At 30.1% G+C, this 72,089-nt stretch overlaps 2 protein-coding genes across 8 annotated transcripts in view; one reads left to right on the forward strand and one right to left on the reverse strand.

Annotated features, from left to right (window-relative positions):
- Positions 1-991: 991 nt before the first annotated feature.
- Positions 992-44,248, forward strand: LOC107440015 (short-chain dehydrogenase/reductase family 9C member 7). Of its 2 annotated transcripts, none has more exons than XM_016052785.4 (5): positions 992-1,514; positions 14,029-14,241; positions 15,801-15,983; positions 18,891-19,023; positions 42,619-44,248. In XM_016052785.4, the coding sequence occupies exons 1-5, from the start codon at positions 1,277-1,279 to the stop codon at positions 42,959-42,961; spliced, it is 1,110 nt and encodes a 369-aa protein (XP_015908271.3). In that variant the 5' UTR covers positions 992-1,276; the 3' UTR covers positions 42,962-44,248. The 2 variants fall into 2 exon arrangements, with proteins under 2 accessions (XP_015908271.3, XP_015908272.3); XM_016052786.4 differs by lacking the exon at positions 42,619-44,248 and adding an exon at positions 31,696-32,669 and having other exon boundaries at positions 1,009-1,514.
- A 7,324-nt stretch (positions 44,249-51,572) lies between these two features.
- LOC107440014 (uncharacterized) overlaps positions 51,573-72,089 on the reverse strand; it is a 24,383-nt gene continuing 3,866 nt past the window's right edge. Inside the window, exons 3-14 of one of the 6 annotated variants that reach the window (XM_087167676.1) lie at positions 71,754-71,814; positions 71,161-71,329; positions 69,954-70,126; positions 68,185-68,363; positions 66,381-66,489; positions 65,965-66,243; positions 65,157-65,332; positions 64,469-64,577; positions 64,049-64,327; positions 61,560-61,703; positions 60,248-60,332; positions 51,573-51,691 (exon numbers count right to left, since the gene is read on the reverse strand). In XM_087167676.1, coding sequence (XP_087023802.1) covers positions 60,282-60,332; positions 61,560-61,703; positions 64,049-64,327; positions 64,469-64,577; positions 65,157-65,332; positions 65,965-66,243; positions 66,381-66,489; positions 68,185-68,363; positions 69,954-70,126; positions 71,161-71,329; positions 71,754-71,814 — 1,729 coding nt within the window. In that variant the 3' untranslated portion in view covers positions 51,573-51,691; positions 60,248-60,281. Of the gene's footprint in view, positions 51,692-54,396; positions 54,840-60,247; positions 60,333-61,559; positions 61,704-64,048; positions 64,328-64,468; positions 64,578-65,156; positions 65,333-65,964; positions 66,244-66,380; positions 66,490-68,184; positions 68,364-69,953; positions 70,127-70,846; positions 70,992-71,160; positions 71,330-71,753; positions 71,815-72,089 lie in introns of those variants that run through there. The other 5 variants (XM_071183579.2, XM_087167677.1, XM_071183581.2 and 2 more) reach the window with 5 other exon arrangements.

A 72,089-nucleotide genomic window follows, 5' to 3' on the forward strand; every position in this document is an offset into this window, starting at 1 on the left:
TTTCGCTAGTGATAAAGTCTACAGGAAAAAAATAGTAAAGTCAACAGATTTATTTTTATTTAAATAAATATAGCATAAAAAACTTTTAAACAGTTAATAAATAAAATAGCTAGACCTGTGAAATAAATAAACTAACGAGAAAGAACTAAAATTTTACTGACTCAGACTTGAAAGGAAAAAGTCAATTTGTAATTAAATGTTATTCTTTGAGAATAGAAAAACAAAACCAATCATTTTTACACTTTTAATAAATTTAAAAGTTGAAATCATGCTTTGTAACTTATATTTAATCTACAGTTTTTGTTTACTGAAGCGAATTCTTTTATATATGAGTGTTTTTTTATTTAAGACAAATAAATTTAAATTTAATTGACAATATTGTTTTAGTGAAGATTTTTCTTTGACAGAAAAATGTTTTTTTTTATTGAAAATTAAACATTGGAATTTTTAATTTTCATATTAGAAAATTAAATATTGGATTTTTTTAAAAATATCCTAACAAATTAAAACAAGAATTTTAAACTTAATTGAAGTCATGCTTTGATCATAAGTTGAAGTCATGCTCTGTAACTTATATTTAATCTACAGTTTTTGTTTATTAAAGCGAATTCCTTTATAATATATGCGTGTTTTTTTAATCTTATTTACGACAAATAAATTTAAATTTAATTAACCATATTGTTTTAGTGAAGGTTTTTCTTTGACAATAAAAATACGCGTTATTTAGTGAAAAGTAAACATTGGAATTTTTAATTTTCAATACATAACATGTATAAAAATGTTTTAAATATTTATATTCATATCAGAAAATTAAATATTGGAATTTTTTTTAAATAACCTAACAAATTAAAACAAGAATTTTAAACTTAAATTCAATCAACAGCAGTTCTTTACTCCCCCTCCTTCAAATTTGATTTGATAGCGATAGTCAAAAATATGAAAACTGTAATCAGTTTCCATATTTTATCTCAGCTACGAAGATAATTTTTGCCGAAGGAAAAAAGTCTCACAGGGAAAAATCATAGCTGGCGTAACCTTGTTAATCGTTTGTCGCTAGAGTGGTTTTGACCTTCCTTCTGAACTGCTTCGGAAAAAAAGTGGAATAATTTATACAATTCATTTCGAACATCTCACATATTGGCTCGAACTCAACTGAAGGGAGAGTTTATGGGTGGATCTTTTTCAGTCCATGCTTAAACTTTATCGATTGGTGACCATAATCTAGTGTTGTGGCACTATTTCATCAGCGGAAGCGGCTTCTTATTCTAAAAAAGAAATGGCTAACTCTTCAAGGCCAAGGACCTTAGCGCGATCAGTGAACGACACATTGCAAGTGTACGGAGTAGCGCTTATTTTCGCTTTTATATTTTTAATTTGTTTGCCTTCTTGGTTAAGATGGTGCTTCTTTTTTGTGTGTGGTGTAGTTTTTTTAGTGAACGTTTTGTTTCCTTTTGTGGAAGATTGGATGCCCAGAAGTCGGGTACAAGCTGCAGGAAAGGCTGTTTTAATTACTGGTATGTAGAAAATATTTTTTCAAAAATTATAACTGTAATTAGATTTGCGTTATCTTATAGAAATATTTAAAATTTAAAAAAACAAAAATTTTTCTAAAACAATAAATTGAAGAGTTTGTGTGTCTCTCTATTACTCCAAAATCGTTAATGGTAGCTGAAATTTGCGAAAGAGATTTTTTGCCCCCGATCTTAAAAATTCTTCCAAAAATTCCTATTATACCGTTCAAGCGAGATTTTGAAAAAAATGGAATTTTTTCATTGATTTCCATGCTAACTAGTCATTGTCTTAAAGTATACTCCAGGTGATTCTGTTTTATCAAATATTTTTAAAGATAACATTAATAATGCCTGCTATCTTATAACTCGCATTTATGATTAAAGAATTAACTTTCTTAAATAATTAATTTTATTTTAATTATTGTCAGATGAAATAAAGCAGGAGTCACCAAATTAGCATTTCTAAAGTTATCTGAAACCACGTGTTTATTTAGTTCAGGACTGTCCAACTGGTGGCCCGCGGGCCGCATGCGGCCCTCTAACACATATTGTGCGGCTCGCCAACTACTTATTTAGGCTGATCGGTCTCAGTTTTCCCATTAAAATGTAAGCAAATTGTTTTATAATCCTTCTGTTCCATTATTTTATAATTAATAATTCAACTATTAATTATTATTGTGCAAGAGGTTATTGTTCAATTTTTTCAAACTGCGGCCCGCCAGGTGATCAGTGACCGGAATTCTGACCGGTGGGCTCTTTGCAGTTGGACAGCCCTGATTTAGTTTATGGTTATGCGTTTAAAACGTATTCTATAAAACTATAATATGTAACGCAACGTTCATGATAATTCATTTCTTCATTCATGATAATCGTTCTACTTTCATGCTAATTCATTCATTTGTTTGTATTTGAACAAGTATTTGCTACTTAAATGCATTTTGTAAAAGAATATTTTTATTCCTCACAACGATGACATTTTTTAGAATTCTAACTAAACATCTTTTCCCTTGGTATATTAATGAAAGTTCCAATAACTATAACTTACAATAACAACAAGTAATAAAAATACTTGTGTACACAGTAAGCTAAAAAAAAAAAAAAAAAAACGAGGTAGCGAGATCGAATTCTGCCGTAACCCTGGATGTAACGTCCTCTCGAATGTGATATCTGTTTTTCTACTTGACAAGGCTTAAAAGCAGTACTTGAACATACAAGTGTGCGTGTATGTATACCAATAAATAAATAAATAAAAAATAGCGCGTGGAGTCCCTCCGCGCGGAAGAAGTTAAACTTCGCAACCTGCGACATTAATTGTAGACGAATCAGCAGTAGTAGAAGGATCACTAGTTCTATTCAACGACTCTTTTTCCTGCTCCGCTCGCTTCCGTGTTCTGTAATCACGATAATATTGTGCATTTTTCCCTCGAGGGCCCCTTGAACCAGTGGAAGTGCTTGTGGTTGCCTCATCGTCTCGCCTTGGAAAATGTATTTGTATTAATAATGTATGTGAATGCGTCATAATGTAATTTCAAAAGAGAAAACCAAACAATCAATTGATATTCACAAGAGACGTACCTTGACATAACCTCATTTGAAAATAAAAAATACTACCCTATTAAATTATATGTGTATCAAAACAAACTAAAAAAATATTTATAGAAAAACAATACTTTTATTATTTTTATGCTAGTGAGAACCAAAACAATATGGAAATGAATGAGGGAAAACTGGATCCTACCACGTGATTTCCCGGCCAATAAAAATGCAGCGTTAAACGTTTAACGCAACCTTGTTGGAAGTCGCATAAGAAGTATAACTTCAAAAAAAAAACTCTGTAAATTCTAGCCCTAAAACAAAATATCTAAAAATCAACGGTAAATAAAATTGAAGAAAAATTGATGGTGAAATAGTATATTCGTTTAAAACAAACGTTATAAAATCGCCATACTATTACAGACACTAATGATGCTTGATTAATTTTAGTAAAAGCTACTATTGAAATAAAAAAAAAAGAATTAAATACTAAAATGCAAAATTAATGGCGAAATGGATTGAAAAAATCGCCATAATGTTAATGACACCAGTGATGCTTAATTATTTTTAGTAATAAGTTTTAATTGAAATATAAAAATAAGGTATATTCTGAAAAGCTGTGTAGAAAATTAGCAATGTACTTAAAAGCAAAATGAATGGAAAGAGGGTACTAATTTGTTTAAGATAAGCTTAAAAAATCCCCGTACTTTAATCGGTGCCAAATATTCTTAGTTGATTTTTGTAATCGGAAACAACTTAAATAAAATAATTTATCTATGTACTAAAATGCAAATTTAAGGGAGAAATGGTACTAATTTGTTTTAAGTTATCGTATGACGCGTGGGTGATTATTATTATATTAAAATGAGATTTGTACTTATTTCATGAAAAATATATCATAGTATTTAATTTCTTTTTTTTTCCCACTAAAAACTTTTATTGTGGACTTTTATGCATAAGTAAATAACTTACATAATAAGTAAATAAGTAGTAAATAACTTAAATATAAGTCTAAGTAATTTGTCAAGTTTTATTCCGTGATAATTAGATAGTATGTTTAACCATTATTACTTGTACTAATATTTGATTCTAAATATTTCGTTGATAACAAAGTCAGAGTTAATATGACGACATTGTATAAAGGTAATCTGAGACGATGTATCTAACTAATATAGTAATCGTTTGTTTAGTTTGTAGTTCTATTTTAACGCCACAATAAAACACAGCTGGTGGTAAATCAACAACTGTTACAGCTGTCTTTCATTATTTTTTTACATTTTTTCTTGTGTAAACTTGCTTATTTCCCAAGGACCAAATATATTTTTGCTTTATTTAATTTGAACTATAAACTTACTAGAAAGTAAAATAAACGGGATCGATTAAAAAAAAAAAAAAAAAAAACTGTTTAAAGTCTTTTTCTGACAAAGAACTTATTTCTAAAAAATAAATGGTACGATGAGAAAAATCCTGTTAATGTAGTGGATGAGGCAGAACCTCAAAATTCAATTTTTTTAGCGTGATTTTTGAAAAGTAAGATTTTGAGTTATCACTCTCGTAAAATAGCATTTTTCAATGAATAATCGCTTGAGTCGCGGCGGCTCAGGGGATAGAATGTTTCCCTTCCAATGAGGTGACCCGGGTTCGAATCGCAGCAATTGCTGGTCGTTATGAATTCCGCACCCAGATCACACCGACCACAACGTTGACGTAAAGTATCCTCAGTGGTAGATGGGTCATGGGTTAGAGTTACCTTACAGGTAGGCTAATCAAGGGAGATTTTCGTGGTTTTCTTCTCCATGCAACGCAAATGCGGATTTGTTCCATTCAAAAGTCTTCCACGAAGGCAAATTTCTCCCAATACTTGATTCAGGAGTTTCCTTGTCTTCTAAATTGGGTTGAAATTTCGCAAGGCTACAGAGTTGAACATTGGTAGTCGTAAATCTAAAGTAAGGACGGCTGTTCAACGACGGTTATAAGTAAATAAAAATAAAATCAATTATCGCTGGATCTAATGATAATAATTTTTGATACAAAATTTTTGTTTGTTAGCATTAATATTGCACAGTAACTAGTAACTTTCTGAAATGTATAACCCCAGGGAAAAAGAGTGCAAAGATATAATTGATAATTAAAACATCACATTTGCTTCATATATTGTAGAGCTGAAAAAGCTGACATGTTTCGAGCAATCAAAAATAGGCACCCATTCTCTAGAGCAGCGGTTCCCAATTTTTTTTGTCTACTGATTAATCATCCTTATTTCGGCCGAACCACTTGTTTATAAATAAAGCTTAAGGTACTTTATAAATAAAATTAAAGTTAATAAAGCTAAGTTACTTTATAAATAATATTTTATAAAGTTTAAAATAAAGTTATGTTTAATTAAGTTAAGGCTTTAAAGTATTAAAAGACTATATTTAAAATATTTAATTGGAGGAATAAAAAATTTTCATCGTTTTATGATTAATAATCTTAAATTATGTTTTATGATCGACAGTTAAATTTGAAGCCCCTGAGATATATATAGTCGTGTTATGAATTTGTTTCTGCTGTATGTGCAGTGCGCAAAACAAAAAAACGGACCACCCTATATAACTTTTGATCTAATGATCGGACCTTCACGTTCTAGTCTTAATGGTTCGAGGGTGTGACCTCAAATTAATTCGTGCAGACAATATTTTAGGTTACGAAATCAGACACAATAACGCATTTTCTCTGAATGCGGAACATATCTTTTTTTCCGATTGATTCGGATTTCTGACACCCACATATGGGGAGTTACCACAATCTGGGAAATATGGTCCCAATAGTTTGGTCAGGCCCAAAGGTTGGACCCCTTAATTTTATTTTTCGCTTGTTTCCTCATACCTCGAAAACTATTTAAGCGAATTGAAAGCACACAATTATATAAAAAAATTCGTTTATCCAAAGATAATCCATGCAAAAAATAACTTTTAGAAAATATTTATTGTTTTTATTATTTTATTCAGTAACAGTCGAAACAATTTTTAATGGTAGTAATACACCACTCTTTAGCGAACATATGTAGACATTGTTTTTAGGGGTAGTAGTACTTTATTTTCGTCGCACTAGAGCTTGCACGATAATGGTGGTCTTGGAAACATCCCTGAGGATGAATGCCCTCACAATGTGGATTATGTGTTAACGGTGGAAAAATTGAACGAGGACCGATACCGCATCCTCTTGCTCCCTTCGCAGGCTGATCAAAGTGGTCACTTACCCGCTCACTGACAGCAGCGAGTGATGCTTTCTACTGGGAACAGTGTCTTACTGTGGGACAGTTTAAACTGGGAACGACTATCTTTCATGTAATACATCTGTCATGAGTATTTTCCTAATTTCGTGCCTTAAATTAAAATGTTTGTTGTTTGGTACAGAATTGGTTCTTATTTATAACTGCTGTTTGAATAATGTGATCTGTGCCATGGTGCAACAACTGGTTGTACGGCAGTTAGCTATTTCTGTTTTACGTGGATGTCAAATTTTTATATTGATTGTGTTGGAAAAATATATTAGTGAAAAAAGTGTTTGTCTATTTTAATATTTTTTTTAATGGCGGGCACTTGGGGGTTGTTCCATTGGCCACAGAAATGCTACTCTCTTCTCGTTACCCAGTGGGCACCTGTGGAGAAGCCATGGCGGTGGAGCAGCGTCGCCCACGTCACACAACCACAAACCCGTTTATAGGGCGGGTCACATTCACACAATCACACACAAAGGAGAAAGGACATAGAACACAGAGAGAAAGAAACATTCATGCCCTGAGCAGGATTCGAACCCGCGACCAGCGGCTCCGCAGTCAGGCACGCTAACAACTCGGTCTATTTAATATTATATAGCCTATTTTATATATTCTTTATTTTATTTTATATCTCTTTGTCTTTTATTTTATATAGTCTTTAGGAAAAGGTAGTCTAGAAAATCTAATCTTTAGAAAAGCGAATTTAGTTAATTGTCTTATCAAAGTTAAATTTTAGGAAATGAAGAATATTTGTACATTATCTACTCCTATTTGGTATATATTGAGATGATCGTATTAAAAAGGTATCCTAAAATGTGTGAAAATTCGATGATTAAATCAAAAGTTATTAAAAATATTCGTTTATTTCTCGTCTTTTATTCCTATTCCTATTGTTTTCTTCACGCTTTTACACTTTCATAATAATGAACGAAATCGTTTGCTCTATTTGGAAAACAAAATTTTTCGTGATTTATTTTTATTATTTAACTTTTCAACTTTCTCTCAATTCTCAAAAAACATAGTGAATTGTTTAGTTCTAAAGTCAGTATTTGATCATTCCTTCACAGAAAAAAACTTATTTTTTAAGAAAACGAAAGATTTTTTTGAAGAAATGGAACATTTTGAAGGCTAAAAATTTGTTGTTTTATATATCATGGAGTAACTCCGCAAATTGAGTTACTGCTAATAATCAGGGATCGTTTTTCCATGGATTTAGTTTTACTCTATCAAATCTATCAATGCCTATCTTCAAACCAGCTTTTTATTGTTCAGTAATTATCCAAATAATCAAAGTGCTTTCAGTAATTATCCTAATAATCAAAGTGCTTTCAGTAATTATCCAAATAATCAAAGTGCTTTCAGTAATTATCCAAATAATCAAAGTGCTTTCTGTAATTATCCTAATAATCAAAGTGCTTTGAGTAATTATCCAAATAATCAAAGTGCTTTCAGTAATTATCCAAATAATCAAAGTGCTTTCAGTAATTATCCTAATCATCAAAGTTTATGTATTGAGGTAAATATAGAAGTTCCATAAATTGAACTAGCTAACTATTTTTCCTTATTTTCATTTCTAATCTTAAACTTTGAACAAAATTTTTGTTATTTTATCTTATCACAAAATCTTTCTGATATGATATGACAAACAAAGGTTATTATAACAAAAGGAAAATAGATAAGATCTTTTTGCTGAATTGCATTAAAACCAGCAGGTTAGATGATTGGTAGTGATGAATCTAAATTATCTTATCTAAATGATTGCTTCCAAGATAAATTTATGATGCATTTATTATGTGTAGTTAAAAGAACATGCGAACTTGAAAAATAAAAACTGAAACAAGCTAGTTATTGAAAGAAGAAGCGGTGGCATTAATACCAGTTCATTGCTTTATTATTATTACATAGCTGCCAACTTGTACGTGTACTAAGTGCTATTTAGATATTAATAAAGTATGTAGATCTTATTAGTTGGAGGCTAAGTAATAATAAAGAAGAAGAAATCGACTGGTTTTAAAGTCAGTGCCTTAAAGGCGTTATCCTGGTTGATATTAATTCATTATTTTAGTTCTTCAGTTAAAAATTTGATAAGCCTATTGGTAAAAAATCAATCCTGAAATTAATTTTTTTTTCTCATTTTGTTCGTACTTATTCCTTGTTTTTATTCGAGTTTTTTTTTTCCATACGCATTCGTTTTTTCCTTGATGGAAGTGATAGATTTCCTTGTGGATTTTCTATTTTTACCTAAATAAGCGTTTTGATTATTTAGATACAGTAAAACTTGTGTAAGTTGACTTGTGTTGTATTGTTTTAGCGGTCAACTTAGACAAGTGGTCAACTTATAGAGGGGGTGGGTCATTGTTTACTTTTTCGTTTCCTATATCATGTTGCTGTATATTAAAATATTTTTATTTTTTATGACTTGACTTAAAAATTTTATTCAGAAAATATGCAAATGAATATCTTAAGAAATGTGTTTAAACCTGAATGAACTTCAATTTGAAACATATAATTCTAATATTTAACTAATTTTTTCTAAAAAAAATATTTCGTTAGTTATGCATGTGAAGTGTTTAATAAGTATAATTTCTTAAAATATCAGAACACGAAAACATGCAATTTGAAAACTTTAACAAAATAAAATTATTTGAACACTTTAAAATTTATTTACTACACTGAAAGATCAAAGACCATAAATAATGAATCAAAGCATATTTCAGAGCATTCATTTATTCAAAGGCTCACTACTACAACTGGAAGAGCAACTTTTCAACTAACACACCTGTTTTCAATGAACGGATGAAAGAAATGGTCAAAAGCTGACCCCTTACAGTTTCCCCGGATGGTCAACTCACAAAAGGGTTTAGATTAGCTTTTTACACTATTTCACCAAACAAGTGAAATTTCAATATACATTGCAAAAATGGCAGAAAATTTTCTGATTTTTTTTTTTTTTGACAAGTGAAATTTCAATATAAGTAGAGCGCCGATTATCCGAACCCTTATTATCCGAACGTCCAATTATCCGAACTATGTCCGAATTCTTTTTTTCTTTCTTTTTTTCCCTTTTTTTTAAAGTTTAGAATATTTTTTAACTTATCGGCAATATTTCTGCATTTAGAACAATAAATAATATCCACTACATTTGAGGACCATATTTAATTTACAACCTTTTTTAGCAGTTTTCTTATAGTAGCCGTACATACATGTATTGTTATACAGTTAAACCTACATAACCCTTTAACCCTCTTCAACTAAAAATTATCTTCCAAGAATACGAGCTTCATTTCGACAGTCTACAATCGTTGGGATGCAGAAGGAGTTTATGAATAGATAAGTGATGAAGTTTTACAATTGGGGAACGGGTAATTGTCACTTATGGTTAATGATTAGTGATTACAGTGCTTGGAATCTTAAATCTTGGAATAAAATTCTTAACAGAAAAACAAACGAAACTGAAGTTTCTGAACCAGTAGATTTTCCGAAAGAAAAGATGCCAGGTTATACAGCAGAAGAAATAGATGATTGATGTCGAGACACTGAAAACGACCCAGGATTTCAAATTTTAAATGATGATGAAACTGTTGCTGAATTTTTGAAAGAAAATCGGAAATCCGCGGACGAAGAGGAAGAAATAGGTGATCAAGTTCAAGATAGCGGACCTTCTCATATAGAAGCATGCAATTCATTAGATATTGCAATGAATTGGCTAGAACCTCAAAATAATGTTGATCCCGTGCAATTGATTTATTTAAAAAGAATAATAAGGGATATGGCTGCTCTAAAAAGAGCTTCTTTGAAACAAAACAAAAAGTCTTTGAAACAAAAGTCTTAACTGGATTTCTTTTGTAATGGAAAATAAAGGAAAATGTAATGAAATCAGTAATTGATAAAAAAAAATTATAAGCTGAAATATGACAAAAATAACTCAAAATGAAAAAAAAGTTTTAAAAAAATAAATAAATAGAAAATATTTAAAAATTGAAAAGAAAAAAAACTTTTAAACAAGCCAGCTATTTTAAATAGTATTGTCAGTTCTAAGCCGCAGAAAAAGTGTGAAGGGAAGTTAGTGCATAAATAATAATCATTTAAACTAAATTTTAAGCAACTTTCCAATTATCCGAACTTTTCATTATCCGAACAACGTTCGGTCCCGAGCTGTTCGGATAATCGGCGCTCTACATGGCAGAAAATTTTCTGATTTTTTTTTCTGGTCAATTTATGAGGGTTTTAGAATAGAATTTCATAATACTCCTAGACAAAATTGATTTATTTCAGTGGTCAACATACAAGATGGACAGGTGGTCAAGCTACAAAGGTTTTGCTTCTTTATATTATATAGGAAAAATTCCGTTCTTGATAATTGAGGTCAACTTATGCAGGTGCCCAACTTACAAGGGTGGTCAACTTGGCAGGTTTCACTGTAATTACTTAGCTACAAAAAGATAGGCAGTGTTAGTTCTGGTATTGTAAAAACTTAATCCATTTAAAAACGATTCCTGATTATTTGTAGATAGTTTTTAAAAACAGAAATAAATTAAACTTAACACAGTTGCTCCAGTGTCCTAATCTGGTTGGATAAGCTTTAGCTCTCTAATTCTAAAAAATAAATAAACAGATAAATTTATAGATGAATAAATAATAAATAAATAAAAATTAAAGGTGGTGACGCAAATTATTTCCTGATAGGTTTTTATTTTGGATTAACAAAACATGCGTGGCGTCCGTGTTATTTTAGAAATATGAAGCTTCTGATTTAAATCTGTGTATTATAAATGTTTAGAATTTAAGTGGTAGCCAACGATTAATGTCTACTTAATGTACACATTAATGTACAATCATAATGAATATGAATAATTTATAATGAAAAATTTCTTTCTATCATTTTCCCCCACCAATGCAGTGTAAAAAACTCTTGCTTTAACGTGTTAATTGTGATAAATTATTGCATAAAGTATAATTTCAAAATTTCTATTGAATAATTTTTGCCCGGAATTAGAAGGCTAGCAATATTTTTATTAAAACGGTAAATAATAATATTTACATGATGTCATTATTTACATTTAACTTGATTAAGTAAAATATTTGAATTCACAATAAAATATTTATATGGATATAAGATAATAAGGACATTCAATTTTTTTTAAATCTATAACTTATGTTCAACCCAGATTGAATGTAAATATATAATCATTTTTTAAATGGGAATATCTTTCTCATGACTTTTTTCCCATACTGAAATTCGAGCTTTAATGGGTGAAATATTATCAAAATTAATTTTGTTATTATATTAAATAATACAATTTGAATGAGAAAACTGTAACTGCTAACTTCTCATTCTTCGTAAAAGATTTTCATCAAAAATTAAAAATGGTAGGAAATGTTTCGTTTATCTTTTGATTTTTAAATTAATAAGTTCATTTTTACTATAATTTTGAACATTATGACGAACAATTTAAACGTGTATAGTGGATATAGTTAATATTCGGCTATAACCTTATAAGAATAAGTTATTCGTAAACAAGAAATTGTATGATAAAGTTTTTAAGTGTAGAAAAACTAAACAGTTTCTGCTTTCTATAAATATTGTAAAGCTACCACTTTAAAAATGTTGAAATTTACGTTTGAACTCTGAAAAACAATTAATTTTTTTTTTAATATTTTAGAGCGAATAGCAAAATGTCGTGATTTAATTTTTAAATGTGTGTTTTGTTTTTCATTGTTTGTTTTGTTTGTGTTTCTCTTTTCTATATTTTATCTTCACTTCATATATTTTAATATTCAATTATTTTAAAAATAATGTCATGCATTTGCGTAAATTTATCTATAAGCAACCATTTGATGCTTTGACTTTCCGAAACTTTTTTTTGCCATTTCTGGTATCAATACTGACCTACAGGAATATTCTTATAGAACAAAACCAATTAAATACTACTGCAGCAGTCCTTCTAAATTTAATAATTTTGAATTACTTATTCCTATTTTTTTTATATCTTTTCTATTCTCTAGAACAGGGATCGCCAAACTTTTTTGATCATCGACCCCTATATAATTTTTCGAAATCTACATCGACCCCCACAAAAGTAATTTTCAGATAATTAAAATAAAACTCTATTAGATACTGTGTTTGTACATTTATTTTATGATTTTAAACATTTATTAAAGTAATAATACATTGTGTAACAATAGTTTTATGAAAAATATATTAATATTGAAATTTAAATACCTTATTATTAAATAATAAGTAACTATGCATAAGTAGATATAATAAGTAAAGTAACTAAAGATTTACTGCTTCTTGATCAATGAGATGGGTGTGCCTGGTGTTTTTTTGCAAGGTTCGCTATATTGGGTTCAAAATTGGTCAATTTTAATTTTCATCAAAATTTGTCAATTTTGTAATTTTTGTAAAAAAATACAAAGTGTGCTATAGTTTTGTCGCGGGCTGTACTAATCCATATTATTAATGCTTACCTTCTTTTTTGTGCATTGATAATTGAAATTGATATCTAAACTAAATGAATGGTTTTATCGATACAATAACTAATTATCCAAAACTATAAAAGTTTTAATAATGACACTGCAAACATTCAACACAGTTTGCAAAGATAGCTGAAACTGCGTATGATATTTGCATTTGTAACGTCAATGCTCGTCACACGTGACATTTGGACAAGAGCACATATACATATGACTTATAAACTGTGCTGAGGTCGTGCCACTGCGCGGTGGTACGCAAATACTTGTTTCACCCCAATAAATATACGTTTATTAATTTATATTTTATAAAGAAACTGATGCTGAGTCAATTATAAAAAAAATTCACAAATTTTACATACTTAATTAGGTATGTGTGATTTGCGTATTGAGAACTGTTTTTTTTCCGACCCACAATCGAACCTTCCGATTCGGATCGACCCCCATTCGCCCCCCTGTCTCAGATCGACCCCCGCTTTTGTTAAACAGACCCCTGGGGGTCTATATAGACCACTTTGGCGACCTCTGCTCTATATCACTAACTTGGGTTTCGCCTGTTTCACATTTCAATTCAGTCTCTCGATTTCTACTAGATTAATTACATAATTTTTTTTCTTCTCTGATGATCTTTTCTTCGAATACCATGACATGTAAAAATAACAGACGAGCATAAAACTGATTTTTCAATACAACAACACAGCCCGCTCAAAAACTGAACATGATAAAAACATCTTTACTCCAAACACGTCCCGCAGTGGACTGATCGTTGACACGGTTCCCAGCAGATCACCGAAGTCAAGCATCACTGGCTACGATCAGTGTGCGGGTGGGTGACCACTTGGATCAGTCTGCGTAGGGACCGAGGGTGTGCGGTATTGGTCCTCGTTGAATTGTGCTACCGTAAAGTGCTCGACTTGGCGCGCAGGTCGTCGGGCTACCGAAGAGGGGGTGCCATCCCCTCCGCAGAGGATCAAAATTGTGATGGCATGTCTTCGGATCACCCTCCGGGATGTTTCCCAGACCGTCGCCAATAGCCCATTGTGCAGTTCTAGTGCGACGTAAACTAACAACAACTAAAAGAAAAAAAAACTCCGCCCTTCTTGGATGCAGCAATTAGTTAGTTTAAGATATATATATATATATATATATATATATATATATATATATATATATATTTCAATTTTGTTCTACCTCTATCTTTTTCCAGTACTCATTAAATAAAGTGTACCGTATTGCTATCTTTTTCAGGATGTGACAGTGGCTTTGGTAATTCTCTAGCTCAGCGCCTGGATGATTTAGGTCTGCAAGTCTTCGCTGGATGTCTCCTACCAGACGGGAAAGGGGCTGGTACCCTCAAGAAATCAGCTTCTTCAAGACTCCATATCGTCCCTCTGGATGTCACGAACGATGAAAGTATCGAAAAAGCAGTGAAATATGTCACTGAAAAGCTTAAAGACAACAGTAAGTATCACAGTTACAGAATGCATGTAAAAGTTTTTTGCCGATGCCTTGACTTTACACGAGTTACGTTACGCTAATGTAAGGGATTACTAAATATCGAATTCGTTCCATATCCTAATGTGCTTTTGAAAAAAATGTTTTGGAAGTGATACTATTTGGACCTCGTAGTTGAAATCAAGTAGTTACAAAAGTAAAAGTATTGCAGGGTGCTCAAAATATCTCAAATTTTTACACGCCCTTGCTTGTGTGTTAATCTGCCTGTTCGAAATAAACTTTTACCCGGCCAAAATTTTTTTTTAAATTCATGTTATTAAAACATATGGATGTAACTATTATTGTAATGTGTTGATAAAAATGACATTAACGATATTAAGTCTGCACTGAAGTTTAATTTTAAATACAAATCAGAAGCATTTAGTATTTTTATCAAAGAAGTATTATTTTATAATTTTATAACCGTCGTTGAACAGCAGACCCAATTTTATGGGTTTACGACTACTAATGTTCAACTCCGTAGCCTTGTAATTTTGAACCCAATCCAGAAGTCAATGGAACTCCTGGATCGAGTATTGGAAGAAATTTGCCATTGTGGAGGACTTTTTGGTGGAACTAACCCGCATTATCGTTACATGGAGAGGAAGACCACGAGAACCTCCCACGGTTAGCCTGACGGCAAGGGGACTCTAACCCATGATTCGTCTACCACTGAGGGTATTTCACGTCAACACTGTGGTCGGTGCAAGTCGGATGCGGAATTCGTTGGATTCGAACCCGGTTCGTCTCATTGGAAGGCGAAAGCTCTATCTCCTGAGAAAGCATTACTCAAAGAAGCATTATTCGAAGCATTTATTAAAAGCATTATGTTATTAAATTGAAAATTTAAAGAAATTTATTAGGGCATAATTGTCCTCATTTACCAGAAAGAAAAATGAAACCTGCAGAAGGAAAATAGGAATAATAAGTTGGAACGAATTTTAAACAAACTTCAAACTCTAATTTTTGTATTAATTATTTTTATTCTCAGCTGTCAATGTAAACCTTTTTGGCAATTAAAAATTAAGCGTGGCTAAGGGAATAAAAGAAATAAGTTAACTTTTTTTTATAATTTCTAAGTTAAAAAATATTTGAATTAGATCTTATCAAATATAATCATTTTTCTTTCTTTTCCTTCGGCACGGTTTATCTACATCTCAGTGATTTTTGTCGTGACTTAAGGAGGCACTTAATTAGTATTTTTGATTACATATTTACATGCACGGGCATCTGAGGGTAAAAATTACATGCGCGATTGAACATTTAATAGAAGATTTAAATAATCCTAGTACGTGAAAACCCGATGTTCAAATTAAAAATAATTCAGCATATTCGTTTTTCCCCCTGCACTATACATATTGATGACCATAACATATCTTTCAATTCATAGTTTCTCTTTCATTAGAAAGCCATTTAGTACCTTTTCACATTATTCTTTAATTGTGTGGAATCAGCTTATTTTATTTAATTATAAATATTAATATATTCATACATTAATAATCATATTTATTTTATCCTTGTTCCAGAATTATGGGCAGTTGTAAACAATGCAGGCCTGAATGATGGTGGAGAATTGTTCTGGACTAACAATGAAACCATTAAGCGAGTTATTGATGTTAACACTTTTGGTGTTATCAAAGTCACTAAAGCGTTTCTTCCTCTTCTAGTGAAGTTTAAAGGACGAGTTGTAACAGTTGCTAGTGCCGCAGGTAACACTCATAAGTTCAATTTAAAAAATATATATTTGTAATAATACGTCTTTAAAGGCTAGATAATTAATGAGACTTAGGCTACTTCACTCAAATAGGCATTTTATTAAGTTATATTAAGTAGTAAAAACATTGTTCGTGGGAGTTTTGCCTCGATTACATTGGTGGTTTCCCTAGCTGGAATGTTGGGAATTGGCAGAGATTTATCTAGCTACGAAAAATATGAAAAAACCACGAATTTTCGGTGCTCTTGATATTTAAAGGGGGGGGGGGTTCTGTAAAGGGAGGTGGTTGCAAGGATATTCTTATCTTAATGAAACGTTCTTATATTCTTATCTTAACGAATTTTGATTCGCTAAAAGGATGGCGCCATTCTGGCCCTGGGAAGTTTTTGGGACTATCTTAATGCGTACTTTATCTACGAATTATTGCCCATTAACTTCAGAAAATAATCTTTTATCTGGTTTCTTGACTTTTTATGGCTCTTTGAGAGAGACCGACTTCTACATCTTAAAGTTGATAGGAAACATCTGTTTTAAGCTCATCATTTAATATAGAAAGACTCGTATGAGGCATTCTATATTACATATATATATCAGAAATATGGTGCGCAATGTTGTTTGCAGTTTTTCCGAAAAGTGGGCCAACTGAACTTTCTATTTTTTACATATAGTTCAGTTATAAAAAAAAATATCAATTTAATAATGAAAAATTTGTGTATTTCTTAATTAAAAAAATAGAAAGTACGCCACAAATTTACTTGTTTTTTGTGAAAACGAGTCAGCAATTTACATCTACATATACGTTGTGATCAAGTGAAATTTATTACAACTTTTCAACTTCTGTATGGTTCTAGTTAATATACACTGGTGTGCAAAACTTAAGCAACAAGTGCGTTTTTTGTCATAACTCTACAAGAAATCATCCGATTGACATGAAATTTGAATATGATGTACTTTATTTTATACTTAAACGATGGTAAAAGAATAATGGCGTTGAAATGAATATAAAGCTTAAAGTAGGGTATGGAACAAAAAAAGGCTTTATTTGACATGTTACATATGATTGACTGAAGAAGCGTAAGTACAACTGGCAGATGTTCCCTAGTATGGGATATGCCCTCTCCTTACGGTAATTATTGCTTGGCATCGTCTCTCCATGCTAAGCACCAGATTATCCAGGAGTTCTTGGGGTAAACGTCTCCATTCATCCTTTAACGCATCTTTCAGCTGATGGGTGTTACCAGGAGGATACTGTCGTGTCGCAAGACGTCTCCCTAATGCATCCCACACATACTCTATGAGATTTAGATCTGGAGAGTAAGCTGGCCAATCCATTCGTGTGATATCTTCGCTTTCCAGTAGCTCTTGAACATTAGCAGTACGGTGTGGCAGGGCATTGTCATCCCTAAAAATGAAGTCTGGCCCATTGGCCCCTCGGAACAGACGCACATGGGGTAGGATTACCTCATTGCAGTAGCGGTCTCCAGTTACAGAACCTCGGTCGAAGATCTGAAGCTCAGTCCGCCCGTTCAACATAATGCCACCCCAGACGACAACTCCAGGACCACCGTAACGATCTCTTTCCGCGATGTTATTGGGATGAAATCGAGCTCCAACCTCTCTCCAGATCAACTGACGTTGAGAATCGCTTGTAGACCTAAAACAACTCTCATCTGTGAAGAGGACGCGACTCCATTGATGAGGCTTCCAGGTTTCGTGTTCTCTGCACCACTCTAAACGGTGCCGCCGATGGCTAACTTTTAAAGGTATGCAGCGTTCAGGACGTCTAGCAAATAATCCACCTTTGTGGAGGCGTCTGGCCACTGTAAATCTTGATACTTGTCGTCCTGTGGCTGTGCACAGTTGCTGAGATATGGTGCTCGCTGACTGAAAACGGTTTCTTTTCGCCTGGAGGACAATGTAACGGTCATCTCTTGGTGTTGATTTCCTTGGACGGCCACCAACCTTCCGAACAGCTGTACCAGTAGTTTTAAAGGCATTCCAAGCACGAGAAACAACACTTTTGTTGATCCCGAACTCTTCGGTGACACTGGTCACACTACGCCCCTCCTCAAGCTTCCCTATCATTCTTCCTCGAGTAAAGTCATCTAAATGATTTCTTGCAGGCATGTTTCTCAAAACAAGTCACTTGCACTTGCAGCGAATGTCTTTAACTATGGTGCTCTTCATCCTTTTATCACAGCTCTGACCTGCGCGCGCCGACCCACAAGGTTTACGTACACTTACATCACCTACGACGTTTTATTTCTAAAATTTGCATACAAATAATCTTTCTACTGAATTACGTGCATATTATACTGCAATTTCATGGCTATCTTATACTTTGTAGGGGAGCTGTGACCGAAAAACCACTTGTTGCTTAAGTTTTGCACACCAGTGTAGTTAATGATCTAAATCAGGCTTATCAAACGAATAATAACCGGTGATTAGTCATTTGTTGCCAACATGAACTCTGATAAAAGTAAATTTATATTTTACACTCGTTTCTCATTATACTTATTATTTTTAAAATTGTTTAAAAATGCCTTAATCAAAATTATGCAGTGTAAACTGGAAGTAAAATAGATTCAGGAAAATATATTAAGAACTGGAATTGTCTATTTAATTTAAAAGGAGTATAAACAAAGCGCTTATGACACCTAAAAGTTTCAAAAAAATAATTTATAACTAAAATTTGGATGGAATGATGTTGAATTTAGCCTCTTCTTGCCTTCCAAAAATAACAATAAGCTACAAGCTTTTCCCTTATTATTCGTCGCGCAGTAACTTAATCATTTGTTATCTAGTTTGACTTGTCTGATCTAAAATTTTCATTAAATTCTTTTTTTTTTGTTGTTGATGTGTATTTTATTTTAAGAATAATACATTTTCTTTTTTATTAAAGGTCGGTACACTTATCCTGGTTTAGTTCCTTATTGCATGAGTAAACAAGCAACAGTCAGTTTTTGCGATGGTTTACGATTAGAAATGTACAGATTCGGTATTAAGGTGGTAACAGTAGAACCATGGATGTACAAGTGAGTGATTTTTTTAATACATATATGGTTGCAGCTATTAATTTCCGAAACTGATCTAACAAACAATTCCTGAAAATGTTATGTCAACTCCTTTATGTGTTTCGAAATATCCTCCACCTGTCTAACAACTCCTGAAAATGTTATTATAACTCCTTTATGTGTTTCGAAATAACCTCCACCTGTCTAACAACTCCTAAAAATGTTAAGTCAACTCCTTTATGTGTTTCGAAATATCCTCCACCTGTCTAACAACTCCTGAAAATGTTATTATAACTCCTTTATGTGTTTCGAAATAACCTCCACCTGTCTAACAACTCCTAAAAATGTTAAGTCAACTCCTTTATGTGTTTCGAAATAACCTCCACCTGTCTACCTTAATGTCCTACTGTAAGGCTAAAAAAGTTTCAGAAACAACTTTCCTTTCAAGGTGTCCCCTTTAAGACTGCTTTTCTATTATGATATCGGAGTTTTTAGTTTTCTTAAGTCTTGGATATTCTTAAACCTATCAGATTTTTGAATTGGAGAAAAAAGAAAAAGTTTGCAAGAAATTGTGCAAAGAGTGGTGAATGGTTCATTTTCTCAACCACCCTGTTAGCACACTTTACAGAGTCTACCTGCAACGTAATTTTCCTAAATTTAAATTTGTCTGACAGCCTTTAACAGTTAAGTGAAGACTGATCATTTCAAAAACTAGGCTTAATCTCACAAGTATATAGCAGCAAAATTTGCATCTACAAATAAGAGAGATAAAAATTATGTTGTAAAAAATTAATGTTGCACAGTATGTAACCAAATAACCATAGTTTAAAAATTCTTATTTAAAAAAATAAAAGATATTCTTGTTATTTAAATTTTCTCTTCATTTTCCAAAATTCCAGTTATCTAGAAAAAGTTACTTAGAATTATAGAAACTTATAAATTTTCCTCCTCTCTAATATTCGCTAACAAATAAGTATTTGAAAAAGTTTAGGAATTAAAAAAGAAAATCTGTTTCTTCTCCGCAATTTTTGAACATTTTAAAAAAATAATCTGCAGAAGCAGCTATGATAGTCTGCAGAGCGTGCTGCAGGTCTACCTAGGTAACCAGCGTAACCATGACTATTTGATTAAGAATGTTGAAGACATTAGGAAAACCAGAGTTAAAGAAAAGAAATTTCGATAGAGCATTTGAAATTTCTTTCAGGAACTTTTCAGCTGAGTGCTGCATTAGGACTGGTGATGGAGATTAGTTTGATACATTAAATCTGTATGTAATTCACATAATAATTTTATGAGCTATTAGATTAATCCTCGAAATTAATAGCCGCACTTTTTTATTTTACTTCTATTACATAAGGTGTTAATAATTTACCTGCGAGAAGGTACCTAAAAAATACTTTCAGGTCCCTGATAATATTAAGCGAATAAATATCAATTAGACATCATACTTGAAATTGACTATTTTTAAATATGAATGTTTATACTGAAATACAAATATTTACATAGTTTCCGCTTAATAGCATAGTTGTTAATGTTATCAATCTCTTATTGTTATCAAAATCATTCGGTCCCGATTTTTTCTATTCATTTGCTTATTAAAATTATAATTTTCTGTTCATCATTTAATACTCCTTTTAGGCCCATTGTTTTCAATATTGGCCCCATTTCCTATAAATTAGCTAAGCATCTTGTTTCAATTTTGTCCCCACTGTCTAGTATGAATTTATTTACTGTCAGAAACTTGCATGAGCTTCAACTTAGAACCAAGTCAGAAACTTGATTGTTAATGAGCTTCATACGTTCAAACCTAATGATAACAAAATGGTTTCTTTTGATGTAAAATCTTTATTTACTAACGTTCCTTTTACTGGTGCCCTTAATAACTTTGAGACAGATTACAAGAATTCCCCTTTGGTCAAGTTTGAATTGACGAATTAGTAAATCCTACACTTAACTGTTTAGAATCGTCTACCTTAATTTCCAATGGTAAATTTTATCGACTCTCAATCTCTTCTTTAGTGACCTGTATATGTACTTCGTAGTGAATTAGTAGTAACTAGGATTACAAATATGATCTTAACAGTATCCCACCGTTTCCCAACATTTGGAAATCCATTTTAATTTAATCTATTGCCCTTGGAGTTCCTGCTTAATACCCTCACACAGGGCTCGAAAAACCTTAGGAATTTTACCCGTCCCCGAGGACGGCTTGTCCAACAATGTACCCGTCCTCCTTTGAAACTAACCTGTAGCTTCTAAATAAATAAAAATATAATTTTCTCTTATTTATTACAAACATTTATATAAATTGCACAATGAATTAGTAGTAACTAGGATTACAAATATTAGGATTACATTATACAGTATTAAAAGAAATACTAGGTTACTAATAGTAACCTAGTATTTCTTTTATGAAATAATTTATTTCTTTTATGAAATAATTTATTTCTTTTATGAAATAATTTATTTCTTTTATGAAATAGTTTATTTCTTTTATGAAATAATTTGAATGACAAAGGTCAAGACGAAAGGTTTGTCTCTTTACTTCTCTTCGTTAATTTGACGTTTAGACACCGAGGAAGGTTCTTGTCAATTCAACTGAAGCTATCAAATGCAATTAATGTGTCTTAATTTGTGTTTTATTCACTTTTTTTTGCTTTAGTCTTCATAATATTTGAAATAATACATAATAGGTAGAATACAAATAGTAGACACAAAGGGTAATACCTGTATTGCCCTTTCTTTTGTTGTTACACGTTGTTGCTTCATTACATTGCGTAGTGTTCAAATTGTATTTTACTTTACATTATTCTATGCCTTTGAATTAAAATTGAAAGTTGATGGCCTAAAATAGGTGAATATTTTGGAAGAAAATGAAGTTTTTCACCTGAAAAATAGAGCCAAAATTAAAAATAAAGAAAAATACGAAGGAATTATTATTTTTTTAACTTTGACTTTATTTTTTCAAATGTCAAGAGGCACATTATTCTCCCCTTTAAATTAATTTCAGAACAAAGTAAAGTTTCCTATTTTGAGAATAGCTTCAAAGCTGAGAAAAAATAGCTTTTTTTTCTTCTCTAAAATTACCAATTTTCTTTAACTTGGTCTTAGCGTAGCGAATGTCTAAATATCAGAAGGGGCAAGGCACATTATTCACTCACTGTAATTAGAGGAATATAAAGTTTTCTGTTAGCAAAAAAAAAAGCTTTAAAATTGAAAAAAAAAAATCTAAAATTACCAATTTTATTTGACTTTATTTTGCGAGTGCCTAAATTTCAGGAACGGGAGACACATAGTTTGTCCTCTCACTTAAACTTTAGAGGGGTCGGTTGTCCTCTCAGCCCTCCCGGTTGACACGCTATTGTCGTATGCTGGAACACGGTTTGAATCTCCATCCAGGGCGTATTGTCAATACGTATAGTCCTATCAAATGGTCGTGAACGATTCCGGCCCTAACATTTAGCACGAAACGTTGCGGGGACGAATGTGGGCGTATTGTGTACGGGCTTTGAATCGCTCACATATCGCTGCTTCAACAGTAAAACGACATATCTGCGGGCATTACACGTTTGCAGTTGTGTCGTTTTAGTTTTGAACCAGCGATATGATAGTTGTGGATATTCGAACGACCCTCGCTTGTGAATGTGCGTTCGTCAGTGAGCAACATATGTGCATAAAAATCTGTTTGTTGGAGAAACCACGTGGTTAATTTGACACGTGCCTGCTAATCCGATGGTTTCATGCCTTGAACACTCTGCGCATGGTCGGGATGCATTCCTTCTTCTCGCAGCTCTCACCACACCATATTACGGGGAACGTAAACGACTTGGGACAGTGCCTGCATGCCAAATTCAAGCCTGTTGCTGGTACGATGCACAATGCCGCCCGTTACAGATGACGTTCTAACACTCCTGTTATGTCCAGTATCACGCATGAAACTTGAAACGAAACCCCATTCGCAAAGCTGTTGGTAGAATCGTTTAAGTGTCCTCGCATCTGGGACAGGGACGCGTCTTGTCGGTGCAATCATTGTCGTCTGCAGCTGTGTACATGTAATGCATCTCGGCCTTTTCCTGATTTGAGTACGCACCCATCTCATCGTTGATCTACGGAGCAAATGAAGATAATTGCTGTGAACAGAATTTTTATGGCGGTCGCTGGGAGGTACCTTTTAGCGCGTCACGACTTGCTTTCGGATTATGGATTGTATGGTGATTTGTGCTTGTCTAGTTGTGTTCTATTACACCCGAGGGTATACATCATGGGACACATGTAGCATGACGGAGTGCATGAGTGTAGAAAAATCACAAGACATTTGCAACAAATTTCTAGATTGCCGATATCGCATTTTACCTTTGCCAGAACGTTACACGACGGAAGTCTATTTACACCACTGCCAGAACGATGCGTACTATTACTGGCTGTTCATCGAAGACAGTATTTCCTGTGATGCTGGGAACACCAGATCTGAAAAAATTTGGAATGGAGTTGAATACTTTGAATGGACGAAAGCTGATTTAATCTAACTATCGATTCTGATCCATCTATATATATATATATATGACCTTTACAACCTTATGGATTGCAACCTTTGAACTATTTTCCTTGAATGGATAAAAGGAATACTAATTTTAGAATTTTGAATCTGCTCGCGTTCGACGAATAGTATGACGCTACTCATGCAAGCCTTTTAATGATGTTATTTTGTTGATATAATTACATTTTTATAATCTCGTTTTCGTGTTTGAAAGGGAGAACTTGCAATCGCAATTTCGACAACTTTCCGATTGCTAAAGCACTTATAGCTTGATAATAATAACCTAGCTTGATAATAATAATAATGCACGTTTTATACGTTTTCGTGATGCTACAAGGAGAATTTATCGCTTTATTATTGCCTCAGATAATTTATCGTCAATCAAAATTTTAACTTCTTTCCGACAATTATAATTAGTGCATCCACCTGTTAGCTTTTTTATTCTGTACACAGCTCGAAGTGCAGGTTTAAGGAAATGTACACAACTCAAAATGCGTATTTAAGAAAATGGACACGACTCAAAATGCGCGTTTATGAAAATTCACACAGCGCAAAATGCGTGTTTATGAAAACGGAGAGAGCAAAAAATAAGTCTTTTCAGTGTCCTACCCGAATGTAACAACTAAACAAGAAATTTAATGTTTTTTTTTTTAAAACTTTTTTACACACTGAGCATAATTATTTCTGGTCCCTGTTCTGTACTTCGGGGTTTCTAGGTACATTCCAAATGAAACTTTTCAGGCATCTGTTCGTATTCGGTACACTAAACTATAAAATTATTTTAAAAAGTTCGTACCATGTCGATTTAATATGACTATTTTAGATATAAGATAGGATCAACGACAACCTTGTCTATTTTTTTATAAATCATTTTAAGCTGTGTCCAATACAAGATCATGTCCAATGCAAATAATTGTAATGACCAAAATACCATTTTATAATCAAATAAAATTTATCATCGTAGGAAATTTCTGCTACTTACGGAATAACTTGCAGATAAAATTATATCAGAAGCTCCGTATTTGAATCGTAGTTACAACTGTTACCTAAATAGAGCAAGCCAAACACAGTGCCATTTTATCGTCAATCGAAGTTTTGACTGGTTTCCAACTCGAACTAACCTAAGCAAAATTGAAAAACTGAAAGTAATAAAATAGAATAAAAACTGTGTTTTTTTGACTAAAAAGGAGTAAATAGATTTTTTTTTTCAGACCTAAAACGCGAGGCACACCATGTAATTTATAATTTTTTATTATTGTTTCTTTACTTATCTAATAAAAGCTTATGTAAGCTGAGCAAGATATATTTAAACTTAAATAAAAATTTAATAACCAAAATTTATTTTTAATCTTTCTAGTAAGTAATAATTGTTTCAAGATATTAATTTTTCATTATGAAAGAGCATTTCGTTCTTTAACCTCGCTTTTGGATGCATTTGCAGTAACTATTATTACCTGTGGCATAAATCGACTGGATTTCCTCAATCTCTTTTTTATACTTTACTTTTACCTTGTTATGATATCTAATAACTTTCCTTCTCTTTTGGAATGAAAAGTTTTTTCCTCCTTTATATTTGTAAAAAAGAGGACGTCAGCAGTCATAAATCATGAAAAAATTATATGCTTTAATTCTTCCTTAAATTAATAAAAAAGACTTCGATTGTTTTTTTCTTCTTTTTTTTGGGGGGGGGGGTAGGATATCAAAAGTTTTTTTTTATTTAATTTGTATAATAATCTTTTGGGACCCAAATTTTTAATAATAGCATAAAATGTGAATTTTACCTAAAAATATATTACTTGGAAGAAAGTAAACTCATAAATACAATAGAATATTTTTTGAATTAATCAAACTTTCAGTTATTTTTTTTTATTACTAAATAACAAATGATAAATTGTAATTGTTTGTGTATTGCGGAATACAATAGTGTGAGGAGCACTAAAAAAAAGTTGAAACGAAAACAGAACACATTAAGTAAAAAAATATCTATCGATATTTTTTACTTCATATGTTCTATTTTCGCTTAAATTTTTTTATTTTTTATTTAGTGCTCCTCACATTATTGTATTGATATATTTTACTTTGGTTATATTGATACAATATTAAAAATCATTAATGTTTACGGATATAATCGTATGAGCTGATAAAGAAATTATATATTTTCATTATTTTGTTTTCCGGCTTTTTTTTTAATAGTTTTTTTAAAAAATATTTTACTTTTCTTCTCTTTTCATTAATCTTTATTATTTCCCATTTTTCTCTCGATATTTTTAACTTACTTTGGGAGTTCTATATACTTGCAGCTTATCTTCGTTCATGAGGTTTTGAAGTTCTGGAATTCCATTTGTATTTGTCAGTTCCCAAAATTCTTTTACTCACTTATTGCAATCTTCTAAATTTCTAACATTGCGTCTAAGGGTAATTATGTTGGACGAAATAATTTCTATTTCATTTATGGACAAAGAAGGTAGTTTCTTAGGCGAAAAAACTGACATACTTTAGTACAAAATCATTCTATGCTTAAAATAACAAGTATATAGAGTAGAATGGAACAACGATGTGTCAAAGAAAGCGTTGCCGTGGAATTCAATCAGCTCGTCCAAAATCTATCTTCGCATTCTGTAGTTGTAGAGGTTGGTTACACACGGGCGCCTTGTCTCGGGAGGAAACGCGCGGTCTATTTTTGATTAAGAATAGCAAAATCTGAGACGTTTTCCCTCCCACAAATATCGCTTGTGCGAGAGATAAACGTTCTTTCAAAACACATATTTAACTTGCAAAAGATAAACGTTCTTTCAAAACACCAATTTAACTTTTGCAAAAGATAAACGTTCTTTCAAAACACACATTTAACTTTTGCAAAAGATAAACGTTCTTTCAAAACACGCATTTAACTTTTGCAAAAGATAAACGTTTTTTCAAAACACACATTTAACTTTTGCAAAAGATAAACGTTCTTTCAAAACACCAATTTAACTTTTGCAAAAGATAAACATTCTTTCAAAACATGCATTTAACTTTTGCAAAAGATAAACGTTCTTTCAAAACACACATTTAACTTTTGCGAGAGATAAGCGTTCTTTCAAAGCACAAAGTCACTTAGTGTGTTATTCTCCAAAAAATGTACGCATGTATACGGTCTCTAGGCCTCTTGTAAGCAAGCCATGAAGAATTCTTAAATTTCCATGCATTAGTTTTCTCAAATTAATGATAAATATGATTGCGCGCATAAATTTTGGTGTATTCTTCTTTCTTTCTTTTTTTAAAAATATATATTATAATCACTAGTATTGTAAAAAATAGAGGTGCTTTATAGTAATGCGTTAAAAGAGCTGTACGTTATAAAAGCGAATAAATAATTTGTACACGAGTGTAACTTTGTACCGTTCGCATAAATAAGATGTATATCTGAGTATGTAACCAGAGAGTTTCAGGCACAAAATTATTTCAGGAAAGATACGAAATTCAAGGTAAAGGTAGATGATGACTAGATGAATTTCACTTAAAATCCGATTTTCGATTTTTTTTTTCATTAAAAAATTTTATTTTTTATTTTTTCGTAATTTTTGCGATATTTCAACTCATTAGTTCCTGTCATGCTCAAACTGAAGGCGTTCTGAATTTTTATTTTCGCCACTTACCAATTTAATTAAGGTGTTGTTATGCTTGGGGGGGGGGGAAGAAAAAGTGCGATATCACTTCGGTTAAAATAAAAATATTTAAAATCAGTTGATTGAATGCTATTATATTATTTATTTTATACTTTTTTTCTTTAAAATAAGTACACATCTAATAAATATTATTGTTATGCTCACAAAAGAAAAAAAAGTGTCGTGTAGAAAATAAAATTTGTAATAGGATCAATAATATGAGTTTTGTTTCTGAGCTGCTAGCATGTGTTTGCATAATATAGTGTCACATGTGACAAGGAGGGTAGGGGGTATGGGAAAGTGTGACACTTGGAACAAAGGGGAGGAGGGTAGTCAAAAATATTGAAAAATAAAAGAAGAAGAAGCGTAATATCAATTAAGGACGGCTCCACTTCGGTTACAGTCAGCTAAATTTTCAATCTAGAACTTAGCAAAATTAATTGACGCATTAAAATTGTTAGGATAAATTTTTTTCTTCCTTTTTCTTTTTAATATAACCGATGATTATTAAGATTTCATTTTTAATCTTCTAAAACGTGTATCGCCTGTTAAAAACTTACGACGGTGCCTCCTAAAATTTGCGCTTTTGCAGTGAGCTAATAAAAAAAAAATGCTGTTAGAAAAACATAAATCAAAAACTGTGCAAAAGGATACAGTTTTTTAATATCTTTTGAAGTTTTGTGACTGATAGCAAATTCAAGTTTCAACCATTTCCTCACCGCTCCTAGTAGAATTTATCGTCAATTCCGACCACTTTCTGACAAAATGATTTTTTTCCCGACCTCAACAAGCGAACTTATTCGCCACTTTCCGTCTAGCTAGTGTTTAAAATTGAATTAAAGCTCCGTGTAGTGGATATGATGATTATACAAGTTTCAATCATTTCCGAACAACTATAAACAAAATTTATCTGGGACATAAAATGTATCGTAATCTAAATTTTTACCACTTACCAACTAGCTGGAGTGTTCAAATCTCAACTGCATACTGCCTATAAAAGTTAAAAGTGTTTCCTAAGTGGTGATATCAGATTTTATCGATAATCAAAATTTTAATCAATTTCTGACCTAAATAATCTACGCAATACAGAACTATAGAAGAAAATAGTAAAACCACAGAAATTCTTCCCTAACTGATGTGCACTACAGTTTTCTTTCTATATAGGTTTGGCAAGAATAAAATGATTTTCTCCTTTTTAAGTCTTCTTGAAAAATAAAAATTTTTTTTTTAAAAATTAATTTTACTTGCTCTGTTATTTGCTTTTTTGGGTAAAAAGAAATTTAAGAAGTCATTTGAGTCCTTCTTAAAATAGGTACTGTCCCCTTTCTTTTTTATTTACTGCTAACTATAATATACAAGTTCAGTCATATACTATGTGTACAAGGATATAAAAGTCCAGTCACATAATGTGACCACCACTTACTTCCGACATCAACGTGAACTAACCAAGCACAGAAGGCAGGTGGACGTACATTGCAGTGGAGCGTGAAAGGTATCTAAAGAAATCGGAAAATATTACAATCGTTGACGTAATGCGGAAACAGAGTGATTTATCCGACGTCCAAAAGCGATTGATTATTGGATTTCGGGTCAATGGTGAATGGTGGATTCATTTCCAAAACGGCTAACTTTGTAAACTATTCACGTGCCGCTGTGGTAAAAGCATACCGGGCATTACAAATGGCACTATCCAAAATCAGTGACGTGGCAAATGTGGTGCACCACAGATCAACCGTAGATGACAGAGGTGAACGATTGCTACAGAAATGCGATTGGGCGAGTAGACCTGCATGATTAACTGACCTTCCAGATGAACCAAGGGGCAACGAACAGTGTGTCCTGAACGATAGTTCAACGAATTTTGTGCTTGTGAGCAACGCAGCAGACACCTGGTTAATGCACGTATGCTGACCAGCAACGAAGGTTTGAATTTGCACGTTATTACCGCAATTTTACGTTCATTGAGTGGCGACAAGTGGCTTTTTCCGATGAATCATGATTTATGCTCCATCGGACTGATGGCTGTTGGAGTAGACGGTATGATACGTCTGAAAGCAAACTTCCTGCAATAGTCTGAAATAAAGGAATCTGCACCCTGTTCCAAATTCGAACAGGGAGTCTTATGGTCTTGGGATTATTTTTGTGGCATTCTATGGGCGCATCCATCATTGTGGAAGACACAAGAGATAAACACAAACACTCCTCTGTCATTGCGGACCATGTCCACCCCTACATGTGAATTATTTTCTCACCTGCCATCTATCAGTAAAATAATGCGACGTGTCATACAGCCCACAGTGAATGTGAGTGAGTAGAAGAGGCCCAGTATGTGTTTACCGTACTTCCCCGGCCAACACACTCCCCGGACTTCAACCCAATCAAGAATCTGTGCAACCACCTCGATCGAGTTATTTTTGCCATGAATCCTCAATTCCGTTACCTAGTGCAGCTGGCCACGGTACTGTAGTCAGCATAACTACCTGCATATACCAGTTAACATATTCAAGAACCTAATTGACTCTTTTTCAGAACATCTCGCAGCGGTTTGCTCTGCGAAAGGATGTTGTTCTCGCTTTTGGCAGGTGGTCACATTAATGTGATTGGACTGTGGGTTTGGATTTTTGTTGTCATTCTATGCTAAATACTTCTTACATGCTAGGGAACGAAGAGTGTTTATAACACTGCTATTTTTGGAACTCGATTTTGTCCTACCATTCAAAAAGATACTGAGATAGAGTGTAATTGCATGAACATAGAACGTATTTTTTTTCTGTTACATTGATGTATAATATTTACCCTCAAAATTTATATAAATTGGGGTTTAACTTCTTGAATGCAATGCCTTGAAACAAGCTAGTTTTATTTACCTTTTTTTATATTAACTTTTGTGTAGCTAAATTACAGTAGAGCATGTATAGTAAAGCATGAAATCTGTATGATCAAAGTTTCTATTATTTGCTCAAAATTAGCTCTAATTCTTCCTTTGCCAGATTTCGAATTTCTCAATTCTTTGTGCAGATTTCAGCTCCATAAATTATGTCTGTTTTATATTAAGTGAACTAGTTTAATAATTTAAGTTTGTATTTTTAAAAAATTATACATTAAAAATGTTTTAAATGACTCTGCAGGAAGAAAATTGACACTTTAAACTTCGTTTAAAATTCAAAAGTATAGATAAATTGAATTGAAATTGCTCTGTCAAAATGGTCATTAAACAAATTTTTCAATACTAATTAAAACTGATTTTCCAGACTTCCCCCAAACATTTAACACAGCAAAGCCTAACAGCACTTCTGAAACGTTTGTTTAACAGATACAAAAAGGGAAACAGGAACTAAGTCACCTTAAAATCGGGTAGACATCTTATTTTCATAACTCCATTCAGAAATCAGTACACATCTTTTACCTAGCCATTAAAATAAAATAAAAAATTAGCAGAGAGCACAAAGCTCAACTTGAAATTCTTGTTTAAAGTCAAGGAACGAAGACTAATAAACTCTAGTAGTAATGTTACTCAGGTTGTCATGGAATCAATATTTTAAAACCATGGCCGAATAAGGGCTAAAAGAGCCGTTATAAGCCACTATTTTGCATTGACGGCCCAATATAGAATTGACCGAATCACCCGATATTTTTTCAGCCATTTTTCAACCTAGATGTTGTTGACGTATGCCCGTTTAGGCAGAGGGGGTGCGATTGTTCTTGTTTTCCAGTGGCGCCATCTATGGCAAAGCATTCGACTTCTGCCACACCATGCGTCACACCCGTTTATAGGGCGAACCCATTCATACATCCATTCATTCATACACAGATCGTAATTTTGACCTGAATCAGAGAACGATCGATCTCCAATCCAGTACCCCCAGAGGTTTTGATTTGTTATGAGAACATAGAGGACTTTTGCGACTCGACAGATTTATCGCGCATCAGTCACCATTTACTACACGAGGAGTCTTCGGCCGGCGGGGTTCGAACCCACGAACTCTCGGACATGGACCCAGCGCCCTACCGACCGGGCTATTCCGGCGCTTCAACCTAGATATAACCTGCATTTAATAATATGAGCTTATCTACGTTCATTTTGGACTAATATAGACTTGACAATCTTGTTGAGCCATACTGTACCTAAGATAAAATGTTGTTAGAGACGTGGTACGTTTTAAGTTTTTTTCTGTAATTATTATTTCACGTTTTTTAAACGGTTTCAGTAAATACTTCAGCTTAAATTAAACGGTAAAAAAGAAGTTTTATTTGCAACTGTACTTTTTTAGCGGAATAATTAGGCCTATTCACGAAGGATACGAATTTGGGATCTGATGAATCTCTGATGCGTTTTGTGACAACATTAACGTCGATGTACTCTATCGTAGCTTAAAGTTATGCTGATGTGTTGAACTCGTCATGAGTGCGTGGTTATTATAAGTCAATAAAAATAAACTTGTATTTCATCAAAGGAAGAACGCTTTATATTTTTTTTTATAATCATGCATTCTTCCGTTTCTGTTTCAGAACCCCCATAACGGATGAGCGTTCTATTCTGGCTTATAATTGCAAAACTTGGGAAGAAACTCCTCAGGAAATAAAGGATATTTATCCCGATAACTATATACAACAGCATACTAAAGCAGTGGACAAGACCGTAAACTTATCTATTTGTGACAAACCTGAACAGGTTGTGGATTGCCTGGAAGAGGGTGTTATGGCTTTTGATCCGAAGTATTCTTACAATCCTGGAACACTTTATTCTAGATTTTCTTTCTGGATTTATAGTCGTTTACCGAGACCTTTAGCCGATTTTCTTATAATTCGTGAAATAGCTGGAGAAGAAATGCTTTAAAATTTAAGAAGTGTTTTTTGAGAAAAGAAAAAACTTCTAGGAAATTGCTTTGTCCTACCCTTTTCTATTTGTGTGATTCTAGTGATTTCTAGTTATGTGATTTTTTAAGTGGGCATAATATTGGGTCGATTTGGTGCAGCCTATGACGTTTACTACCAGAGAATTGCTTTTTTGACACTAAACAAAGTGATAATCGTGCATTGGCATTATAAAATGTCTAAAAATTTGTGTGATGTTTTTTTCTATTTTTGTTGATTTGCCAGCCAATGCACTAGTTGAAATAATACACTAGAGTCCGGCTTTTATAATAACACTGATCAACAAAAGTTTACTTTTTAACAAGCCTATCCCATCTGCGTTTTCCAATTGTTTTTTTTTTTTTTTAAATCTTATTTTACTAAAGTATATCCAAACAATTTTATATAACTATCCAGATATGTTCTCATCATGTCCTTCAATGCTTACGAATTAATGTTTTTGAATTAATGTTTTGAACTGCCCTGCGCTGAAGTATTTATTGTAATTCATGTAATTCTTTTCAATTTTATCTTTGTGCCAAGTTTACGTATTATTACAATTCAGATGTATTATGTGCTCAATTTTCATCTATTCTTATAGTTATTGAAATAAATGCTTTTTACTACTTTATTGAGCCCAATTTCTTCGGCTTTTGTTTACCTAAAATAAAACATACTAAATAATAATTAAAAAATTATATTGTTTTTTCATGAAATTATTTTTAGATACACGATTTGCTTAAAAAAGTTCTGGAGATATAGCGAAATACGCAAAAACTAAAATTAACGTTAAGTGATCCAAACTTTCCACAGTTCTTCTGCCATGTACTATTGGGACCATATATTTTACAGATCTCGGTTTTATAGATTTGAGCGTAACAAATCCGTCAAAAACAAAGGTATATTTAATCAGCGCAAGTTTGTTTTTATGTCTGATTTCCCAACGTAAAATATCGTCTGCACCAATTAATTAGCATAATTAAAATTAGACTCTCGAAACCCGATCATTAGATCAAAAGTTATTCAGAGTGTTCACTTCTTTTTGCACACTACAATGTCTACGATTTTTCATTTAGTAATCCTAACAATCGAATTCAATTAAATATGCAATCTATACAGTGTGATAAATGTTATAATTTATTTACACTGCTGAATGCAATTTAATTTAAATAATTTGAAATTACGGTTACATTGACTCGTGTTACTATCGCGTAACATAATTACTTGTAATCGTTTGGTTATGATTACTGATAATCATGATTACTGACAATCGTTCATTTTGATTACGTGTAGTCGCAATTGCCTTTAATAAGAAATTATGATTATTGGCTCTCGAGATCACTATGTAATTATCTATCTCGTGATCACTATGTAATTATGATCTGTAATTGATTGCAATTGTAACCGATTACTGTAATTGGCACTTAACTCTGGGTCTTTGAATAATTCGACAACTCCGAACGGAGGAATCGCCTTTAGAGTTGCGGATAGAGTTGAAGTTACACTTACGGTTGCTCTTATTTTTCTCTGGTGTGATAGTCATTAGACTCTCTATTTATTAAAACTGGATCTTAGTGCATCGAAATCCGATGATTAAATTAAAAGTTATTCAGAGTGTTCACTTCTTTCTGCACGCTGCAAAATTTTTCCTTAAAACATTCATTAATTTTCTTTAAAATTTTCATTTAGTAATCCTAACAATCTAATTCAATGACATATGCAATCTATACAGTGTGATAAATGTAATAATTCATTTACATTCCTGAATGCAGTTTAATTAAAATCATTTGAAATTACGGTTACATTGATTCGTGCTGTAATCGTATAATATAATTACTTGTAATAGTTTGATTATGATTACTGATTATCATGATTACTGACTAGCGTTCATTTTGATTACATGTAGTCGCGATTGCCTTTAATAAGAAATTATGATTAATGGTTCTCGTGATCACTATGTAATTATCTATCTTATGACCACTATGTAATTATCATGATTACTATGTAATTATGATCTGTAATTGATTGATATTGTAACCGATTACTGTAATTGGCACTTAACTCTGGGTCATTGGTTCGTGCTGTAATCGTATAATATAATTACTTGTAATAGTTTGATTATGATTACTGATTATCATGATTACTGACAAGCGTTCATTTTGATTATATGTATTCGCGACAGCTTGTAATCAGAAATTATGATTATTGGTTTTCGTGATCACTAATCATGATTACAAATAGTTGATTACTATGTAATTATAATTTGTAATTGATTGCAATTGTAACCGATTACTGTAATCGGCACCTAACTCTGAGTAGTATATCAAGAAATTGATCATTGTTAATTTATTCTTGACAACAGAATAAGAAATAAAAACTAAAAATAATAAATATAGTCTTCAGTCGAAAAATTTCTGAATTATGATTAAATGTTTATTAACTATTCTGGGAGATTTCATCTAATTATTCATTTACTTATTATTCATTATTCTGAATGAACGATGCCTATCTTTGGTTAATATGACAGAGAACAATAAGCTAAAGTTCAAAAAAATCAAAATTTTACTTTATAAACAAATTTTTATGGATTTAATTTTTACTAGTGCCGACGAATTATTTTATAATATAAACGTGACTCCGTACTTTAGTAAAAATGATATAATTATAAAATTATTATGAAAACCAATATACAAAAATTCAAAATAAAAATGTTAGTTCCAATTACAAGCAAAAGCATCTTAATTTAATATCTCTAATATTTTTATATGAATCCAAAATGTACAATATTGTTATAAAATTATTAAAATAGCCAATAATTTTAAAAAAAATTATAACTGCTATGCAATATTATTATAGCTATGATTTTACATTTTTAAAACCATTTCTATTGCGCTATAACACATTTACAAATATCATATCAATGAAAAAAAATAACAATTTTAATTTTACAAATATACTTTCTAATTTCGAATACTATTAGTTTAGAAAAACATTTACATACATCATATCATTCAAAATGAACGATATTCGCATTAGAGAAACATTTTGAATTTGAGTTATTTAAAACATTTTTTTTCCAGACATTATTTCATTTAAAATATAAAACCATCTTTATATAGTAAAAATATTTTCTTATTTTGAGTTTGATTAAATTTACAGATATTATATCATTCAAATATTCATATTTTAAAAATACTTTCTTATTTTGAATTTGGAGAAAAAAATCATGTTGAAAATGTGCAAACATTTTCTTAGTTCATCAAATTTATAAAACATTCTTTTATGAACCCAAGTCACAGCTCCATCATCAAATGGAAGAGTTCAGTGTTCCGTAACTTCTCGTATGAAAACTTGATAATTTAATTATATAAAACACCTGGTTTGAATTAGCAAATACAGTATTGTTTAAAATTCCATTAACTTTTGCATTTTCCGTTGATTTCCCACTTTTTCTATTTTCCGTAATTGATACTGGAGGTTCCGCTGACGGTCACGTATGTTTGCTGCGTATTTTGACCATTTGGGCCTCCGACACTTGACGTTCGTTTTGTGACAATTTGACCTTCTTGATTTCTATAGGTCACGCTACTACTTGCAAAACTTTGATATTGTTGTGGCTTACTGTCCACTAACACAAAAACAACTATTAAACAAAAGATAATGCGTACGAATGCGGCCATGTCAAACTTATCAAAACTTCGAACTTTAGAACTTGTTTCAAGGAATAACTTTTAAAATCTATTACGAATCTCTCCTACTTATATATCAACATTATTATTTTTAACTGTTGACTGTAATATTGTTTGTTGCTTTATTCGAATTTTGTTGTCACGAAAGTTGTAGATTGATTTATTTTGTATTACAAACGATATTATTCCAACTTAAATTATACTATTTGAAAAAACGCTATTTTTTCCTCCCATCAGTTGTTCAAATATTTTTGTAAAAAAGATGTCACGTGTTATTCTGTTGGGAAAGATATCCATATTTTTTCCCCGTTAGAAATTAATTCTTTGTTAAGCACTTTTCATAACTGGATTGAATATTAAATATTTCCTGGTGGTTGAAAAACAGTTCCTCTTATGATTGTTATAAAATAAATTGCAATGCAATCACGGTTTAACGTTGAATTTTTTATTTATTTTTTATTTTAAATTGTGTGAAAATAATGCAATGTCAAACTAGTGCGGTGTTAAAATTAGATACAAAATTTTAGTTGTCAAAACTTTCAATTTGTGAATAATTTTAAAATTGGAATGATTCAAAATTATTGACGTTTGCTTTAAACATGATACTGGCGTAATGCCGGTGCAATTGAAAAATCAACGTAAGTGAAGAAAAATTAAAAATTGATATTTTTATATATTTGGCATCTTTGTATTGTGAGCAACATATTTAAAAAAAAAAAATTTTTTTTCAAAAATAAATTTTGTTTTATGAGTTTTTTGAAATTCTATTTTGGCGTTCACAGCAATAGCAATAGATGGAAAATAGTTGTTATTTGAATTGCACAGCAGCGTCGACATTTGACGAATTTGAAAACGTATTTTTCAAAAATAGGATTAAAAATTACCTCAGCTTCCTTACAGTCATACTATTCTGCTACAGTACACAACTTGGGAAATTAAATAAATAATAAAATAAAAATGAATCATAAAATAAATTAAAGCTATATCTAGGTCTGCCTATTTCTAGGATTTAATATAATTTGCCTTTTTAATTTCTTCTATTAGAGAACTTGAAAGTTTTAATTTCACTAGTTCGAAAAATGTACTACGAATAAAAGAAATGAGTCTAATAAGTTTTTTCTGTTCACAAAATATTCAATGAATTCAAAAAATTCAATAGTAAACGAATTCAAGGATTTAATATTTTGAATGAACAAAATAAATACAAAATCTTTCCTTTATTTAAATATCATTTCAATATTAAAGTTCGTGTAACAAAATATTTATACACATTCGAAAATAAAAGTGTTTTGAGCTTTAGAAAAAGTAAATCCGTTATTATTTAAAGATCGCGACCTCAGTTTGAAAAAGCAGAATATTAATATATTTGACATTTCCATTTGAGGTTTTAAATGGAAAATAGTTTCAACGAGTGTTTTTTCGTGTTTTAGGCAGTGGGTCTGCAGATTAAAACTTAAAAAGGGCTTACAGCACACGTTTTCTTTTCTTTCAAAATAATTGAGTTTACAATCAAAGAAAGATATATTTTCATATTAAAAGCATGTGACATTATTCAGATACATCTTTTTTGTTATGAAAGGCAAATTTCACTTAAACATGCTTAGCTTGAGTTTTTAAGGTTATTCCAAATCGGCTCTAGTGGCCAAGACGGATTAAGAATACTGCATTTTGGTTATAATCAATAATATTCGATGGTTATTATTTTAACGATACCCGATTAGGTAGTTAGCATAGAAAAATAATCATAATTTTTGTTCTAATCAGGCTCTGTCTAGTTTGATACACTGTTAAGAGGACGCTATATCGCAGGAGTAACTTTTCATGGCAAATTCTGTTTCCCCTCCATTTTTTTCTTTTTTAATTTTTAAGTATAGAAAAAAGTACGCTCAAGTAAACAATAAAATTAAAAATATTGCTTTTTTTTTCATTTTTTTTCTTTCAAATATCAGAATGCAAACAAATTATGGCAAGATTACTTCCCTGTTGCATTTTGAAAAACATTATTTTTTCAAATGAAACTTCCTGGATTATTCTAGGTTTACCTGAACTCACTTATTTCTATACTTTTAATTACTAATGTAGGTGAAACAGAATTTATTGTTTCAAATGAAACTTCCTGGATTATTCTAGGTTTACCTGAACTCACTTATTTCTATACTTTTAATTACTAATGTAGGTGGAACAGAATTTATTGTTTCAAATGAAACTTCCTGGATTATTGTAGGTTTACCTGAACTCACTTATTTCTATACTTTTAATTACTAATGTAGGTGGAACAGAATTTATTGTTTCAAATGAAACTTCCTGGATTATTCTAGGTTTACCTGAACTCACTTATTTCTATACTTTTAATTACTAATGTAGGTGGAACAGAATTTAGTGTTTCAAATGAAACTTCCTGGATTATTCTAGGTTTACCTGAACTCACTTATTTCTATACTTTTAATTACTAATGTAGGTGAAACAGAATTTATTGTTTCAAATGAAACTTCCTGGATTATTCTAGGTTTACCTGAACTCACTTATTTCTATACTTTTAATTACTAATGTAGGTGGAACAGAATTTATTGTTTCAAATGAAACTTCCTGGATTATTGTAGGTTTACCTGAACTCACTTATTTCTATACTTTTAATTACTAATGTAGGTGGAACAGAATTTATTGTTTCAAATGAAACTTCCTGGATTATTCTAGGTTTACCTGAACTCACTTATTTCTATACTTTTAATTACTAATGTAGGTGGAACAGAATTTATTGTTTCAAATGAAACTTCCTGGATTATTCTAGGTTTACCTGAACTCACTTATTTCTATACTTTTAATTACTAATGTAGGTGGAACAGAATTTATTGTTTCAAATGAAACTTCCTGGATTATTCTAGGTTTACCTGAACTCACTTATTTCTATACTTTTAACTACTAATGTAGGTGGAACAGAATTTATTGTTTCAAATGAAACTTCCTGGATTATTCTAGGTTTACCTGAACTCACTTATTTCTATACTTTTAATTACTAATGTAGGTGGAACAGAATTTATTTTTTCATTTGAAACTTCCTGGATTATTCTAGGTTTACCTAAACTCACTTATTTCTATACTTTTAATTACTAATGTAGGTGGAACAGAATTTATTTTTTCATTTGAAACTTCCTGGATTATTCTAGGTTTACCTAAACTCACTTATTTCTATACTTTTAATTACTAATGTAGGTGGAACAGAATTTATTTTTTCATTTGAAACTTCCTGGATTATTCTACGTTTGCCTGAACCCACTTATTTCTATACTTTAAATTACTAATGTAGGTGGAGCAGAATTTATTGTTGCTCATTTATAGAAGCATAAAAGTAAATAAGAGTATGAGCTCAAATTTCCTGCGATTCATAAGATATGTATTCTGTGGAGAGAATTGTTATCGACCATGTCAACCTTCATCTATGAAAAGGTACCCCCTCATAGAATCGAGTTAACATCTCTTATATACTAGTGAATAGGGATTGTATTTTTGTAGTGGTAGATACACTACAATACTCCCCCACCAGAATTATAGCTGTGATAGAATTCGATGAACGAATACCACTAGTTGATTCATTGCTCTTTTGTGAGAAATCGGGAGAGCTGTACTAAGATCACCGTACTTTTGAGTGCTGATCGTGAGAGCTGTATTAAGTTCATAGTCGTGGTCGCTCCTGTGTTGCCTTTAGCAGTCGAGTGAATACGTTGTGTGTGATCGAGACTGAGTAGCAACAGCACGCGGAGGTGGATGATGTTGCAGTCACAAGTTGCAAGTCAACTGTTTAATGTGGACCATCCATAGAAGTGGGCGTTTCTGTCAAAGTAGGCGTGTTCACATCACGTCCAAAGGTCACCAATGTGGGAGATAGTAGTTATCGACCATGTCAACCTTCATCTATGAAAAGGTACCCCATCATAGAATCGAGTTAACATGTCTTATATACTAGTGAATAGGGATTGTATTTTTGTAGTGGTAGATGCGCTACAATTCTATCAATTGTTCCTTTTGCATAGTAAGGCAACATTCTTAAGAATAAATTAGACTTTTATTTTTAAACGAAGAGATTTGGTTATCGAATTTTCAAAGAAGTCGCTAATTTGGCGATATTTTTATTCCTGGTTATCTGTTATATCATTACAAAATGACATAGCTTGGCAATTTTTATCTCAAGCGTGTTGTTTTAGAGAACGAACGTTTTTTGAGCAATAAATTTGCTAGTTCAAACAATAAACAACAAATCAATAATAGTCAACACAAATAAGCGGGAGAAGAAGACACAAATAGCGGGAAAGCGGTTAAAACTACCCGAAAATTTTGCTAAAAGAAAGAGTACTGCTCGCTCTGCTGTAGACATGGGCATACTTAGAAGGGGGGAGGTGGTGGGTATATGTCCGGCTTTTGATAATTAAAACTCTCTAAAAGTTCCCTTAATATTTCTGACTAACACATCATCACAAACACAATATACTTCACCAGTCATTATAGATTTAAATTCATTAAAGTTAAAAACAGGAAAGAGATAATTTTTTTTTTTTTACAGATGTTTAACAGATTTTTTTTTTTTAATATGAGAGAAATTTAGAAACTTAGTTAGACTGTGTATTTTAATTTTGTCCATCTAAAAAATGGGACATTTGCACTCAGGATGGTAGAAATCACCATCCGAAGTAAGAAGAGGGATAACTTTTCAATTTCTACTGAAGTGATAAGTTTTCGGGGATTTTAACTTTATGTTAGGTAAAAATGTGATAGGTTTGTAAAACAAGATGAAGAAAAACTACAGTGAAAACGAACTTTTAGAACTGAGGTCTACACTGCACAGAACCTAAACACAGAAGCATGTTACGCAAGAGTGTGATATGTCTCTAAAGCCATAAATCCACTAGTAGGTGGAAGAAAAACTAATAGTTGGTGGCAAAGTAAAATACCTTTATACATCCAAATACAACCATCAATGCTCAGAGCTATAAAAATCCTTCGGTGAGCACTAAAATGTTTTCATCTCATTTTAGAGGAACATAAATCCGTTGCAATTCCCCTTAGAGCACTCTTCTCTTGTCATTTTGAATTCTAGGATAAAAATAAATAACATTTGATAACTTTTAGAACTTTTGCTGATTTTCGCGAAAATGTAAGAGAGTGAAATTAAGAGATCAGAAATTTTGAATAACTTTTTGATTTTTCTACATTTATGTGTTTTTTTAATTTTTTGAAACTTTTATTTTTTTTTAGTGTGAATGGTGTCTAAAAGCTTTTCACAACTTAAACTACCCTCAAACATTAATACTTAAAAAAGAAAAAAAAAATTCTAAAATCACCTGAATTTCCATAACCTGAATAATCTAAAATCATATTCTTGTCTCCGTTATTGATGCGTCCTCTCAACTTCTTTATTAGCTCTTGCTTGCAGGGATTGTGGCCACGTTAAGAATTATTATTATTAATTTTTTTTTTCCAGCTGTGGAACAGTTTTTCATATTCATGCACTTCTTCGAATTTCTATGGTGACATGGCTTCTTACATTTGAAACAAACTTCTCGATTTCTGCATGATATAACCCGATGCGACGTTTTTAGCATCCAAGTGGTTTTCTGTGCTCCTGAACACTTACTCTGCTCTAACCAATTTTTAGTTTTTGGCTAAATCAAAGTTTTTTTTAAATGCTTTTTGAATCAGTTGTTTTGTTAAAACCCAGTTAATGTTTTATCTCATCTTCATTGGGTACCTAAGGGCAACAATTTCCCTTCGTTCTGTTTTTTAATAACTTCTGTAAAGGTATCTTAAAATATACAGAGTGTTTTATAAGAACCTCCCTTAATGTATATTTCTTTAAAATCCTTGTCTAAAATTAATTTTAAAAAATAGCACATTAAGGATCGCAAATTAATATTCATGGGAGGAAAAAGCTAAAACGCTAACTAATGAATTACCACTGCACAGAGCTCAAAACAATAAAATTTGTTTGATTGCTGAGGGAAACAGGGAGGAGTTGTAAAGTACTTACAGAAACACCTTTTATTTTATTCAGGTAATGAAACAGGTTTTCTTATTTTTCATTCATTGGGAAAATTATATATGCATACGGCATTTTAAACATTCATTAATGCTACCCAAACTATTCAAATACCCAATATTAATTTAAAGTAGTATTCTAATATTTTTAATATCTTCATGTGCGAAATATTCCGGGTGTTCCGTAAATATCGCTCTTAATATACATTTATGAATCCTAGATAAAATGAAATTAAGACAGTATGCGCATTAGGAATCGCAAATTTATATTTAAGTGAGGAAGGAAGAAATAAAAACGATAACGCAATCTGTCAAATCACTTGCAAGGGAGGCGGTATGAAATACAAAACAAGTTTGATTACCTTATGAAACTTAGAGACGTTTCTACTCTACGACTCTTCTCTTTTTCTTTTGATAATCAAACAGGTTTTGAAACTTTCCAAGATTTCAACAGCATTTTTGTTTTTCTCTCACTTGAATATTAATTAGCATCCTTAAAATTAGTACTGTTTGAATGGATTTTGTGCATGAGTAATGAAATGAAAAAAATTTATTTCATTGCCCATGTAAGGTCGGTACTTACGAAACACTCTATATACAGGGTTATTCTTAATTCCCTCCGGGGTTTCGAAGCGTTATAGTAAAAAAACGAAGACGAATATGGCAAAAAAGAGCATATGAAATTATTCCGAAAGTATTCCAAGTTTTAATTTAAGCAGTTGCCGGTAGATGACAGTAACATGTACCACTGAAGCCAGCTGTAGTAAAGAAAAATGGCGTTTACAGGCGGAGAGAATTATGAATAACCCTGTATAATAAAAATATTATAACCATGATCTTATTTTATAAATTTTTTTTTCAGAACTCCTATTACGAATGAAAGAGCTATAAACCAATATATAGCGAAGTCATGGGATGAAGCCCCACAAGATGTGAAGCAATACTTTCCAAGTAATTACTCTCATCGTTTCATCCAAAATGTCATGAAATTCTTGACATACTCCATAAGTGATAAACCCCAGGAAGTTGTGGACTGCTTAGAAGAAAGCGTCATGGCCTTAACTCCAAAATATGCTTACAACCCAGGGACGGTTTACTCACGATTTTCTTTCTGGTTCATGAACAGAATTGCCAAGCCACTTGCTGATTTAGCCCTTCATGACGAATTTATACTTAAAATCGATCCACCTGTTGCACAGAAATGAAATTGCTTGGACTAAAATGATGATATTTGATTTGATCTACATGTAAGTGGGACACATATGAACAAAATATTTATTTACCTTGTTCTGGGATAATTGTTTTCGGAAGTAGTTATCTACTTTGGGGTCAATTCTGTGGAATTGTACATGAAACAATCACATTTTGTTCTCAAATAGTTATTGTTTTAAAATTCAATTTTTATACATTTATATGCCGTTGAGTATCTTGAAAATGACTGACGATACTAATAATCAATTTGATGAAAACGGAAGGTGATAGAAATGTGCGATTTGCCGCCTTCTGCTTTGAAACCCAGCGATTTCTTGACTTAAAGTTTCAAAATTAGTTACTAAGTTTACCAACAGATGGTACTACAAACTGAGAAAAACTACGAAAAACTATTTTGATAAAAACCACTATTTAAAAGACGTTCGTGCAAACTTTCCAGTTAGAATGATCTAACATGCCGCGGGAAACATCTCTTTTATTGGTTTTCCCAGTCAGCGCCGTTGTTTGTAGACGAACTTAGTAACTAATTTTGAGATTTGTTTCATTTATTTATTTTTGTTGCCTACGTAGAACGCAGCAAACAGAAAATCTCAATCTTCTTCTTTCGATTCTTTTTTTAAATACAAATAATAAAGGGGCCTACCTGGCCGAACTGTATCGCTCGTCAAACGCAATGTGAAGCGTGGAGGTGGCGGGTTCGAATCCCGTTGTAACCCTGGATGTATTCTTTGTGATGTCCTTCTCTAAATTGTTCTATCTGTCCTTCTACTTGACAAAGGTTTATAAGCCTAAATTGAGCAAACAAGCCTGCAAATGTATGTGATTTCACTAAACAATATAAATAATAAATCAGGTAATAAATACACGCATATAATAAATACTACTGAGGAGTGTCTCAAAATACAATGGTCACGTAACGAGCCAAATGACTTCAAAATACATCGGAAACAGTAACCCGAAGTATATGGAGTAAAGAGCTTGCAGCGCACCCTAGTGTAGAAAACCTTATCCATAGAAAAAGAGTTTAATCTTATTATACCTGATTTAGATTTTTATATTGAAACTAACTGTCATGTTAGATTTTTTTTCCTCTGTGATATATATAAGTTAAAGAATATTTTTATTTTGTTGAAGTATTTGATTAGGGACAAATTTTTGAGAATTTATTTTCACAGTTTGCCTTTTTAATATAGATCTTTTCGTATATAGGTATAAACTATTGTGATTTACTATTTGTAGCTTTTTTGAACATATTAAAATAAATCATTTATTATTTTTGCTGAATGTTCTACTATATGAAAAACTTCTGTCTTAACCTTTGTCATTCTTGTAGCTGGAATGAAAAAAAAAATGTATTTAAGAACAAGTTTTAGTTAAGAGTAATCATTTCTATGAAAGCACACAAAGGAATAGTACCTAAAAAAATCAGCATATGTGTAATGTTCAGATAGTGTTCATTTGAGCGACAATCACTTCAACGACAGGCAATTTCTCTGTCAATAAAAAGAAAATTATACTATGATACATAATGTTCCACCACAATAAATAGTATGCAAATTGAATCGCCACAAAAATTAATACAGCTTAAAATCTCGTTAAAAAAAAAGAAGAGCAACAAACTTTTACAATGATAATAGTAGTAGTTGTACAAAGAACTTAATCAGTATGACGGAGGTTTTGTTTCTCCGTCAGTAGCCGCCAATAGTTGTATAGTGTAGTACATGAATGTTCATTTAGGCCATTAATGAATGAATTGAACAATTGAGTTTCCAGGAAATAATGTACAAATCGTTGAATGTAAATTTAGATTTTATTAAGCATAATTTGTGATTTAGACAATGGCCATTTATTCATCAAAAAATAAGAAATCCCTTAAAGGGATGAAATCAGAATACTCTCTATTGAGAGATCATAAAGCCAGAACATCCTTTCTGACCGTTTTAAAAATTGAGACTAGGGAGGCCCCAAAGGGCTCCCAGCCTCCACAAATTTGAAATTAAAAGTGAATATAATTATTCTCAACGGACAGAGAAAGTATGGGCCGGAGATCCAAAGTTGGCGATTTATCCTAATATACCATAGCCAAAACAAAACCAACTTGCATATCAACATGGGTTTAAAAGAACACCTTGGCGATCACGAGTCGCCAACAAATTTATGAGAATTATTACTACCATGCAACCGAAACATTTAGCCGTTGGAAATTTAGAATAAAAAGTTATAAATAGATTTTTGTTTTCGATTAGAGGCGACAGTGAATTTATAAGTCTGCATTAGTAATGAAATAAAAAAAAAAGTATCCGTTACATTGATCTAGAAGAGAAGAAATAAATATTTTATGTTCGTTTAAAAAGATTAAGTTTTTGATTTATTTTAAATCTAATTCTTCTATTAATAAAAATCAGCTTAAGTAATGAAAGATATTTTTAAAAGATAGGAAATAAATGTGTAATGCCAATTGTGGCATTACAATCAGAAATGTACAAGTGAAATTACTCCTTAATTTATCATACATTTTATATTCCCAAGTTCAAATATTTTTTTTTTTCATATGCAATAATCATTTGTATTGTCACGATCAACATACTAACAAAATTTTCTTTCATAAAATTGGAAAATTATATATTTCATAACCAAAGTAATCTCTTTCTCTTTTTTTATTTGATTATTATTATTCTTTTTTTTTTTTTTTTTTGAAAAATAGTGAATTTTAAAGTAAAAAACTAAAATAGATCAGAGGCAATTACGAGGGTTGGTGAGCGAAGCGAATAGGGGCAAAATTTTTTAGTATTATACAAGTCTTGAAAAAAATGCATGTTTGAGAAAACAAAATGAAACTCCAACTTGGAAAACATGTTGGCAAATATTATTTATCGAGCCGCGGTGGCTCAGGGGATAGAGCTCTCGCCTCCCAATGAGGTGAACCGGGTTCGAATCTCAGCAACGGCTGGGGAGTGGGGGTGCGATAAGGGTAAAACTCGTATACATACATTTTTGATATCTAACAGAAGCATTGGGAGGGGTATTGCAAACATAGGTTCCAGGTTGAAAAGTATATGTCATATTCTGAGTCAACCCTTCGTTGTTCCCGTGCTGGTTTCAAATTTGGTGCAGTTCCTAGGCGAAACTTGTGATTTATTTTGAATTTTTGCAAGTTTAATCTTTTTGAGAATGTTCTTTTTAATGGTTTAGATTTTTATAAACAAATTATTGGAATTCCACAAGGTAATTCCTTTTCTGGGGCTTTTGCCAACATTTTTTTTGAGGCTAAATTTCTTGAACATAAAGAACTTAATGCTTTCCGATACATTGATGATTTGATTTTGTTTAATTGTGATGATTATAATTTTTTTTATAGTATTTATCCTGGAGATTTGGTCTTGAAGAAAACTAATGAGGATTGTTTTAATGTTGAATATTTAGATTTTAAAATTGATATTGTTAACAGTTTTATTAAAATTGGTGTGTTTGATAAAAGAAAAGCTTTTAAATTTAATGTTATTTTTTTCTGCAACTTTAAAACTAATTTGTGTAGTAATATATTCAAAAATCTTGTTTTTTCACAATTAGTTAGGATCAAAAAAATTTGCAATAATGTTGAAAGTTTTCGGGAAGCTGTGGATAATTTTTTAAATAATTTGAGTAAAAATGATTTTCCTTTTAATTTTTGTAATGTTAATTTTTTAATTAAAAAAATGATTGATGGTTTCTAAGTTTTTATTTAATTTTTTCTTTTAACAGGGCGCAATTCTAGTCTTAACTGAGCAGCCCCAGTTAAGCATTCTATTAATTTGTCTACGTATTTCTTTCTCCTGACCTTTTCCATTTCATTTTAAACTTCTTCTGCGCATTATAATAGGGGGCGTTGGTTTTTCAGTTTTTAGTGTTTTCTTTTCTTCTACTTGCTTTTGAAGTTGATGCTTGACCTGTGACTTAGTGAGTTTTTATTTTTCTGATGATTTTGATTGAGTTTCTTTTCTTAATTATTTTGAATGTATCTTGTTTTTCCTGGACCTCTATACAAAACCATCGGGGTACTGAGGGAGATATTTTAAGCATTTGCTTCTCCCTCAAATAGAAATGGTTTTGTTTTTAATGGCTACCGAGGCCGGTACCCCCTGAAGACGTCGGCTTCGGTGGTCATATTTTTATTTCATTCGTTTCTTGTATTGATACTTTTTTCTGAAATTTCTGCTGCTTATTAGAGCGTTTTTTTTTCAAATAAGTTTTATCCTTTTCGAATTTAATTGTGTTTTCTTACAGTACTGAAAATATATCTTTTCTTTAATTTTCTAAACTTCTTTTATTTAACATTCTTTTTATTGTTTTCTTTGTTTACATATATACCCTAGCAATAATCATAACATTTACGAATCTTGGCTCAAAGGGTCGTTCTTTTTCCAATATTGACCCCAAATAGAATTGTTCGATTCACCCAATATTTTACAGCCAATATAGGCCATTCTAGGACCAATGTTAAAAATCTAACTATCCCAATATTGTTCTCTCGGTGTTGTTCTCAATATTGTTCTTATAGGATCCATATTATTAAGCCAATTTTCAGCCAAAGGAAAAATTGTTGCTCGGGAATATATAGATAATGTTTGCTAATTCTCATCTTTAAAAACCTTTAAGGCAAAAAAATACCTTTATTTTTGTTGAAACACTGTACATTTGATACTGTGGTAAAATATAGACCATAACACCTTGGCTGAAACAAGTTCTTTGTTATTAAAACAAGCACAAGGAATAATAACAATAAAACAATTGTCTTTTACAGTCAAAATACTATGTAGCATCAAAATAATTTGATTATTAAAAGTTACGAAAAATTTCTTATTAAAGAAAAATCCTGAATAACAATTAAAATTATTGCAATTAAGTTTAAAAAAAACTTAATACCAATCAAAAAACTAAGTGCTACATTTATTATTTTCAAAAAATACTATTATTATTTTCACAAATTTTGTTAAAATTTTAATGTGGTTGCAAACTGCTAAAATAAAAAATAGAGAAAAAAAATTAAAACTGGAAATGACCAAAGCAGCTTAAATATTTTACGAAATTTTATGTTTAATAAAAGATTGCCACATTCAACAAAATAATATAACAAACCTTGAAAATTTTTTTTTTTTTGTAAACCAATAGTTTTGGCAGCTAGTGAACCAACAGAACAAGTTTAGATAACAAAGAGATTCCAATAAACTTATTATGTAATGTAATGGATCAGTGTCCTCCCACATGATAAGATTTTTGTTTAAAAAAAATCGTAATTATAAGAAATACTGAATTAAAAATAGTTGATTTAAGTTATTTTTGTTATTGTTTTGATAAAATGTTATTGAATGATAAAAAAATATATTACACATATCAAATTTTATTCATACATCTCTTTACAAGTATAGTAAATACAAGTTACAATAAAATATATTGTTCGAAAAGCTCTGTAATCTCACAAAATAGTTACATAAGCAAATGATATTATACAAAGCACCATTTTCTTTTCTGAACAAAGTAATATTGCACAATATCTATGATGCAGACATATGAGCTGACTTAAATCTGTTTGAAACTTTCAAGAATAAAATTTAGGTTTCCTTACAGCATTTTTTGGGGGGGCTTTACTGCAACATTGCAAAATATATATAATACAGTGAAACCTGCATAAGTTAATCACTTGCAATACATTGCTTTAGTCATTTCTTACATCATTATATATAGTATCTTGTTATCTATGTTGTTCATACATTTCTTACACATTACAAAATAAATGCCTAAAAGCAAAATTAATGGAGAAGTGGAACTAATTCATTTGAGAATAAGCATAAAAAAAACAATATTATCATTGAAATCAATGATAATTAATTTCGGTAAATTACTAACTAAAGTAAAATACTAAGTTATGCACTAAAAGGCAAAAATTAATGGAGAAATGCAACTCAGTTCGGTTAAGAGAGCGTAAAATAACGGCAAACTATTATATACGTCAATGACGATTAATTAATTTTGGTAATAGGTACTAATAGAAACAAAAAATAAGCTATAAACTAAAAAGAAAAATTACTGGAGAGAATGTACTTATTTGTTACAGGATATCATAAGAAGTCATCATACTATTAATGGCACCAATGATGCTTAATTTGGTAATTGGATACAACTGGCATCATGGTTATTGGTTCAGTTTTAATAGGTACCAAATATATAGATACAACATATTTTAGAGTGAATTTGGTGCGATTACAGCTGCACCAATACTGTACATTTTTATGATAGATTTCTTACAGCTCAAAGATATAAGTACACGAGAAAGCAGCATGGCTTTGGTAAATTATAATATCATGAGTTGCCTTTAGCAGCAACAGCATGCCAGATGCTGCTGAATATAGTTAGTCTTTATTTTGATGGAATGAACAATTAAAAATGCGTTTGGCTTAATCAATTTACCTAAAGCCACTGAGGAGGGCAACAAATAATAAATAACTAAAAAACAGTGGAATCATTTTCCTTCATTATTTGTGTTATTTGTCTGACAACTTTGTGCGCGATTTTGTAGTGTTGTTCAGCTGGTATAATGGATTATTGATTGGATTTAAATATAATTAAAGTTTTCAAAAATCCTTACAGGTTAAACAAAATTCCTAATTTACGGAACTCCTTTAACACTAAACAGAACTCTTGGGCTCAACAGAACACCACTTGAGAACCGTTAGTTTAGAAAAACATTCACTAACACTCCCAGACAAATTTGACTTATTTTAGCAGAAAACATAGACAAGTGGTCATGTTATAAAGGTTTTGGTCCTTTTTATTGAATATTACGAATTTAGTTTTTTTTTAAAAAAAGTGGTCAACTTAGAGAGGTGATCAACTTAGAGAGGTGATCAACTCGACAGGTTTCAATGTAATACCAGCATATAAATTCACTTTTTTTTTTTGAAACCTCATAGAATAAAATTTAGGTTTCTCTTCTCAGCAAAATTTTTTTCATCACAAACAAAAGATTTTAAATGAGGTTCCATTTCTCTGTAATGGTGTAACTATGCAAAATGCACATAATACCACAACATACAAATCCAATTTTATTCTTTGAAATCTCAAAGAGAAAAATTTAGGTTTCTTCACAGCAAATTTTTTTTTATCATAAACAAATGATAAACAGCACTCCGTTTTTTTTTTTTTTTTTTGGAATTGGTGTTACTGAAAATACATGCAATACCAACAAATAACTTTTCAACATTCACTTTTTTTCTTTGATACCTCAAAGAATAAAATTAAGGTTTTCTTCAAAGAAACATTTCTTTTTTATCATAAACAAATGGTTTTAAATAAGATTTAATTCCTCTGTAATAGCGTAACTCTGTAAAATACATATAATACCACAACATATAAATTCAATTTTTCTTTTGAAACCTCGAAGTGTAAAATTTGGTTTTTTTCACAGCAACAATTTTTTTTATAAGCAAATACTTTTAAATATTATTCTATTTCTTTGTAATGGTGTAACTCTGAAAAGTATGCATATTACCACAACAGATAAATTCAACATTTTCTTTGAAACTTTAAAGTGTAAAATTTAGGTTTTTACACAGCAACATTTTTTCTCTATCACAAGCAAATTATTTAAACATTAATCCATTCTCTGCTAAGTTACCACAACATATAAATACAACAAACGTTTTTTTGAAACCTCAAAGTGTAAAATTTTGGTTTCTTGACAACAATCTATAGATTATAAACAAATGATTTTCAACAATGTTCCATTTTTACAATACATATAATACCAACATATAACTTTTCAACAATCACATTTTGTCTTTGAAAATTCAACGAATAAAATTTATGTTTTTTCACAGTAATATTGTTTTATCAATCATAAACAAATTATTTCAAACAATGTTCTATTGTTTTTCATAAAGGAGTAACTTTGCCAAATATCCATAATGTTAACTAATAAACTCGCTTTTTAGCTTCAAAGTGTAAGCATTAACTAGGCCAATTTGGTAGTCAATTTAACCTTAATTTATTGACATAAATCTGCAAGGACTGACTTTGATAGACCACTTTAAACAGTTTCATTGCAGATATAAGCAAGTAATTATTCATGATACAATTGGTAGTTTCCTTTGAATAGACTTCAAAAGCAGACCATATAAATGTGTTCCCACAAACAATCTTGTCTATTGCTCTAGAATATCTATATATTTCCAGACAATAGAAGAAACAGATAAAAGGATTTCATCTACATTATTCATGAAATTATACCTTTTTTCCATTTATTTAATTGTTTTGTTATTATTCTATCAAGCCTTGCTTACTTTGAATACTTTTACATATAAAAAAGAACTAGAGTTTAGAATAAAAATATTATTTAGATTTTCTCAGAATAACAATTTTAATTTAATTAACCAGAAAAATGGAGAATTTAAATTACTAAAATATTAACACTTTTAATCATTTGGTAGGGAAATTCTAAGGTTTTTTATAGGTCAAATAACCAATGTTCAAATATTAAAAAAGTTTACTATATGTAAAATACAACACTTTTCAAGATATAGAAACAAATACAGACATTTTGTACACAGTGGCAAAGAAAATGGGGTTTAAAGAAAAATCAAAAGAAAAAAAAATTAATTACTTCACATATTTTGTACTTACTGTATCTTCACATATATAGACTGTAGCGAGGGAGAAACTAGTGACGTTATCAAATTTTTTTTTCTATCCTAAACAATTTTGGAAGAACAAAAATTATCTCACTCAAAACTAAATTAGGAATATTCAATAGAAATGCATTGAAATAGATTCAAAAAGTTTACTACTTTTAAAAGGTTAATAAAAAGTTAGAAAGAGATAATGGCTATGAATTGATAAAGCCAGAATAACAAAGTAAAACACGAGTTTGTTTGGAATCCTTAGGAAAGGAGAAAACCAAAAACATCTTGTAAACAAAGAAGGTATAGTTAAAAATATCATAACTCATAATAATACAAAATTTAGAAATAAAAGTCAGAAAATTATATACTTAAATATTGGACTTAAAATAAAATAAGGGGAATGTATTTTGGTCCTATTATCTACATACAGATCAAATAGTCACTGTACTTATTACAGCAGATAAAGGTGCAAGTCAACATTTTAAACCTATCCACTAATTACATGTTAAAAAAAGATTCCATCAATAAATATATATCAGTACAAATTTATGTAAATTCCTTTAAAATGTAAAAATTCTCATTTAAAGAGTTAAATTGTTATTTAAAAATAGTATATTGAAATTTGAGAGATTTGTCAGCTGTATTGTACAATGATTTGAATCAACAAGCTCTAAAATAGGTCATCTCAAGAGGATCTTCTATGAAGAAACCCATTCACCGAAACAATCATTGAAATTTCAGATACCATGTAGAATATGCAGGGTTGCTACTTAAATAGATGAACAAAATTCCCTGTCTTTTCCAGGTTTTCCAGACATATTTTTAAAAAATCCCAGTAGGTACAGACAGTGCTGTGGTCAAAATATAAAGTGAACCAAAAAAAAATTATATTAATAATTTATACATTATACTGCATATTAAATTTCAATTAAAAAAATATAATACACCGCAATACTGAGAAAAAAATGGTGAAAAAGACAAAAGAAATATATCATATATAAGAGGAAAAAAATATTTTTAAAAATAATAACATTTTGTCTCACTAAGCCAACACAAAAAATAATTTTTGCTCAAATTCTGCAATTTGGCAGTCAATGGCAGATGCTTCTGACGAAAAATCCTTGATTAATTTTTGTTTAATTTTATATTCCTGTTTAGTTTAATTTCTTTTGTACCTGCATGATTTGAACAATGCAAAAATGAACAAAAGCGAAATTTTAACGAAAAAAAAGATGCATCTTGAGTCATGTAAATTAAAACAAAATGCTATTTTTCTATGAAGAGATGAAATTAAAATAAATAATCCCACTTTTATTAAAAATTAACTTGCTACTAATATGTAATGCAAATTAAACAAAAAGTAAACTTAATTTATCTAAGCTTTCACCAGATTTGATAATAATTTTTTATTTTAATTTTAGCAGCAGCACTTGATACTTATATCATTTGCTGGAGCATTTAAACACCCCATGCAAGTATACTGAGAGAATAAATATTGAACATAGATTAACATCTAACATAAAAAGATTATAAGCATTTAAAACATTAGAGCATTAAAAACATTAGAACATAGATTAACGATTGGAAACGTGATTTTACGACAGCATCATCAGGAATCGAATGCATCTGAAATCAAATTCGAAATTTGCATATTAATAATATCAGAGTTTGGAAAACTTTGTGGAAAAGGCTGATACAATGGTGAATGAAAAATTATCCTTAAACGTGGCGAAGTTATGATAGAATTAATCACGAATCGCATCAAATTCAAACGAAGTAGTGAGAATTTGAAAAACTATGTAAAAAGGGTCGACTGCCGAGAAAACTATTGCCAAGCATCATGACATTAAGATTGATTAAAACGTAATGAATCGAACACGTCAGAAAGTGATAACTGGAAATTGAAATTCGCACGTTGTAATATAACAACATAATAATAATACCTGAATTTGAAAAGCTAGGTCTACAGAATCGAAAATATGATTAATAACTTTGGAAAAAACTATCATCAAACTGACCGTGACAAAAAGTGATGTTGCAAAATCAAAAAGTAGTAATAACATATTGGAAAAAGAAAAACCTTGTTAAAGGAGCCGAAAAAATTATTAATAAATGCTGATGAACAATCAACTAATGACGTAAAATTATGATGGAATCGTCACAAATTGAACGTTTCAGAAAAAGTGACAGCTCAACTTTGAAATTCTCATGTCGTAACAATGTATTAAATGTATAGGAATCAAATTTGAAAAACAATCGGACAAACACGTGGACTTGAAAAAAATGAATAAAAAATAGTTACTGGTAAAACTAAACGTTCTTCATCAATTTTTAGAAAAATAAATACTAATTACTATTTTTTACAAAAATAGGCCCTAAAATTAAAACCTGGATCAATCTCAGAATATTATAGTATAGCATTACAATTTTCAAGTGGAACAGCAATTCCCATGCATCCCAAGAGCTCTTAATAATGAATTTAATTGAATGCATTAATCAAACCTTGGCGATAGAGGATTAAGAAAATTATCAATAAAAAACATTAATAAGAGAAAATTAAACACTATTTATCCCAATAAATTTTTTAATAAAAAATAAGAATAGACAATCTGAAGTATATCCATCCTTCTACCTTTTACGGATTCTAGCTACCTAAACCCTTTCTCAATTGAAAGTTTCTTAAATCACAAGAACACAGCATGCTATGTTTCTGAGAAATTTGGCTCTAGCCAAATCACAAAGGTCGCCAAATCAAGCTCTCTGACTTTTCCAGATTTTGGCTCAAAAATGTTAAATTCCTGAACTTATCCTGATTCTCCAGGTTATACAAATATACTTTGATAAGCAAAAATATGAATAAAAACATTTTTCTCCCTACATTTCTCACTATTTTTCAAAAAAATTATTCATATGTGTGATATGGGTGTTTGCTTCATTGGCTCCTCCAAAACAACAAAGGAGTTTCATGATGAGCTTGCCAACCCATTAGTGGGTGTACACAACAGAATTGAACTAACACTACATAATATTACAGCCTAGGAATCACTAAAAACAATGATCTTATTACAAACTGGACATTGGACACACACACATGAAAAATAAATTAGGATGTTTGTTTTTGCTGCACATCAAGGAATTAAATGGAATGTATTTCCTGTTTGAGGTCATCTTGGCTATAATAAGAAATGCCAACATTAGCAAACAAAATTTATTTCATCTGAAAGAAAATATGAATTAAACACATTAAAATTAAGAAAACTGATTGTTTTCAGGAAACAGTACTTATCATAGTCAATTGTGTTTATTATTTATATTTAAATATGGAAATAAATTAAAAAAAATATTGGATCAACATGCTATTTTAAAAAACCTTTAATTCACAGACATAATTAATATGCTAAATTAATATTAATTGTAAAATAGGAACAGTACTACGGGTAGGAAAAAAATTTAATTCATTAGCAAGGAATTAACATCAACTTAAAATGAAATTCTTTATAATTGCTCAGAAGTATTTGAAAAAATAATGGAGAAAATAAATATCTGACTTAAAAAAACAAAATAAATTTAAAGAATGAAAGAATATGCTTTAAATTTGAAAGTTATAATTCGAATTGTTATTGTTAAAAGAAATAGTTTACCTTCTCGTTCAAAAAATATTTAATTCATTACTAAGGCATTAGCATGAATTTCATATCACTTAGGAGGTTTTAGAAGATGGTTATTTCTTATTAAGCTCCTGCTTTTTTTCTCTGAAACCATGACTCCGGAAATCCCCTTTTATCTGTTTAAAAAACCTTCATGACAAAAAAAGCTGCAGGGAAGCAGAATATGCCCAATTGCGCGAACGAGGTTCGGAGGAAGTTTAGACAGCCCAGGGAAAATTTTGGTCTAATTAAATTAAAATTTGTTGCAAAAAATATATGTCACCTTGATACCACCATAACACGCCTTACACGTTTCCTAGCTTTAAAATTTTTATTATTTCCTAAATTTATTAGCATTTTTTAAACATTCCTAATTCCATTCTAATTATATTAAATCACCTATTTAATTTTTATCCTTTTTTCATTAAAAGCGAATATAAATATTTCTATTCTTTTCTTTTTTTCAATAAATGTAACGCCTAACTTCATTCAATGCAAGTGTATAACTAATTATAATTCAATGTCATGACAAAATGAGTATCAGATTTTTTTTTTTCACACTTAGTTTCTTTAAGCTGCTTTATTTTTTCTTCAAGCAAATAAAAGTTTCAAGGTTACATTAAATACTAATAGTCTTTAATTTGTAAGCCAGATTATTTTAATTAAATGTTAGTTGGCTTTGTTTTTGGCTGTTATTGCTCAATAACTCACAAATAATGGATCTCTTCCCATACTAAGTGCTGGTTTGAAACTACACATAAACTTGTTTTTTTCTTTTCTCTTGAATGTTGGCATTAGGACTGGGGGGTTTGGGTTGTCCAACTGCCCTTAGTCTACTCGTTGAATTAGTTTAAAAGTAAAAAAAGAAAAATCATTTCTATGAACACTATTTTTCTCTTATAAGTATTTTATATCATAACCGTCGTTGAACAGCCGACCCAATTTCATGGGTTTACGACTATTAATATTCACCTCTGTAGCCTTGTAATTTTGAACCAAACTTAAAAGACAAGGGAACTCCTGGATCGAGTATTGGGAGAAATTTGCCTTTGTGGAGGACTTTTTGATGAAGCTAACCCGTATTTGCTTTACATGGAGAGGAAGACCACAAGAACCTCCCACGGTTAGCCTGAGGACAAGGGGACTCTAACCCATGATCAGTCTACCACAGAGAATATTTCACGTCAGCACCGTGGTCGGCGAATGCGGAATTCGTATCCACTGGGATTCGAACCCAGTTCGCCGCATTGGAAGGTAAACGTTCTATCCTTTGAGCCCTGCAGCTCCTTTTTAAAGTATTGTGATGATTTACCCACTGGTGGTTAAGGAAATGGGCAAAATTAGGAGAATGTTTCTCTTCTATACACTATTCCCCTATCCATTAGCATGGATAAACCGGTTTTGCAATGCAGAGAAGACTGCAGGTTAAAATGCGACTTTTTACGTGCAGAAACGTCAGTGGGTTAAAAAAAAATAAGAGAGAATTGGGTCCAGTTTTTAAAAAAAAGAAATTTTGAGCTCCTGAAGAGTACAGTATCTTTAGAACAGCCATTGTGAAGATAATTTTTTTTCGACGTAACTCGGTGAAATAAAAGAATAGCCATGATATTTTTGCTCATTTCTCTACGAATTATAAAAACGATAAAATTTTAAGATCATTATTATTTAGACTTAACGGTCGATTTAGGAAATTTTTTATTGTAAAAAAATCGAAGTATATGTGTTTCCGTTAAATACTGAACATCCAATATATATTTTTTTCAATAATGAAAATCTGCTATTACCTGTATTGATAAGTTTTTTTTTTCATTTTTAAGAAAAATTAAAAACTTAACTTCTTCAAAGAAAATTAGTTTTTTTTTATTATCTATAACAATGCAATTTTTTGATGTTCTTAACGAGTAAAGAGGTATTAACGCAATTTGTGAAATAGACGTCAGGATTTGCGTTAAATTGGTTTAAGAATCACCATAGTGATTTAAGATTAATATTCATGTTATATTAGTATTATTATAATATTATATGTGATAAATTAAGATTAATTATTACAAGTGATTTCATGCATTTTAAAACTACATACTTTGATCCATTTCCACGCGAAATACAGTGATTTGTTTTCACGCAAAATACAGTGATTTGTTTTCACGCAAAATACAGTGATTTGTTTTCACGCAAAATACAGTGATTTGTTTTCAAGCAAAATACAGTGATTTGTTTTCAAGCAAAATACAGTGATTTGTTTTCACGCGAAATATTGTGATTCCTATTTATGTGATTTGAAAATTACACATCATAATTTGTTTTCTTGTGATTTAAAATTACCCATTGCGATTTAAAAATTGCACATCATGATTAGTATTTACGCAGTTTAAAAACCCATAATTGCGACTTGTATTCCCCCGTCTTTTAAAATGCATCATTGCGTTTTGCATTCACCCGATTTCAAAATCAACATCAAGTTTAAAATTTGTATGATAGTGATTTGTTTCCAAACAATTTAAAGAATTCATATATTGCGATTTGTTTTCATGCAAATTGAAATTTACATAATGTGATTCATATTCTTGCAATTTAAAATTACGCATCGCGATATAATTTGATGCAATTTAAAAATCAAACACCGTATTCACGCAATCGAAAACTTCAAAATCACAAATTGCATTTGCATGATTTTAAGAATTAAATGTCGCGTTTTCTAGTTGCACATTTATAAAATTTAACAACTTCCTTTTTTCTATGAGTTACTTGGAGTTATAAACATGGTGGAGTTCAGTAGTACTTCACAAAATATAAATGCTTGTGTTTGGACAGTTTTTGATTGAAATAATAGAACAAATGAAAAGTGGAAAGCTTATAAAAGAATTTTTCCTACACTGTTCCTGAAAGAAACGAGCTTTTCAATTGATAAAAATCATTAAAGAACAAGTCGTACCACAACAAATCAAAATGAAAGGTGCCAGGTAGAAACCTTTGCGAATTTTAGAAAAAATAAGATATTTTTTTATTTAATTTTTTTACTTGAAAAACTGGAGAAAAGAATTTAAGAACAAGAAATCATCAAGCATATGTGACTTCAGTAGCAAATTCAAGTTTCAGCAGCTTGTTACTTTATTATTACCTTCATTAATCCATATAGAGTTTAAAAATCATTTTTAACACATGTGTTAGTTTATTCAAAAATTGTACAAAATGTAATTTTTTTAAAGAAAAAATAATTATCAAATACTTAGAATATTATAATAATGTATCAACTTTATTTTCTAAAAACATTTTGAAAAAATTAAAGCACTTAAAAATTAAACTATAATTTTGAGGGAAGATTTCAAACCAACAAAACTGTATTCTGAGGAAATATTAGGCTTTTCTGCACTTTTGATCGCTCGCATGTAATAAATTTTTACAAACTAATAGGTTCTCTGGGGTTCACGTCATTTTCTGTCTTCAAAACACAATGGCATTAAAGTGACCCTGGGCATAGTGAAATAAGTAGAGGTGAGAAGTTTTTATATGATAATTGCAGGGAAAATGCTTGATGGAAATAAATTTTTTTTTTGCACTGGTTCGTATCTAGCTTATTTTAAAAATATTACCTAATATGTATAAGTACCAAGCAGTAGTTTCTTAAGAATCAGATTTATTGGAAGCTAGATCAATAGCAGATTTAATTTTTAAAAATTACTCTTGGGGAGGGAGGTTATCTTCCAAAAAGTCTTCTTGGCTACGTCACTAGTTGTGAAGTAATTTGAAACATTCGTTTACAATTTAAGAGCATCTAGGATGGATATAAATAATAAGTAACTTGGAATCATGATTAAGAATTTTAAAAAAATTGTACATTAATTTTTTAAAACATGTCTTTAGAAAATCATTGAGACGTTATGTCGACTCCTCTTCTTTCTTACCTCTGTTGGCTAAATGCTTAGATCAGGGTGTGTAGCCAAATTATTCAACAAAAATATAAGCACTTTTCAAGCACTCAAAAAATATTTTTAAGCACTTAAAAAAATATCATAATTAGGCAGGGTAGGAAAGTTTTTGACAATTGATGGTTTTATTTTGTTTTAACCGTCATGTCAAAAAAAAAAAATTGGCATTGCTTTTGACAATTGTCAAAAATTATGAAATATTGAAGCATGCGAATGGCGTTTTCATACGCTACGGACTGACAATACACCGAAATAGTTTGAATTAATAGTAAGGGGTTGAATTAATTGTGAAAACGTTGAATAGAACAATGTAAACAGTGTCTTTTTGCATAATTCGTAGTGAAAATCAACATGGTAAAGGAAAAATATCATTTTGAAAAAGGGAAAATTAAGCACTTTTTAAAAACACCCAATGAAAATGTACCTTTTAGGGCTTTTAAAAAACGAAAATTCGAAATAAGCACCTTTATGAAATAAGCACTGTAGATGATTAATGTTACATAATTCGCTTATGTTTTTTTGATGAATTATTTAAATTAGAGAAATGTGCATAAAAACTAAAAACAATTGTGATTTTGTTTGATTGCTTACAAAATGTGATTTTGATCAGCCGTAATGTTTTTCTTTCTTTTTTTACTAAAAAATTATTAGTTTTACATACATATATCTTCATTACACAAGTCAATCTTTTTTATTATGACAAAGTGTGATGGCACTGGCAATATATCCAGGCTCCAATTTGAATACCCGTACTCAAATAGTTACAGTAAAAAGTTTAAGAAATTATGAGTAGTTGCAACTACAGAGACAATTGCAATATAACAATATTAAGTTTGTATTTTTAAAAACATCTTCTTTTATAAATATTTTTCACACAGAAAATGTAAATGTTCAAAAACCTGATATTTTCCACTTAAAAAAAAAAACTGTCTATTTTAAGATATTTTAAAAACTAAATGCATGAAAAATGAATGGTAGAATTTTAAACTGAACTGTAGACATGGAAATTAAAAGATGGTAAAACTCTACAAATACAATAAGAATAAGCTTACTAATCCTGTTGAAAAATGTTTTTCCTGAGGATGATTAGGTATCCAGGATTTCCTCAAATGACCCAAGGAACTCAATTTCAATTTCCTAATAAAAGAAATAAAATGATTATATCCATTTACAATAATTCCATTATTTCTGCACCAGAATTATACAACATTAAAATGAAAAGCTACCTAAGTAATAAAATTTTTAACTTAAAACCAAAATTTAATTTTTCTTTATTTTTACTTGGACATTTGACTACCCTCCAGAAACGCTTTAGAATAATAAAAGAATCTTGAGGGTGCCCCTAATGACGATCGGTCGGGAAGAAGAAGAAAAAAACAATGTTTTATTTTTAATCCTCTACTTTGCAAGTGCAAATTACAGTATTGAAAACTGAAGAATGAAATCCCACAATTAGATAGGGTGTCTAATTCCCTGACAATTCTTGGTTTCGGGTAAAATTATATTTTTTAATGATAATTCCATGACTTTTTCGAATCTAGTTTCCCTAACAATTCCCGGATCGTACGAACCCTGTCATTAAGAGAAATAGAACAAAACGATAAGAGTCTTTTATCACTGAGGATGTTTTAAGCAAGCACTGAGGTCGGTGCAAGACGAGAGCAGAATTTGTGTCGACCAGTTATTACTGGGATTTCCCCTAGGCATGATTTGAATAAAATTCAGTTAATTAATGAACTTATGAAACACTGAAATATAGACACAATTCACGCGAAGAAAAATCTTGAGTGTTCTAATCTAGGGCCCTGTTTTTTTCCCTACATGTTTTGTATCTTTGAGACAGTTTTTTTCCCCTTTCAAATAAGGCATCTTCTTTAAATAGTCAGACTCAATTACAAGTCTGCCAGTTTTAATAGAACTTTCTGATAAATTTTCTCCTTTTCAAAATTTTTTTTTCAACACTAAATGCTTAGTATCTTACACATGATCATAAGTAAGCCCCATGTGGTTTTATACAATATCCTGAAATAAAAAAAAGAGCCAGATGTAAAAGTTAAAATTAGCAAAGGACCAAAAGGTATAAGAATAATTCTATACTTATTAGCTTTTATAGAACTTATAACAAAAATAGATTGATTTGCACAATTTTTTGGTTTAAAAGAAACATTCTTTTGATAAAATAGCATTATTGAAAAACTTTTAGACGTCTACATCTGCATAGCATTGAAAACCTTAATAGTTAAAAATTTATAAAGGGTTCATCTCAATACATAGAGGTTATCTTATTAAAATTAAATGCACTAATTTAAAAACAAATGTACTAACTTCTAAAAGCACACTTTTTAAAAAAATATATATACCAACCTCATATTCATACTCGATCTCTTTCCCACTCCAGGAAAAATCTTCAGAGCACATACTGCATACCATATGATCACAGCCACCTTTTTTGATAATAATTATCTGACATTTAGGACACCTTTTTGCCTTTTGCTTTTTTAACAATTTCTGTAAATAAATAAATAAATACAATTTGCAATAAATTTCAACAATTATTTTTAAAGGAAAAATTTATAAAATGTAAATATAAAAAAAAACTTGATTTTTGTAAAAAACATTTTAGTTACTATTCATATCATATGATAAAATTTATAAATCAGGAAATTTACGTAGTTTTGGGAGAGGGTATGTGGGAAGAGCTTGCAAAAGAGAACAATGATATAAAAGTCCATGATTCCGGAGTGTTCAGACATGCTAATAATGACATAATTAGTTTTATTCTTAAGACATTCAGAATCTATGCAAACCCCCCAGAAAACATTTTATTACTTCTCTAAAAGAACTAATTAAGTTATTTTTTAATAAAAAAAAGTTTACCTTTATTTTCAGATGAAATCGGACTCACATGACTTCCCACAAAATGAAGTCACTTATGTTCATTTGCAGTTTGACTACAGTGGCAGTGCATTAAAAGACATTGCATTCGAGTTGTCATTTGAATTTCCATAATTCATATACAACTGTTTTAGATTACAAGTAAATATATTTTACAAAAATATGTAAATTTATTTATGCCCTAATGTAGCTTTGAGTAAATGTGGGCTTTAATGAACTTTAATAATATCGTTAAAATTCAATGATACCCATTGAACTATTTTCTTAAGTTGACAAAATTTTTTAGTTCTGAATATTTAAGATTTTTTGATTCAATAAAAAAGGTGTAAGAATGAGTTATGGATAACTGAGATTACTTACTCATATGGTGCTTTATAAAATCAAACTAATTTTATTCTGTCATTTCTTTAGCCATTTCATTTTTTTATTTATTACTAAGTTTATTTTTTCATTTCTTTTGTTTTTAATTCTAAAGAATGCTTTAAGTTTCTGTTCAGAAGAGTTATTTTTATATTACAAAATTGTTTTAGTAAAAGAAATGTTGAATAATTTTTTTATAAAACAGTTTTAGATTTTAAAAATGTAAAAAGAAAAGTTTTTCTTTAAAAAAATTTATTACAGACAGAATTTAATAGAGAATTTTCTACAGGATAACAACAGAAGACCTTTTAAAAAATTTGCGATTTCAAAGTTTTAACACACTTGTAAAAAAAAAAATTCTTTTAAGGTAAAGGAGTTGAAATTAATACATATATTGCTGTAAAATTTATGAACTTTATTTTAATTGCATTAATCTATGTTAGAAAAGTATTGAAACCAAGTACATATATTTATCTAAGGTCAAACTCACTATTCAAAATTTTCACATCAGGAGAATTTAGGTTTTGTATCAGAAAAAACTCAGTTTTTATCCATTAAAAATTTTTTTTTGTAGCTTAAAAAAAAACAATTTTGTAGCAGATAGACACTAATAGCATGGTAAATAAAAGTTTTTTTTTGAGGTACATCAAAAAAAGTTTTTAACAAAATAAAACAAACAAAAGTGCAATAATAATTTCATTTTTAATTTTCCCAGAAAAAAAAATCTCAAGATTTCTCCAAAATTAAAATTGCATTTTTTTGTAAGTTTATATTTAAATAATAAACTATTTTTTAATACATTAAATTACAATAATAGAAAATGTATGCAAATTTTACAACTAATAATAATAATAAAAAGAACATGAAAATTTTATCCAACAAATTTATGTTTATGAATTTAACTAAATTCAATGAAACTCATATCATTAAAAAATAATTGTAGCAGAAAGACATGTGATTGCTGGCAGAAAAAATTATTTAAAAACTGGCTAGATAGTCTAACTTTCAAACTAAATAATTTTTTCCTCAATGCATAGCTTATTTATTTAATTTTTGGTACACGAGAGATTATTTCTGTTCGATTTAATGAAAATATATATAGACTATAATTTTTAAATGCAAAAGTAACATTAATAAATTTTATAGGTAGAAATACAAAACTTCTATCCAAAAATTTTTTTTTCTTATTAACACATAAAAGAATATGTATTATGACTGGTATTCCCAAATTTTGAAGAAGAAAAAAAAATCACATTTTCAGACGTGTCATCATCGCATTAAAAAAAAACGGAATTTTAAAATCCATGGTAAAAACTAAATGACTAACTAGAAAACCGCGTGGATTTACAATCATCATAAAATAATTGCTTAAAATAGTAACTACTCAAATTCGCGATTTGGATTTCCTATATCATATAGAGCATAAGCAGAAAAAACAATCATAAGCACTTCAAATTTTTTTTAGAACCCTTAGCTTCCTTATCAATATCACAAACTCTATGATTTAATTTTAAAACTGTATTGAATCTGAGTTATTGAGTATTAAACAAAAGCATCTGAAAAGTTGTAAAAATAAGATTAATAGAAAGAGACATTACTTCCAAATATTTTTTAGTTCTTTTTGCTTCCTTATCAGTTTCAGAATTAAAAGTAACAAAATCTTGATACTGCTGACAGTTCTGTCCTTCATGAATTGCTGCACAGGTAAGACAATTGGTTTTTCCACAGACTGAACATAGAAAAAAGTTTACACTATCTTCATACAAACACCATCCAGGGCAATCAACTGTTTTGCAGTGAAAACTATCCTCAGCTTGAGTTTCAGCAAGATTTAAACTCTTTTGGAGATATTTTTCAAATATTTCCTTTGTGACTAGCTGAAATTTAATAATACATAAATTAAACATTTCAAGCAGAGTAACACATTAAAATATTTCTTTCAGAGAACAATAAATCAGTTAACATAAATTTAATATGAAATTCATTAAAGTAATGACTTTATTATTATAATTACTAACAGATTTAACTTCTCGATCTTGGAGATTGCTTCCACAAGCATACTCATCATTATATGGACATCTAACTAATGCTGTTTCAGAAAACTCAATGAGTGTGGCAAGACATCGCCTAGAGAAACAAAATGTAAAAGAATGCTTAGTAATAAAATATTAACTAAATTGCAATGTTATAAGAGAAATCATTATTTTTTTTTTGCATTGTATCTTACAAACTTTTAAATATTTTTTTTCTGAAATGCTTAGTAGCAACATGAAACTAATATACAAAAATTATAATATAAAGTCTAGTGTGAATATCGGGTAAAATAATTTTTTATTATGAAATTAACTGGACTTATTAATTGTAAATTGTTTTCACACAAATACCTATTTCTTTCTTTACTTAAAAACCTCAAAAAAGAGTCAACCACGAAAGTTTTTTTTTTCTTAAAGTATCTTTATAAATTCTTTTTTTCTTTTCACTTTTTTCATTTATTTCCAGATTACTTTCAGTTCAAAATTAATAATTAAACTCTGAAATTTAAATCCTAATTTTAGCAAATAGCTATAGTAAAATTTGTCAGTGTTAAGGGAGAAAGTAAAAAATGAACTTAAATTTGATGAAAATCAGTTCTTCCTTCTTTTTAAAAGATTAAAGATTTTGTATTATAATATATTTTAAACAGAATACTCATAAATGACTTCATACTTGCAAAAGCTATGAAGACAATCATGAAGAATAACTCCTTCATCTCTCACAATAATTTCAAAGCATATCTGGCACTCAAAAGGTTCTGTATTTAAAACAAGATCTTCAAAATCCAAGCATGCTAGCATCTCATACTCATGGGTTCCATTATCTGTTCTTGTTCTGGGAAATTTAGCCTGTCAAATTAAAATACATAAAACACATAGAAATTTAACTTATTATAAATTTCAATCAAGCAAAAGCATACATGTAACTTAAACAATAAACTATTAAGTAAATAGTAATTTAAAAATTACAAGTTTTTAACTTAACATTTATGTTATTTTAGCATTTATGAAACATTTAACATTTATGAAATTATTTATTTGGATACTACAATATCCCAGATACAAGCCCACTAAAAATTTGACTGTTATAACTTCAGCAGATTGAAAAATGGAAACTGAAATGTACTTATATAAATATGAGGGCAAATAAAAAAAAATGAGAAGTTGTAAAAATAAGAAGAAACATGAGCCGGGTTATACCTTTCAAATTTTTTACCCATTTTATTTGTTTCCTTATCAACATCATTAAACATTTGTATTAGTCTCATCATTAACATTATAATGAAATATTATTTTAATATCATTTTTATTAATTTAATACTGTTTTAAAAAGAATTTATTTCAAATTTGCATTATATTAATAAAGGTAGAGTTTAAAGTCTATATAATTTGAAAACATCAACACAAGTATGCAAAAAAAGATGAAATATAAGTATCTGTGAAGTTGTAAAAATAAGACTAATCATGAACAAAGACATTACTTCCAAGTGTTTTTCAATTCTCTCTGCTTCCTCGTCAGTATCAGAATTAAAAGCAAAATAACCTTGATACTCTTCGCAGTTCTCTCCTACATGAATAGTTGCACAGATGAGACAATTAGTTTTTTTGCAAACTGGACACAGAAAAAAGTTTACACCATCTTCGTACAAACACCACCCAGGGCAATTGATTGTTTTGCAATGAAATCTACCACGTGATTGTCTTTCTGATTGATATATGCTTTTTTGATGAGATTTTTTAAATATTTCATTTGGAACCAGCTGAAATTAAGTAATAAAAAATTAAACAGTGTATGTACTGAAGAATATCAAAATTTTCATTTATAAAGCAGAGAATTTATTAAAAATTATTTTGCTATGACAATCAATAAAGTAATGGTTTCACTAAAATTACTAACAGATTTAATTTCTCGTTCTTGGAGATAACTTCCACAAGCATATTCTCCATTATATGGACATTTAACCAGGGCTGTTATAGAATCTTGTATAATAGAAGCAAGACACAGCCTAGAGAAGAAGAAAAAATTCAAGGCCTGCTTATTAATAAAATACTAATAAAACTTAGATATAATCAAGAATTAGGTGTTTGTCTTGCTCTTTACCTTACAAAAACTAAGTTTATTTAGTGAAGATTCACAGTTTTCAAACACAAATGCTTTGTACCAACATTAAATTAGTATACAAGAATTAAGTATATTTTTAGACTACTGTAAATAGTGTGTTTAACTATATATATATATATATATATATATATATATATATATATATATATATATATATATATGAACTTAATTTTCTTTTTAATTTCTTGATGTGTTTAATTATTTCCTCACAATTATCTCAGAATTTAAAAAAAAAAAAATTTGAGTGATTATATTTTTATTTTATTTACCGTTCACTTTTTTCAGATTTATTTAAATTCTTAATCAATAATTATACACAAATAGTTAAGTTATTAATTTCAGTTCATAGCGATTGCAAAATATGTCAGTATTTTAAATAAAATACACTGCTTTCTGTTATAAAAATTAACTACTTTTTGTATTTTTATCAAAATGTTAGCATATCTAAATAAATTAAACATTGAATGGAAAATCAGTTATCATCTATGGCAATAAATACATTATTTACGGTAACTAAGCCTAATGTGATAAAAATGTGAGTGGTGAAATCAACAAAACCTTAGATTAAAACACAATTAATTAAAGGTTAGGTTACATATTCAGAAGTATGTTTGACAAGTTAATATTCCATTTTATACTTTTTTACTGAAATTTTATGCACTATAAGGATGAGGTTCGACTGTATAACTCAATTTAAAATAATTGAAAATAAAAAAGAACTTATACTAATAATATCAATAACACTTTATGCAGGATCTGATTTCTGAGCTAGCTGTCTTCCAAGATTAAAAACATAATTAATAGAATAATTCGCCAATTGCTATTAAAAAAGTACAACAAATGATTTATTTACAGATTTTAAATTATGCTTTCATTTGTGAAGCTTGTTACAACAATGCTTTTAGATACCGTTGTAGCTAAAACTAATTTTTTATTATCATGTAAATAAAGAGGTTGCCTGGTTGAGAAATTAAAAAAAACAAACAGATAAATAAAAAAAACTGATCTATTTTAAGAAGATTTAAACTAGTTGTTTTCTGCTTCTAAAATACATGAATAAAAATTCATGAAAAAAGGTTGGATAATAATAAATAGGTAATCTAGCTGTTGGGAATCATTTCAAATCCCACTTTTCTTATACACGAGTTATCAGATAAAGAGAACATTTTTAAACAAGCCTACAAATTAAAAAATATGCTGGTCACAACTGTTTTTCAATTTGTAGTGCTGGTGATGATTTATAATGCTGATGATAAATTTTAAGAAGTTGTTTATACAATAACCAAGTCTCAAATAATACCAGCATTATTTAAACTTTTCTTGCATGCTGATTTTCTTATTCACTGCATCAATAAAAAACCAATGAAGAATTTAAATACTTTATAATTTAATACAGCTAGATAAAATTAAACAATACAAGAGCAGTGAGTTCCACAAATCAACATTTTCTCTATCAAAAATTTAATTTTACTCAAATACTACTAATACAACACTTATTTATTTGGAAAATAATTTATAGACAAGCAAATTAAAATCTGCAATATGGAAATACTGCATGAAAATTCGAAATTTATCATACTTGCAAAAGTTATGGAGACAATCATGAAGAATAACTCCTTCATCAATGGGTATATTCAAGGAACAGATCTGACACTCAAATGGTTCCATATTTAAAATTAGGTCCACATAATCAAAGCATGCAAGCACCTCATAATTATCAGCTCTATAATCTGCAGATGAAGCTTTGAGCGATTCAGCCTAACAAATTAAAATTAATGCATAAATTATAATACAAATTAAACTTATTTTGTAAAAATGAACTAAGAACATTTTTAACTTAAACAGCAAATTATTAAGTATATTATCAAAAAAAATAATAAAAGTAACATTTAATAACATAACTTCATGTGAAATTTAGTTAGTTCAAAATATCGAAGGATTTGACAAGTTATGAAATTTAATAAAAAATTTCGAAGTTCATGATTTAGAAAAAAATCAATCAGTTCTTTAAGATTTTGAAAATATTGATCTAGCTTGAGTAAAAAAAAAAAAACTTTGTGTTGCCAATGAAATGTTAGTCTAGAGAGTAAAGATGGGTCTGTACTACTATTTTGAAGTATTTGAAAGCATTTAGTATTTTAACACGTTGACTGCTGCATCACCCTTATTCAGGTGACAGCAAAGTTTCTGATCGAGCTGCATCACCTGTATTGGGGTGGAGCTTATTTAACTACTTGCGAGGGATATTCGTTTGTATTTGAAAAGATATTTTACAGAAAGTAACAAAACTATTGAATTGTTATAAAAAGTAAAAAAAAATGATTTAATAAGAAAATTATTGTGCGCCTTCCTGTTCACTGCTATTTGAGTATTCATAATTTTTATATGAAATTTAAAGGAATAATTAATTTCAATTTGATTCCAAAATTTTTTCACATAAAATGTTGGCCAGGTAATTAAATTATCAGGAAATAAATAAATGAACTTAAAATGAATATTTAGTTCATTTTTCAGTTGTTATTAATATATTTGGAGATTTGTTACATTTATATATTGAAAGTAACAATAATAAACAAACGTTAATTATGTGAATTGTTTCAAAATTTTTGTAATTTGGCATTTGATTCAAATCAACATTCATTTTATTTTACAATCAAATTTAAGCAAATTAAAATTAAAAATAAGCTTAAAAATTCAATATAGACTTTTAGCTTTAATAGAAATTTTACTTAATTTAGATTCAAAATGAAAGTGGGGCTGAAAATTTATTGAGATTAATAATTAAAAGAATCAGGTTCTTGTAACTGATATTTAATTATATTAATATCAGATTGTAACTGATATCACCAGAATGGTACTTACCAATCTCTACTGCACAGTAAATTTAGGGTATTTTAACATGCAATTGTGCATTGTAAACACAAACTCTGAAATAAATTTGCTTAGAATATTTCAGAATAAAAATGATGTACATTACAAGTAAATGATACAATAACTTTCTAACTTTTATTTAATTTAGGCTATTAAATTCAAAATTTTAAATTTTTTAAAACTTTTTTAAGTTTTATAGTAAAAATTTTCATTTTCCTTTAGGCACACAAACCCTTTAAAAAGTGTTCATGGTGGTCCCCCTTTTTTTCAATGCACAGTTTGATAATGAGGAGCCTCAAAGTGGTAGGTATGTAAAGGCCACTAAGTTGGTCACTAAAGATGACAAAAAGTTTCATTCAATAATTATAAATAATAAAAAATTGGTTAATACGCTAATTTTCAAATATAAATTAAATTAGGAATATTAATTCCATATTAAATGAAAAAAAAAAAATTATTATTGCTTGTTCAACTTACATCTCGTTTTGCAGTAGAAGTTGTTGAATTTGGAATTTTTTCCTCAGCCTTTAAATTTGATTTTGAGTGATTTGAAAAAGAGGAATTGAGCTTTTGCTTCTTCTGAGGCAATATAGGAAGAGGAGATACAAATTCTGAAGTTCTTTTTACTCCTTTTAACGCAGTACCCATGCCTAAAAGAGATTTATTTTGATTTAAATGACTTCTATAGCAATTCGATCCCAAATTCGATTTGTTTGTTTTTTTTAAAAAAGAAGTCTTTACATTAGTATTAGAATCCATAAATTCTGATTTTTGTCTTTGTACTGCCGAATGTGAATTTTTTGATTTGAAAGAAAAATATTGATTTGTGCTTGATGACTCTCCCTGAAGAGAAGATCTGCTTATCTTGGAATATGTGTTTTTATCATTAATTGCAAAATTAGTCATTTTAGTCTTTGATTTAATTTGTCTCTTCAAAGGAGATATAGTAATGGATGATTTTGAGTCATATTCACCCTTCTCAGAATCTGAACTAGAAGTAGAGATTACATTAGAAGCAGAGAAACAATTTTTTGGTTTAAATGTCACATGTAGCTTATCTTTTAATTCTGAACTCGAGATAGAATCATTTAATGTATAATGTTCTTGCTCAATAGCATTACACATTTTATTTTGAGCTTGAATGCTGGAGTACTTAGAGTTCATCAGCTTAATTTGAGTCTTTGATTTTGTTTGTTTTATAGGTAATCTAGTAATTTTCTTTAAAGGATATTTAGAATTTTGTGGTTTTAAATCTGATTTATGGGACACAGTCATAATTTCATCACCAGAACCTGAACTAGAAGCTGAGGCAGCAAATTTAGAGCATGATGAGGCCCAATGATTTGGTTTATTTGTCATATCTAGCCTACCTTTTAACTCTGAATTGGAACTGGATTCATCTAAAGTATACAGTCTTGTGTTCTGGTGACAATGATTTGTTTCCTACCTTCAAAGCTGGATTCCTTAGAATTTAACAGCTTCTTTGGATGATTGTGACAAATGGTTTTTAGAATTCTTAAATAAATACATAAAAATAAATATATAAAATCAAAAAATAACAAGAAAACATACAAATAATTAGAATTAACATAGAATAATTAGAAGAAAACATAATAGTTATTGAAAATTTTACATAATGAATAAGACATTTAACTGAAATGAAATAAGAAGGGAGATTACACACTTTTAGTAGCTATGACTGCAGATAAAAATTCTACTTCATCTGTTAAATCTATAGATTCAATATTAGAGGGATCTGCAGTAGGTACTGTTTCCATTTCTGATTGTGAAGATGGGAGTGAAGTTGCTTTCTTTACTTTGTTTCCTACAACTTTATTTACTGGCAACATTTTCTAAAACACAAAAATAAAACATGAAAGTAAAATCAGATCAGATTATTTTTGTTAAAAAAAAATATAAGTATAGGGATATTTTTGAAAATGATGTATGAAAAATTATTTTTGTAGTGCTTTTTGTACCTCGAAACATTAAACACAAAATTCGCACAAAAGTGATTAAATAAATAAGGATAAAAAATATATAATGTGTCAGAAACTAATACACATATCTTCTACAAGTATTAATTAATATATTAATTTATAATCTAAAATATAAAATAATAGTTCCACATTATTTACCCTAGATCTTGATATTAATGAATACATATATTGTTAGAAGCTTTTTACTAAACACATAAAAGTTCTGACCATTCAATCACACAAGAGTTATTATAGAGTAAGATATAGTTATATGCCCATTATGATATTTAGTGCATACCCAATAAATGAGGCAGTTCTTAATTTCGAAATCTATCTCCAATACCACTATGTAGAACATCCTTCAAAATAGTATATAAATTTGAAAATTGAGATAGGGCTGATAAAAGCAACAAAATGTACAAATCGACTAAATAGAGAATTTAGTTCCCAACTTAATGCTCCTAACATTACTTTTTTTTACATGCAAGACAGAACTGGTAGCAGCAAATGAATCTTTTACAGCGGCTAGGTGTTGTTTCTTTTTTACCTTTTGATTATAAATACTTTTCTGAAATTTTCATCTTTTCTGAAAGCTACATTTAAGTCAAATTTTATTTCTAATGTAGAATAGAGG

This window comes from Parasteatoda tepidariorum, chromosome 7 (genome assembly GCF_982258835.1).
Source record: "Parasteatoda tepidariorum strain Cologne lab strain chromosome 7, Ptep-v5.0, whole genome shotgun sequence".
Lineage (NCBI taxonomy): Eukaryota > Metazoa > Arthropoda > Arachnida > Araneae > Theridiidae > Parasteatoda > Parasteatoda tepidariorum.

Coding starts and splice junctions, on each gene's coding strand:
- LOC107440015 (XM_016052785.4), top strand. CDS start 1,277: ATGGCTAACTCTTCAAGGCCAAGGACCTTAGCGCGATCAGTGAACGAC. Junction 1,515..14,028: donor AAAGGCTGTTTTAATTACTG/GTATGTAGAAAA, acceptor TATCTTTTTCAG/GATGTGACAGTGGCTTTGGT. Junction 15,984..18,890: donor AACAGTTGCTAGTGCCGCAG/GTAACACTCATA, acceptor TTTTTATTAAAG/GTCGGTACACTTATCCTGGT.